A 57,313-nucleotide genomic window follows, 5' to 3' on the forward strand; every position below is an offset into this window, starting at 1 on the left:
TACCCACAAGCACCCACAAGTACCCACAAGCACCTACAAGTATCCACAAGCACCTACAAGTACCCACAAGCGCCCACAAATACCCACAAGTACCCACAAGCACCTACAGCACCCACAAGTACCTACAAGCATCCACAAGTACCCACAAGTACCTACAAGCACCCACAAGTACCGACAAGTACCTACAAGCACCCACAAGTACCTTCAAGTACCTACAAGTACCTACAAGCACCCACAAGAACCTACAAGTACCTACAAGCACCCACAAGAACCTACAAGTACCTACATGCACCCACAAGAACATACAAGTAACCACAAGTACCCACAAGTACCTACAAGTACCCTCAAGCACCCACAAGAACCTAGAAGCACTCACAAGTACCCCCAAGCACCCACAAAAACCCACAAGTACCTACAAGCACCCACAAGAACCCACAAGTACCCACAAGCACCTACAAGTACCCACAAGCACCTACAAGTACCTACAAGTACCCACTAGCACCTACAAGTACCCACAAGCACCTACAAGTACCCACAAGCACCCACAAGTACCCACAAGCACCTACAAGTACCCACAAGCACCTACAATATACCCACAAGCACCTACAAGTACCCACAAGCACCCACAAGAACCTACAAGCACCCACAAGTACCCACAAAAACCCACAAGTACCTACAAGCACCCACAAGAACCCACAAGAACCTACAAGCACCCACAAGAACCCACAAGTACCTACAAGCACCCACAAGTACACACAAGTACCTACAAGTACCTACAAGTACCCACAAGTACCTACAAGTACCCACAAGTACCCACTAGTACCTACAAGCACCTACAAGCACCCACAAGTACCTACAAGCACCCACAAGTACCCAAAAGTACCCAGAAGAACCTACAAGTACCTACAAGCACCTACAAGTACCCACAAGCACCTACAAGTACCCACAAGCGCCTACAAGTACCCACAAGCGCCCACAAATACCCACAAGTACCCACAAGCATCTACAGCACCCACAAGTACCCACAAGTACCTACAAGCACCCACAAGTACCCACAAGTACCTACAAGTACCTACAAGCACCCACAAGTACCGACAAGTACCTACAAGCACCCACAAGCACCTACAAGTACCTACAAGCACCCACAAGAACCTACAAGTACCTACAAGCACCCACAAGAACCTACAAGTACCTACATGCACCCACAAGAACCTACAAGTAACCACAAGCACCTACAAGCACCCACAAGCACCCACAAGAACCTACAAGCACCCACAAGTACCCACAAAAACCCACAAGTACCTACAAGCACCCACAAGAACCTACAAGTACCTACAAGCACCCACAAGAACCTACAAGTACCTACATGCACCCACAAGAACCTACAAGTAACCACAAGCACCTACAAGCACCCACAAGCACCCACAAGAACCTACAAGCACCCACAAGTACCCAGAAAAACCCACAAGTACCTACAAGCACCCACAAGAACCCACAAGAACCTACAAGCACCCACAAGAACCCACAAGTACACACAAGCACCTACAAGTACCCACTAGCACCTACAAGTACCCACAAGCACCTACAAGTACCCACAAGCACCCACAAGTACCCACAAGCACCTACAAGTACCCACAAGCACCTACAAGTACCCACAAGCGCCCACAAATACCCACAAGTACCCACAAGCACCTACAGCACCCACAAGTACCCACAAGTACCTACAAGCACCCACAAGAACCTACAAGTACCTACAAGCACCCACAAGAACCTACAAGTAACCACAAGTACCCACAAGTACCTACAAGTACCCACAAGTACCTACAAGTACCCACAAGTACCCACTAGTACCTACAAGCACCTACAAACACCCACAAGTACCTACAAGCACCCACAAGTACCCAAAAGTACCCAGAAGAACCTACAAGTACCTACAAGCACCCAGAAGAACCTACAAGTACCTACACGCACCCAGAAGAACCTACAAGTACCTACAAGCACCCACAAGAACCTACAAGTAACCACAAGTACCTACAAGTACCCACAAGTACCTACAAGTACCCACAAGTACCTACAAGTACCCACAAGCGCCTACAAGTATCCACAAGCGCCCACAAATACCCACAAGTACCCACAAGCACCTACAGCACCCACAAGTACCCACAAGTACCTACAAGCACCCACAAGTACCCACAAGTACCTACAAGTACCTACAAGCACCCACAAGTACCGACAAGTACCTACAAGCACCCACAAGCACCTAAAAGTACCTACAAGTACCTACAAGCACCCACAAGAACCTACAAGCACCCACAAGAACCTACAAGCACCCACAAGAACCTACAAGTACCTACAAGCACCCACAAGAACCTACAAGTACCTACATGCACCCACAAGAACCTACAAGTAACCACAAGCACCTACAAGCACCCACAAGCACCCACAAGAACCTACAAGCACCCACAAGTACCCACAAAAACCCACAAGTACCTACAAGCACCCACAAGAACCCACAAGAACCTACAAGAACCCACAAGAACCCACAAGTACCTACAAGCACCCACAAGAACCCACAAGAACCCACAAGTACACACAAGCACCTACAGGTACCCACAAGCACCCACAAGTACCCACAAGCACCTACAAGTACCCACAAGCACCTACAAGTACCCACAAGCGCCCACAAATACCCACAAGTACCCACAAGCACCTACAGCACCCACAAGTACCCACAAGTACCTACAAGCACCCACAAGAACCTACAAGTACCTACAAGCACCCACAAGAACCTACAAGTAACCACAAGTACCCACAAGTACCTACAAGTACCTACAAGTACCCACAAGTACCTACAAGTACCCACAAGTACCCACTAGTACCTACAAGCACCTACAAGCACCCACAAGTACCTACAAGCACCCACAAGTACCCAAAAGTACCCAGAAGAACCTACAAGTACCTACAAGCACCCAGAAGAACCTACAAGTACCTACACGCACCCAGAAGAACCTACAAGTACCTACAAGCACCCACAAGAACCTACAAGTAACCACAAGTACCTACAAGTACCCACAAGTACCTACAAGTACCCACAAGTACCTACAAGTACCTACAAGTACCCACAAGTACCTACAAGTACCCACAAGTACCTACAAGTACCCACAAGTACCTACAAGTACCTACAAGTACCCACAAGTACCCACAAGTACCCACAAGTACCTACAAGTACCCACAAGCACCTACAAGTACCTACAAGTACCCACTAGCACCTACAAGTACCCACAAGCCCCTACAAGTACCCACAAGCACCCACAAGTACCCACAAACACCCACAAGTACCCACAAGCACCTACAAGTACCCACAAGCACCTACAATATACCCACAAGCACCTACAAGTACCCACAAGCACCCACAAGAACCTACAAGCACCCACAAGTACCCACAAAAACCCACAAGTACCTACAAGCACCCACTAGAACCCACAAGAACCTACAAGCACCCACAAGAACCCACAAGTACCTACAAGCACCCACAAGTACACACAAGCACCTACAAGTACCCACTAGCACCTACAAGTACCCACAAGCACCTAAAAGTACCCACAAGCACCTACAAGTACCCACAAGCACCCACAAGTACCCACAAGCACCTACAAGTACCCACAAGCACCTACAAGTACCCACAAGCGCCCACAAATAACCACAAGTACCCACAAGCACCTACAGCACCCACAAGTACCCACAAGTACCTACAAGCACCCACAAGCACCCACAAGTACCGACAAGTACCTACAAGCACCCACAAGTACCGACAAGTACCTACAAGCACCCACAAGAACCTACAAGTACCTACAAGCACCCACAAGAACCTACAAGTACCTACAAGCACCCTCAAGAACCTACAAGTACCTACATGCACCCACAAGAACCTACAAGTAACCACAAGTACCCACAAGTACCTACAAGCACCCAAAAGCACCCACAAGTACCTACAAGCACCCAAAAGCACCCACAAGTACCCACAAGCACCCACAAGAACCTAGAAGCACTCACAAGTACCCACAAGCACCCACAAGCACCCACAAGTACCCACAAGCACCCACAAGCACCCACAAGTACCCACAAGCACCCACAAGTACCCACAAGTACCCACAAGCACCCACAAGTACCCACAAGAACCCACAAGAACCCACAAGCACCCACAAAAACCCACAAGCACCTACAAGCACCCACAAGAACCCACAAGCACCTACAAGCACCTACAAGCACCCACAAGCACCCACAAGCACCCACAAGCACCTACAAGCACCCACAAGCACCCACAAGAACCTACAAGTAACCACAAGTACCTACAAGTACCCACAAGTACCTACAAGTACCCACAAGTACCTACAAGTACCCACAAGTACCTACAAGTACCCACAAGTACCTACAAGTACCCACAAGTACCTACAAGTACCTACAAGTACCCACAAGTACCCACAAGTACCTACAAGTACCCACAAGCACCTACAAGTACCTACAAGTACCCACTAGCACCTACAAGTACCCACAAGCCCCTACAAGTACCCACAAGCACCCACAAGTACCCACAAGCACCCACAAGTACCCACAAGCACCTACAAGTACCCACAAGCACCTACAATATACCCACAAGCACCTACAAGTACCCACAAGCACCCACAAGAACCTACAAGCACCCACAAGTACCCACAAAAACCCACAAGTACCTACAAGCACCCACTAGAACCCACAAGAACCTACAAGCACCCACAAGAACCCACAAGTACCTACAAGCACCCACAAGTACACACAAGCACCTACAAGTACCCACTAGCACCTACAAGTACCCACAAGCACCTAAAAGTACCCACAAGCACCTACAAGTACCCACAAGTACCTACAAGTACCCACAAGTACCTACAAGTACCTACAAGTACCCACAAGTACCCACAAGTACCTACAAGTACCCACAAGCACCTACAAGTACCTACAAGTACCCACTAGCACCTACAAGTACCCACAAGCCCCTACAAGTACCCACAAGCACCCACAAGTACCCACAAGCACCCACAAGTACCCACAAGCACCTACAAGTACCCACAAGCACCTACAATATACCCACAAGCACCTACAAGCACCTACAATATACCCACAAGCACCTACAAGTACCCACAAGCACCCACAAGAACCTACAAGCACCCACAAGTACCCACAAAAACCCACAAGTACCTACAAGCACCCACTAGAACCCACAAGAACCTACAAGCACCCACAAGAACCCACAAGTACCTACAAGCACCCACAAGTACACACAAGCACCTACAAGTACCCACTAGCACCTACAAGTACCCACAAGCACCTAAAAGTACCCACAAGCACCTACAAGTACCCACAAGCACCCACAAGTACCCACAAGCACCTACAAGTACCCACAAGCACCTACAAGTACCCACAAGCGCCCACAAATAACCACAAGTACCCACAAGCACCTACAGCACCCACAAGTACCCACAAGTACCTACAAGCACCCACAAGCACCCACAAGTACCGACAAGTACCTACAAGCACCCACAAGTACCGACAAGTACCTACAAGCACCCACAAGAACCTACAAGTACCTACAAGCACCCACAAGAACCTACAAGTACCTACAAGCACCCTCAAGAACCTACAAGTACCTACATGCACCCACAAGAACCTACAAGTAACCACAAGTACCCACAAGTACCTACAAGCACCCAAAAGCACCCACAAGTACCTACAAGCACCCAAAAGCACCCACAAGTACCCACAAGCACCCACAAGAACCTAGAAGCACTCACAAGTACCCACAAGCACCCACAAGCACCCACAAGTACCCACAAGCACCCACAAGCACCCACAAGTACCCACAAGCACCCACAAGTACCCACAAGCACCCACAAGTACCCACAAGAACCCACAAGAACCCACAAGCACCCACAAAAACCCACAAGCACCTACAAGCACCCACAAGAACCCACAAGCACCTACAAGCACCTACAAGCACCCACAAGCACCCACAAGCACCCACAAGCACCTACAAGCACCCACAAGCACCCACAAGAACCTACAAGAAACCACAAGTACCTACAAGTACCCACAAGTACCTACAAGTACCCACAAGTACCTACAAGTACCCACAAGTACCTACAAGTACCCACAAGTACCTACAAGTACCCACAAGTACCTACAAGTACCTACAAGTACCCACAAGTACCCACAAGTACCTACAAGTACCCACAAGCACCTACAAGTACCTACAAGTACCCACTAGCACCTACAAGTACCCACAAGCCCCTACAAGTACCCACAAGCACCCACAAGTACCCACAAGCACCCACAAGTACCCACAAGCACCTACAAGTACCCACAAGCACCTACAATATACCCACAAGCACCTACAAGTACCCACAAGCACCCACAAGAACCTACAAGCACCCACAAGTACCCACAAAAACCCACAAGTACCTACAAGCACCCACTAGAACCCACAAGAACCTACAAGCACCCACAAGAACCCACAAGTACCTACAAGCACCCACAAGTACACACAAGCACCTACAAGTACCCACTAGCACCTACAAGTACCCACAAGCACCTAAAAGTACCCACAAGCACCTACAAGTACCCACAAGTACCTACAAGTACCCACAAGTACCTACAAGTACCTACAAGTACCCACAAGTACCCACAAGTACCTACAAGTACCCACAAGCACCTACAAGTACCTACAAGTACCCACTAGCACCTACAAGTACCCACAAGCCCCTACAAGTACCCACAAGCACCCACAAGTACCCACAAGCACCCACAAGTACCCACAAGCACCTACAAGTACCCACAAGCACCTACAATATACCCACAAGCACCTACAAGCACCTACAATATACCCACAAGCACCTACAAGTACCCACAAGCACCCACAAGAACCTACAAGCACCCACAAGTACCCACAAAAACCCACAAGTACCTACAAGCACCCACTAGAACCCACAAGAACCTACAAGCACCCACAAGAACCCACAAGTACCTACAAGCACCCACAAGTACACACAAGCACCTACAAGTACCCACTAGCACCTACAAGTACCCACAAGCACCTAAAAGTACCCACAAGCACCTACAAGTACCCACAAGCACCCACAAGTACCCACAAGCACCTACAAGTACCCACAAGCTCCTACAAGTACCCACAAGCGCCCACAAATAACCACAAGTACCCACAAGCACCTACAGCACCCACAAGTACCCACAAGTACCTACAAGCACCCACAAGCACCCACAAGTACCGACAAGTACCTACAAGCACCCACAAGTACCGACAAGTACCTACAAGCACCCACAAGAACCTACAAGTACCTACAAGCACCCACAAGAACCTACAAGTACCTACAAGCACCCTCAAGAACCTACAAGTACCTACATGCACCCACAAGAACCTACAAGTAACCACAAGTACCCACAAGTACCTACAAGCACCCAAAAGCACCCACAAGTACCTACAAGCACCCACAAGTACCCACAAGCACCCACAAGAACCTAGAAGCACTCACAAGTACCCACAAGCACCCACAAGCACCCACAAGTACCCACAAGCAGCCACAAGCACCCACAAGTACCCACAAGCACCCACAAGTACCCACAAGCACCCACAAGTACCCACAAGAACCCACAAGAACCCACAAGCACCCACAAAAACCCACAAGCACCTACAAGCACCCACAAGAACCCACAAGCACCTACAAGCACCTACAAGCACCCACAAGCACCCACAAGCACCTACAAGCACCCACAAGCACCCACAAGAACCTACAAGTAACCACAAGTACCTACAAGTACCCACAAGTACCTACAAGTACCCACAAGTACCTACAAGTACCCACAAGTACCTACAAGTACCCACAAGTACCTACAAGTACCCACAAGTACCTACAAGTACCTACAAGTACCCACAAGTACCCACAAGTACCTACAAGTACCCACAAGCACCTACAAGTACCTACAAGTACCCACTAGCACCTACAAGTACCCACAAGCCCCTACAAGTACCCACAAGCACCCACAAGTACCCACAAGCACCCACAAGTACCCACAAGCACCTACAAGTACCCACAAGCACCTACAATATACCCACAAGCACCTACAAGTACCCACAAGCACCCACAAGAACCTACAAGCACCCACAAGTACCCACAAAAACCCACAAGTACCTACAAGCACCCACTAGAACCCACAAGAACCTACAAGCACCCACAAGAACCCACAAGTACCTACAAGCACCCACAAGTACACACAAGCACCTACAAGTACCCACTAGCACCTACAAGTACCCACAAGCACCTAAAAGTACCCACAAGCACCTACAAGTACCCACAAGCACCCACAAGTACCCACAAGCACCTACAAGTACCCACAAGCACCTACAAGTACCCACAAGCGCCCACAAATAACCACAAGTACCCACAAGCACCTACAGCACCCACAAGTACCCACAAGTACCTACAAGCACCCACAAGCACCCACAAGTACCGACAAGTACCTACAAGCACCCACAAGTACCGACAAGTACCTACAAGCACCCACAAGAACCTACAAGTACCTACAAGCACCCACAAGAACCTACAAGTACCTACAAGCACCCTCAAGAACCTACAAGTACCTACATGCACCCACAAGAACCTACAAGTAACCACAAGTACCCACAAGTACCTACAAGCACCCAAAAGCACCCACAAGTACCTACAAGCACCCAAAAGCACCCACAAGTACCCACAAGCACCCACAAGAACCTAGAAGCACTCACAAGTACCCACAAGCACCCACAAGCACCCACAAGTACCCACAAGCACCCACAAGCACCCACAAGTACCCACAAGCACCCACAAGTACCCACAAGCACCCACAAGTACCCACAAGAACCCACAAGAACCCACAAGCACCCACAAAAACCCACAAGCACCTACAAGCACCCACAAGAACCCACAAGCACCTACAAGCACCTACAAGCACCCACAAGCACCCACAAGCACCCACAACCACCTACAAGCACCCACAAGCACCTACAAGCACCCGGGCTAAGCACCTACAAGAGCTCAAACGCCATATTTTTCTTGCTTAACATCCCTCTAACGGCGTGAATCACGACAAAAACGCGGTAAGTCCAATTTAAAAAATTAGGGCTAAATAACAGTGGTAAAACGCTGTAATTCCAATACCCAAAACAACGTAAGTCAAAGTATGTGTTAATAATGATTAAAACCAATACTTAAACTTAATTGATGTTTATGAAACTTAAAAAGTAGGTACATTGAAGTGTTATCTTTCATTTAAGATGGTTCCCAAACGTAACGAGTGAATAGTTTTCCTTATATGCCTTCGGAGAAAATGCTCTTTTTTATAAAATTCCCATGTTATGTCTATGGAAGAATATTGTATCTTTCACCAAATGTCGGATTAATTTTATGGATTCTAAAACCACCCTTAACAACTTTTTTCATTATAGAATTAACTATTAGTTGGATCTCTTTGAAATTTTAACCACAAAATTAGAGCCGAAATTTTAGTTCACTGGCAAAATTTCAAAGCAGCAAAAACAATACGAAAAAAGTTACGGCCAATCAAAACCCTCCTTTAGCATCAGAGGCGGTATCAAGTCTTATCTAAGAGAGCGACCGCTCTCCTAGAATTATTATTTTTCTAAATTTAAGAGGAGTACTCCTACTTCATGGAGTTCAGTTCTTAAAAGATTAAATTTAAATTAAAATTTAACACGGAATCTTTCGGACCGTGGTCTCTCTTCTGCAGTTATTTTATCCACTATGATTAACTGGCATCATTTCCAAACTTTGAAACATCGTTCATACCAATTTGTCTCTTGACATAAAACTTCCACTGAATCCAAATCAAGTTGATGGTCGTTTTTATATGAGTATTAAATTTTTAATTGAAAAAAACCTTCTAAGAACTCGATGAAGTTGCAGTACTGATTTTCAATTTAGAAAAATAATTAAAAAAAAACCATGGATTGAAATTTTAATATTTATCATTAGTATTTGTGCTAACGTTTTCGTTCTTCATGATTATCAACAAAGATTGAGAAAAAAAATTGTTACTAACGTGATTTTCTATCTTAAGTGCATTTGAAATATTAGTAGATGTGTACTTTTCGGGTGGCTTTGAAACAATGACGCTTTGGCCAGTTTCAAACCAAGATGAACTCTCGTAAAAAATGAAACGTTCAAGCCCAATATTCACATCGACAGGCAGGTAGAATACATCAATTCCCTACAAAAGATTGAAATAAATTACTAGGTAATCGAGTAGCTTTGAAAGGGGTTCTTTTGTTTCAAGAAGTTTTTATTTTTTTTGTATTATTGTGTATAGCTTTCTATTTAGGACAATATAACCTTGAAAAAGAAGGCCAATGCCAAAATTATGTCATATTGATTCATATAATTTTGCTACTAAAACACTCATTAGATAAGTGCATATTCTACTTCCTACCTTAACTACCACAAAAAATTCACAGCTCACAACGGAAAAAAAAATTTAAACCTAAACATTTTATTTAAGTTTCTGATAATTGGAGGCAATTAAAATAGCAGAAGGCTTTAGAGAACAACGATTCTACCGGTACTCCAGCAAAAGTACTCGTTTAAATTTTTCTCTTAGTTCTTGGATCAATTAAGGTAAAAATATGAGCGCTGAAAATTACCAATTGACTACTTGTGGCTTCATCAAATGCTATTTCTTTCAACACATATGATCTGTTTACAACTCTGGAATAGAAACTCGAACTTTCACCATAGGCACATTTCGCTGCATCCACAATATCAGTTCCCTAAATTTCGCAAAAAAAATATTTTTTAAGTTGTAGTACAAAACTTTGTATGTTCAATAATGATCTGGGCTAATGGACATGACACAGTCATGATATTTTTAAAACAATTTAGTTTCCTTACCTCGATAAAACCGAATTTTAACACTTCCATTTGCAGTCGAAGAGTCTCAAGTTATGAACGCTTTTTACGAAAACTGTGTACTCAAAGTTGGTAGAATTATAAGGGCGCTTCGGTTGCTGGATTAGAAAAGAGTCCGCAGCAACGCTTTAGTTTAGTTAGTTCGTCAAGCTCGGAAAACACCTAGCAACGTTAGGTTATAGAAGCGCAAGAACACTCACGAGCAAACTGCCTTTTAAGTGCGTTTTTCTTCCGGAACCGTTATGCTTTAGGTGCATTTAACTTAGGTACGATTGAGTTATGCTCATAGAAATATTAATCAGAAACTCTCAAACTGTTAATTGACTTATATTTGGACCTGAAAGCCGCTTGTTTACTTCGTCTTAGAGGGAAAATATTAAGAACTTGAACCGATAAACTTACCAAAGTCTTGGAGCTCGTTAATTGCATATCACAAAAAATGGGTTAGAACCGCTGGATCGCACAAGAATTAATTACCTATTTTCCTTAAAAATTCCTTTTCCCTCGAACTGCATTTTCATTATACTATACGTTTATATGTTCGATAAGTTTGACACTGGTTACTGTGGACTCCGATTTGAATGGTAATACCTCGTATTATTAGTATAATTGTGTAGCTATAAATCTATTGAATTACCAACGACTTTGGCGAAATATTTTATTCCTAGAATTGTCTTTCCCAGCTTCAAATCGATAGCGAATGACGGTGGCATTTGCTTTACACACCCCTTGAACTGGTAGTTTAAAGTTTTACAGTTTTACTCTTCAATTTGGTTCAAAGATGCATAAGACATATAGCCACCGAAACGCCGAATTCTTAAGTACTTTAGCATTAATCCAACCGTTAAATGGGTTAACCTTTGCATAGAAAGATTCAATTTTCAGCACTTAATTACCCCTAAGTTAGAATGAAACTAAATTAGAACTTATAAACTGAGAGGTCATTCAGGAAATGTTTCAATATCCCAGAAACGTTTTACTCTTTGCTTTGGTTCAACGATGCGTAAGGCCAAAGGCATATAGTCTAAAATAAAGTCGAATTCTTAAGTACTTAACCATTAAACCAAGCGTTAAAGGGGTTATACATATAGTCAAAAAAAGTCGAGTTCTTAAGTACTTAATCATTAAACGAAGCGTTAAAGGGGTTATAAGTTATTCTAAAGTAATATAATATCAATAAGTATGTTAAGCTATCTTAAGACGTCTGTTTCAGTATTAAATTTCAAAGCAGAACTTTTTGCAGTATTTTAGATCTTTTCCTATAAGTGTTTAAATGTTAATTTACATACTATTTAATTACTTTGGTTTGCAATTGGATAAGTTATAACAATTCTATATTTTTATCTACTAAATTTGTATTTTTGTTTTCTTGACTTACGTTTTAATTTAATTACCTTTTGTTATAACTTAACTGACTTATGTTTTAATTTCTTTTGTATTGGTAGCCAAGCTAGTATTGGGAGTTTCTCCTTTACTTGGCTGCCACAATAATCTGATAAGAAATAAATTTATTATTATTATTATTCTTTCACATTGTTGCAATGATAAATTTCTTGTGGATGATTTGTTCTCATGTTGTTGATGATTTTGCCTAAAAATGTGGTGGGAAAATTCTAGATGTCTAGTGAAAAGTGGATGTAAACTGAAACCTCAGTGATTAAACATGTTCAACGCAGCCTTGGGTGTAGCTGTTGATTATTATAAGACAAAGAAACATTTAATTTCATATCATAGTGTATAGTTTAGATTCTCCCAAGCGATACGACACATTGTGCATAGCGAATTCCACTGGACTGCCTGAGATCGCTCACGATTTGCCCTATTTCGTCATGAAATCCATCAAAAAGCACATTGACGAAAAATACTCGTCATTTTCGGAGCGGTTTTAACTTTACTTTTACTTTCCGCACTGAAATGTCTAGGCTGTTCTTTATAATATAAGAAATGTGTATTTAACTTTCGGCTCACTCTGAACCGTTAAAGTCTCTTCGAGGATCATAGTGAAGTCACATGCGCTATCCGCACTGCCTCACTTTCCGTTAATTATATTTACCTTTGATACTAGCTAAAATGTATTTGGACTAACTTGGAACAAGTGAGAAGTGGACCTAATTAAGGCATTGGTAAGTACCAACCAAACAACCAAATGGAGAGAAAGTTTTCAGTTGAGTCTCCATACATACAGGTATAATACGGATAATCAACGGTATGTGAAATTGAATCGCCCTTAAACTAGTTTATTTTTCCCGCCTTGCATGTCGAAAGTAATGATCCTATGAAAAACATTAACATGTACAAAAATGGGCCAAGCCTCGCCTCGTGCCCTTTCCGCCGTAAAACGTTCTGAGATCCCATGTAGAGCCAAGTCTGCCTTCTTGTTCTTATTCAATCGTCAATTGAACAATTATGTTATAAATTAAGTCCTTTTCCTAATTAATAACCAATATTCTTTGACTCTATCATTATTATACATCTTTGTTCGTATCAAAAATATCGTGACTTGGCAATCGCAGGTAAGTAATATTAAAAGGGAGTCGAGGGGATATTCACTAAATCGTCGCCGATTTTAAAATAATCGAAGGGATGTTCACTAAATCGTTTATGGTCGAGTGGATATGTACGAGTTTATAAGGCGAGTTATGCATAACCCTATTCACAAGTTTATAAGGCGAGTTATGCATAACCCTATGTACACGTTTATAAGGCGAGTTATGCATAACCCTATGTACACGTTTATAAGTCACGATATTTTTGATACGAACAAAGATGTATAATAATGATAAAGTCAAAGAATATTGGTTATTAATTAGGAAAAGGACTTAATTTATAACATAATTGTTCAATTGACGATTGAATAAGAACAAGAAGGCAGACTTGGCTCTACATGGGATCTCAGAACGTTTTACGGCGGAAAGGGCACGAGGCGAGGCTTGGCCCATTTTTGTACATGTTAATGTTTTTCATAGGATCTCACTTCTTTTTGTAGACCCTCTCGTTATACTTCGGTAGTTATATTAAAACAAGACCCTCTCGTTGTACTTCGTTTGCCAATATAATTGCTAACGCTTGTCCATATTTACACTGAATTACCCCTTCGATCCCTAGAGAATATACAAAAAAGATAGTACGCTATATCCTAATATAAGAATGTAGCATCAGTTACGACCTTTACGTCCTTTCAACAAGAACACACACTATTTCTGTTGAAAATACGACAGCGCCATCTAGTTTTAAAATAAAGAACTAAAGAGCAATTTTATAAAAAATTCGGGATGTTTTAATTTTTCTGTGCTTTATAAAATAAATGAAAACTAAATCCTGAATTCTAAATTTTTATCTACCCAGAAGTACCTTAGAATTTTGATGATCGGTGAGTGAGTGAGTGAGTGACAAAATAAGGTAGATTTCACCTTCGATACTTCGAAAAGTATAAAGGGTAGGGACTTGAAATTTGGAAACTATTGCTAGGATTGACAGTCCTCGCGGCAAGCAAAATTTCAGACTTTTACCTATACCCATCACGAAGTTACAGTGGTCTTAAAAGTGCCGTGAGTTGCTTCGAGAAAAGGATGTCAGCGCTCCACTTGGCGGGGAGCACTGCCGTGCTCCCAGATCATACACTGAAGAAATATTACTAAGCGACTTCCTTTGGAACCTCACCAGTTCTCTACTGTCTCGGCCAATCGGATTCTCCGATTCATCGAGGCAACAGGACTCTTCGCAGTCTAACCACCTCGGGGCGCACAATATACCCTTGGTATCGGTGCTCGACGCGGCGACGCGTCACCCCCTTCAACAATAACAATAACAATAAGCGACTTCAAACCATTGGTTAGTTTGAACCGGGATATCCTACTTGTAAATTGATGCGAAATGTACGGAAACAAAGAAACTTGGCGTATTAAGCATGGTTTTCACTTGACCGAAAAAAACTTCTTTGCAGCTGGACGTCAAACGTCAGATTTGTTTTTTACGTTGTCGCCCAGCGTTATAACGTATTCACTTAGCGTAGTTCATGCAAATAATGGAACCAAGGCTTAACAGATAAACTGAACACTGCACTAATTGCGGCCTATCTATTGTTTTTCTGTTTTGCAATCTTTGTTTCTAATATCATGCAGATTTGTATTGTTCCTAACCTCTTCAATTAACCTTTCAGCATTGAACTTCGGCATTCTCAGGGATTTGTACTAGTTCCTGACTCGATTAGGATCCAAATAAATAAAAGCATGGTGGACCGCGGGCGGCCTCTTCCGAACACGCGTGGTCGAAAATGACGTCACTACTCTAGCTTATTGCTGATTGGCTCGCGCAGAGCGTTAACGTTGAACACGGCCGAAAAAATAGAAAGCTAATATCGCCACACTCAACGTAATTTCTGTGCAGAGTAACTATGTTTTTTTTTTCGGTTGTCGCTTGACGTCGGGCGAAAAGTCGTGATTTACGCCAAGTGAAAACCATGCTATAAACGTCGAAAAACTAAAATGCGCGTTTTTGACAACAGTGATAAATTGGTAAAACATGCAGAGAAAGATGAAATTCCAGCTTGCGTAAGACAAAATCCATTTGAAAAGGTATGGTCCCATTTCTCCCAATTCTGTGTTTCCCAAAATACATTTTTATCCCAAACTTTCCGATTCCCAGTTCTCCCAATCTTATATTTCCCAATCGGAATTTTTATCCCAAACTATTCAATTCTCATTTCTCCCAATCGAATGGTTTCGTCTAATATTTTATGCTGCAAAGGGTTGCTTTCAAAACGACTTTGATTATTTTTAATGCGAATAGGTTAGGTTAGGTTAGATAGGTTAGGTTAGGTTAGGTTAAGTTTGGTTAGGTTAGGTTAGGTTTGGTTAGGTTAGGTCAGGTTAGGTTAGGTTAGGTTAGGTTTGGTTTGGTTAGGTTTGGTTAGGATAGGTTAGGTTAGGTTAGGTTAGGTTAAGTTAAATAATTTTCCTACCAATTAATGTGAAGTGTTATTCTAAATGTATTATATTTTTCTGCTAGATCCACGAGAAAGTTCGTGTTTTATAAATCATTTAACTATAGTACGCCTTTTCCAAAATATTAATGTTTAACTTCATTGACTTCTCAAATAATATGCCTTTTCCAAAACATTACTGTTATGTTAGGTTAGGTTTGGGTTGGTTAGGTTAGTCATATTTTATAAATCATTTAACTATGTTACGCCTTTTCAAAAATATTGATGTTTAGCTTCATTGACTTCTCAAATAATATGCCTTTTCCAAAACATTACTTTTGATAGGTTAGGTTTGGTTTGGTTAAGTTAGGTTAGTAATATTTTATAAATCATTTAACAATGTTACGCCTTTTCCAGAATATTGAAGTTTAGCTTCATTGACTTCTCAAATAATATGCCTTTTCCAAAACATTACTGTTATGTTATGTTAGGTTAGGTTTGGTTTGGTTAGGAGGACGTCTCTTCCTCTTTGGAGCGGTTATACACTTCAAGTAAGTGTATCCCTTATGAAATGAAAAAATAAATGAATAAAACCATCAAATTCTACTCTATTTGAGTCTTTTTGGGTATGCAATATTGGGTTAATTGGAATAGGAGAACTGGGAATTGGGTTGAATGATGTTTGGGTACATGGGAATTGGGTGTTTTAAATTGGGTGAAATGGGGGGTAACCTGTTCGACCACCAAACAGAAAATCCAAGATTCAGGAGGAAAGAATAAAACAACTAAAAAGGGAACTGGATGCGGGGAGAAAAACTCCATTTGAATATCTAGAAATCATAAAATGGAAATTCAAACTAAACTGAATATGTAAAACATATCATTGTTAATAAAACAAAAAAATTCTCTTTGAATTTATTATCATATGTTTTATGCTGAATTGGGAGAAATGAAATTGGGGGAAAAGACATAGTGTTGGGTCAAATGGGATTGGGAGATATGGGAATTGGGAGAAACGGTTTGGGTTAAATGGGAGTAAATCTTTGAAAATGCTTCATATGAAATTATTTAAAATCCACTTTTTAAGAAAGGCTACAACGTTTTCTTGTTTTTGACGTCACACACGCTATCAGACCCAGAGGGGAGAAGCATGGACAGAGCTCGAGACGCGTATACCTCGCGCTCGCGCGTATAGGATTCCCGCGCTTTTTTCCTCAACGTCATAGTGATGTCATAAAACAGCCGAACAAGCTGACAAGACAAAATGATTTATATATCGAAACTGAGTTTCGTGATTTAAAGAATTTAACCCAAATCATATATTCCTGATTCACCCAAATGTATTTCTCCCAATTCCCGTTTGCCACAAAAGGCGATAACACAGGAATTTGGCACAAATAACATACCTGTTTTATTAATTCGTATTTTCCATTAAAAAAGCAATATTTTAAATTTAGTATATAAGAGACTGTTGATCAGTGTAATTTATTAAATATGGAAGTCGAATGGCTGAAAACTTCGAAAGGAAAATATGCCCCCGTAGTTCGTGGCCAGATGATGATGATAAAAAGCACAGTTCAAGATCGCAAATACTGGCAATGCGCGATAATGGAATGCAAGGTGACAGCGGCGACCGCTAATAAAACCGTTTGCTATGCCAAAAATAAGCAAAATCATCCCATAGACCATTTGCCTATCACTAAGAAAAGGTCAGTTGAGATTATGAAGGATAGAGTTATTTCAAAGCCACTGGATTCTGTTGCCAAAGTACGTATCAATACCTTTTTCTGAGTTAGGGTTAGGTAGGTTAGGTTTGGTTAAGTTAGGTTAGTAATATTTTATAAATCATTTAACTATGGTACGGCTTTTCCAAAATATTGATGTTTAGCTTCATTGACTTCTCAAATAATATGCCTTTTCCAAAACATTACTGTTATGTTAGGTTAGGTTTGGGTTGGTTAAGTTAGGTTAGTAATATTTTATAAATAATTTAACTATGGTACGCCTTTTCCAAAATATTGATGTTTAGCTTCATTGACTTCTCAAATAATATGCCTTTTCCAAAACATTACTGTTATGTTAGGTTAGGTTTGGTTTGGTTAAGTTAGGTTAATAATATTTTATAAATCATTTAACTATGGTACGCCTTTTCCAAAATATTTATGTTATGTTAGGTTTGGTTAAGTTAGGTGAGTAATATTTTATAAATAATTTAACAATGTTACGCCTTTTCCAAAATATTGTTGTTTACCTTCATTGACTTTTCAAATAATATGCCTTTTCCAAAACATTACTGTTATGTTAGGTTTGGTTTGGTTAGGAGGACGTCTCTTCCTCTTTGGAGCGGTTATACATTTCAAGTAAGTGTATCCCTTATGGAATGAAAAATAAATAAATAAAACCTTCAAATTCTACTCTGAGTCTTTTTGGGTATGAAATATTGGGTTAAATGGGAATTGGGTTGAATGAGGTTTGGGTAAATGGGAATTGGGTGTTTTAAATTGGGTGAAATGGGGGGTAACCGTTAAAACATTTAATTGAAGCTTTTATAATTCTAACCTCGGAGAGCGTTAGAAATCAAGCCGATTAACAGCTAACTAAACGCATTCCGAACCAAAGGTTCAACGTTCGTCAACTTGGTGCTCAACACACAGCTTTTTGCAATGGTCAATAAATTGGACTTATTATTAAAATGGATAATGTCCGTATCTTTGGTGAAATGGTCCGTTAATTTATTTTTAAACATCGCGGTACTATATGGATATGTCAATAATTTAAAGAAAAGATTTCCAAGACTTGGAAGGAGAAGGCAAGAGCTTTCCACCTAGTTAATGTGGTCTTTTGCAAGTTATATAATAAATAGACAGTTACCCGTTTTGAGTAAAGCAATGATGTTGATAATTTTGTCCGAACAATTGTAACGGATCTCTTCTGTCGGCCTGTCATTCACGCTCATACAAGAGAAAACTGAGTGATGGTTACGAGACCCCAATTACTACAGCTGATGAAATGTATCTATGGAGCAAAACTAACGTAGCATCGCTAAGGTTTACCTTCCTGAAAGCCGCCACTATTGATTTAGCATTTCTCGGAAATTTATTCGAGGCTTTGTTCTCTAATTTTCTGTTCATACTTTCTTTATTTGAAACTGAAACAACGCCTAACCTTTGTCCTGCGCATAATCCAAAGCCTCGAAGACCAAAAAAAAAGTTCGACGAAAAATTAAATTAAAATGCTACGATAAGAAAATTAATTGTTAAAGCTGTTGAAATTTAGCACACAGTAGTTTATTATATGTTAGTTACTAAAACTAAGCATGATACTGTGATTGGCGTTGACCATGAAATTTGTCCAAAAAGCACATTTTTTAGAACAGATGGCTGAGATGGGATTGAAAATTGTTTCCCCAATCTAAAGTGTCGAGAGGTGATATGATTACCCCATCAAAATTCGAATTTAAAAAACACTTACTAGCCTCTGCATGTATCTGTTCTTTACCAGAATAATATTTTCCCCTGTCCCGTCCCCCTTGCTCTCTCACTGGCTCTAGAATTTTTAGTTTTTACCTCTCTGAGTGACGTATGTCACGGAGAGGTTCTGTAACGATCGTGTGTGTCTGTCTGTCTGTCTGTGTGTGTCTGTTGTTACACCTACGTGACCGCGTTCGCAGTTTCCAAATCGGAGCAAACGTGTTCGCCATTTCCGAACTGCATTCACAGTCACGGAAATGGCTCCTCTACTTGAGTTCTCACACCACCATCTTCTGGTCTTTGTCCATCCCACACGGACACCAGTCTGTACTTACTGGCTTCTAATCACCACCATCTTTTGGTCTTCGTCCATTCCACATGGACACCAGTCTGTACATACTGGCTTCTAATCACCACCATCTTCTGGTCTTCGTCCATTCCACTTGGAAACCAGTCTGTACATACTGGCCTCTAATCGCCACCATCTTCTGGTCTTTGTCCATTCCACTTGGACACCAGTCTGTACATATCTGTACATACTGGCTTCTAATCACCACCATCTTCTGGTCTTTGTCCATCCCACTTGGACACCAGTCTGTACATACTGGCTTCTAAACACCACCATCTACTGGTCTTCCGTCTATTCCACATAGACACCAATCTGTCTCATTGGCTTCTAACTCCATCGTCATCGTTTGCTTTAAGACATTCGCGGCGATCAGCTAGGGTTACGAGAAACGTCTAGCCTCCCTAGGATGGGTTGTCCACCAAAGGTTTTCGCAATTGCGGTTGTTCTTGCTTTTAACTGTAGTTCGACACCTTTATATACTACCTATTTGAGCAAGGCGAAGCAACCGGCGTATGCTTCATTTCAAACGCCAATATTAGTCAAGTCTCTCAAGAATGTTTAATTGTTCTTTTTTAAAACGATGTAACGTTCAATAGGGCGAACAACTAACGAAGAAAATATTTAATATTATTTATATTTATTTTAATATTTAAGATAACCTTGTTTCTCAACTCAAAATTAATACGGAAAGAGTTAAAAAGCAGTCTGTTTTGTCTGTGTGTGTCCGTCCATTGTTACACTAGTGCGTCGCGTTAGCAGTTAGCCTTGTGTTGATGTGTTACACTCGGTTTTCACTGGGCGAATTTCATTACGGAAAGAAATTCGCAGAAAAAGCAAAAAAGGTAAAAACCGCAACGGCAATTTTTATCCTGTTTGGTCGGTTTTCACTGGGCGAAACCGTGGCGGAAAGAAATGTCTAAATACGCCTATCCGAACTGAACTGACCCGTGTCACCTTCGCGATTATCTGCTATTTCAAGATGGAGGATAATAGCATCGCCGAAACTCTAATCACGATTAAAGTATATCTTTTATATCGAAGATGGAGGAAAAAACAATATTTTAGACGCTTCTGGATACGTGATTTATATGCAAAAAGGTTTCATCAAGGTGATTTCGCTAATCTAGTTCAAGAAATGAGAGAAGGCGATCCTGAAAAACACTTTGAGTAAGTTAAGCCTTGGTTCTTCAGTCAGTCACTTCATTTTGATTAGCAGTTAGCTTCTTCACTTGGCTACATTCTGAAGAAATTAAGGAATGACTTAAAGTTATTAATTTTTTAGATACTTCCGTATGTCTGCTGCCCAATTTGACCATGTCTTATTCCTAGTCCGCGACACAATAACGAAGAAAGATACCAACTTCAGGTATAGCGTATCTCCCGATGAAAGATTAGCTCTCACTCTACGGTATTATTATTAAGATGTGTTTCTATAGTGGCATTTTCTAACGTCAGGTTTTTTATTTAGATTTTTGGCAAGCGGTGACATGCTACCGCTTGGGAAAAACCACGGTTTCAAACATAATAAAAGAAACATGCCATGCTATTTGGGAAACCATGGCTCCTGTTTACGTTAAGCTGCCGTCTTCAGAAGAGGAATGGATCAAAGTGTCTCAAGGGTTTGAACAACAATGGAACTTACCAAATTGTATTGGAGCGATAGATGGCAAGCATGTGCAAATAGCTAAACCAGGAAACTCGGGCTCTATGTTTTATAATTACAAAGGAACATTTAGTACCGTTTTGTTAGCTCTTTGCGATGCTCATTATAGATTTTTAATGGTCGATGTGGGTAGTTATGGCTGTCAAAGCGACGGTGGCATCTATGGAACATCAGAATTTGGTATTCGGATGCAAAACAACGATCTAAATATTCCTGAAGGAAGAATTCTCCCAGGCTCGCAAACCAAATTTCCATACTACATTGTTGGAGATGAGGCCTTTCCTCTTTCTCGTGATATCATGAGGCCCTACCCTGGAAAGGGTGACTTGACCAAAAGAATCTATAATCTTCGTGTTAGTGGAGCTAGAATTGTAATTGAGAATACCTTTGGTATCACGGACTCAATATGGTAGTCCCGAAAATATTGATGGACTAGTAAAAGCCGCAGTATGTCTACATAACTACCTTATGACGGATGAATTCGGAAAGCCCTGTACAACAAGAAAGTAAGCGCCAGAAAGGTTTGCAGATTACGTAGATGAAAACAGAGTCTTGAGAAATGGAACCTGGCCAGAAAATGTAGCATCATGCGTGATAAAAGATTTTTCTGAGAGGAATCAGCCGAATAGACGTAGTCGTTTTGCTGGTGTTTTAAGAGATACATTAGCCAAATATTTTTGCAACGAAGGTGCCATTCCTGGGCAAGAAGAGAATGCAAACATCATGATTAGTGTTTGTAACTGAATTTTAGAATCAAACTTTTAAGGAGTCAACAGAGATGCTAAATTTTTATCTCGTGTTTCTTTCTGTAAATATTATACATAAAAATGCTCGTGTTTCTTTCTGTAAATATTATACATAAAAATGCTCGTGTTTCTTTCTGTAAATATTATCGTTAAACATCATAGATTACTCGGTCGATTCAACCTCATAAAACAGTTTTTCGATTTGAAACCTTAAATCAATCTGTTTTTTTTTGTCCAAACCCTCGTATCTAAACAACAAGCTTTTAAAGTATAACACATTAGATTCATCATTTTGCCCCCCTTTTTTCTCTATACTCTCCATTCATGCGAGCTCCGTTGGGAACTTTAAAAAGCTTAACGTCAGAAATTTCAGACCCAGAGGCTACGGCAAAAAATCTTACATAGGAACTTGGTGTAAGATTATTATACTTGTGACCATAGAAATAATTCTTCATCAGGAAAACGTATTTAATTTTCAAAGGTTGAATTTTTATTTTATGAAAAATCACGCTTGACAAGAACATTTTATCGTTTATAACTGACCCATGAAAAGAATCTCCGGTTATTTTTTAATGATATATTTCAACATTCAGTTAACTAGACTGTACACGCACAAATAAACAATTATTTTTCGCATTCTTTTGCATCTTGTTTGACGTCCGCAAAAAAATGTTTATCGTTTTGAAAACCTAGAAATTCTTAAGCCAAACACAAAATAATTAGTACGAAATAATTTATAAAATGCACGGTGCTAAAGAGACTTGGCGTACTAAACGTCGAAAAACAAGAGTTCGCGCTTTTCACAACTCGGACAAAATTGAGAAAGACAAAATTCCAAGTTGCATAAGACAAAATATTTTATTTAATGTGTTCTTTCGCTTAATACGAATACTGGGAGTTTTTTGCAAGAACAATTGGCAACCGGGCTTTTTGATCACGTTTATATTAGTCAACGTCTATTTTACAAATGAAACCATAAGTGAATCATATGACAACTCCCTATAAGTACTGGACGTAGGTTAAGCTTTTGTAAACAGCGTTTTCTTCCAAGACATCCAAGCCCGCCATCTATAGCTCAGTTTTACAAGTATAGTTTTCCCATTAACCCGGATCTTGAGTTAGGTTAACCTACGGAAGTTCCGGTTGATGGTATTGGCTGTCAGACCGCCGTCAGTGTCGTGATTAGTGTGAAGCTTGTTATCGCGTTATAATTTTAAATTAGAATGACTTATGTTTCTTTGTTAATTAGGAAAAACGCCTAGGATCAATGTAACTAATTACAATCGTCGCGTGCCCAAATGAAAGATACATCTGAACACAATCTATGTGATATTAAAAGCACTTAACCGTAAGCAACTAAAACGTTTTGTAAAACTGATAAATATTGACCAGCATCTTTCGCAAACGGAAAACGTTAAAGCATTGAAAAAATACCTATAGACTGCCAATTATTTTTTAAAATCGGAAAAATAAAGTGGATTTCTACTATTATACTCACAAGCCAACACTATGTATGGAACAACTTGTTTCCTTCCGCGCTCTTCTCTCTCAAACCTTTCCTCATTGGCTACCACTTACTTCCGTTTGCTTGCCCCGCTTATCAAAAATTTCTTTCGCGCCGAAATCATTCCTCTGGTTTAGTTCACAAATTCGCCGCTACGTTTCGCATATACCCTTTTCCCTTCAGTGCTGGGAGACAATGCTGATGCACAGCGATGTTATATCGTCCAGTACTTCTAGGGAGCTGTAATATGATCTACTTCTGATGAAACTTGTCTCTTCGTTTACAATAGAAACTTTATACATCCTAAAATATCATCCCGTCTCCTTTTAATGTACTTCAACGAAAAATTCAACTAATGTGCGACAGCTTACACAATAAACTTATTTTTATTGAACAAACGTTTAACTAAAAACATCTTGAAAAGCTTAAGAATGTGTTCACAGATGAGTTCCAAATGCAATATATCTCGAATTTTAAACAACGTCATTTACGATTCTTACGCGTTTTCGAAGTACACTTCAAGCAAATTAATGACAAGCATTTATATACGAATGCGTTTCTACGACTTACAAGTTTTATCCTCACGCCCGAATATACTTTATGCCTTGCAAATATTAGTAATCTTGAGCAATATGTATTCAACTCTACTAGTACACTTAATTGAATCTCTTATAATCCTAACCTCGGAGAGTGTTAGAAATCAAGCCGAACAGCTAGCTAAACGTATTTCGAATCAAAGGTTCAACGTCCGTCAACTTGGTGCCCAACACACACAGCTTTTTGCAGTGGTCAATAAATTGGACTTATTATTAATATGGATAATATCCGTGTCTTTAGTAAAATGGTCCGTTAATTTCTTTTATAACGTATCATCTCTGTATGGATATGCCAATGGTTTGATCTCTCAAAGGAGAGATGAAGTGTTTTCCATCTTTATAATATGCGTCATTGTAAGTAATATAATATATAATCTTTAACCCATTTTGAGTAAAGCTCTGATGTTGGTAATTTTGTCACGTATGTACAATTGTAACGGCTCTCTTCTGTCAGCCTGCCATTCGCGATCACATAAAAGAAAATTGCGCCATGGTAACGACACCCCAATTGCGGCAGCTGATGAATTTTATCATAAGTGGATAAAGAGATAAGTGTCTCAGACCAAGCCTTTGTTAATGATAGTTTGTCGCAGACCAATTGCGTAATCGCTAATCTCGGAATCGGAAACACGTCAGTCAAGAAAACGGAAATAATAGTATCCTTCCGCGCTATCCGTATATAGCCCCGCCTACTAGATTGACGCGAGTTGCGGAATTAATGAATTTATTATGGATTTAAAAAGTGATAATTTTTATTCAATTGTGATAAATAATTTTGGAGAGGGAACTAAAAAAACTAATCTCCACAGTAAAATTGTATCAGCAGGCCTTTTAGATACTATAGTAGGTGTTTTAAGTTCAAAGTTTGAGGAAATAATAAACAACAAGTTGGGACAACCAAAATATTACCTCTCCGTGTCGAGAAGATTATATAAACTTAAGCATCCAATGAAAACGTCGACCTTTTTGCCCTCATCCTTTCCCGCGCTTTGCGCTTCCGCATTTCATCCATACTCTCAACATTATCTTCCTCCATTTTACATACAAAAATCAAATACTCACTAAAAGAAGCGGCAAAAACCTGCTGGCTCTTTACAACCACTTAGTTTGATTTAATATCCAATTTCCAACAACAATAATATACCGGTAGTTTAATTGACAACCTACTAGCATCGAAATTCTCATTAAGAATGGCTCCCGCGGAAAAAAAGGGCAATTTTCAACTAGGTGGGCGTTATCTCATTAGATTTGAAAAATATCATTTTTTTTTTTTACCAATGCCTAACCGTTTGGATTTTTTTAAAGCAATCTTAGCACCAAAAAATATTTTTTGATACAAAATAAATGTTTGATATTCTTATTAAGGATAAAACAAGAGGATAAAAAAGGTCTGTCCTCTCGTAATTTTTTAAGCTTTTATCATGACTACTCTATACAACAGTAACAAGGAGTATAAACCCATTAGTGGAAGCAGTATTTTTTTCCCGAAACAATCTCGCTTATGTTTATCCTCTCTAGACTTCGCTAAAATCGTATTACTCCTACGTAAAATATTAATAGACAGGCAAGGATTCATACCATTAAAGAAGGAGCCCAATATTATCCATATTTTAATTTCATATACAGAGAAAAGAAATTATTATGTTTCTGAGAGGAGCTTCCCATTTTAGTTGTTGTTTTGAAAAGTATATCGAAATGCACGGGCCTTTATAGATATAGGAGGGAATGAAGGAAATATATCGCATGCACGGGCCTTGGTAGATATAGGAGGCGATGATAATCTCTCTCTTTGCACGAGAGGTTTATCTTTAATATTTAAATAAATATAATTATTTTTAATTATTTTAATCTTCAATTATTAACATTAATAATAGTTAAATCGTTTAAAATAAAGTTATACCTATTATCATCTCAAACTTTGCTAATATTGACGTTTAAAGTGAAGGGTACCCCTCTTGCCCGCTTTCTTCAAATTTTGGCGTATATATACGATTCGTTTCCATTATAATAGTAAGGAAAAAAAACAATTGCGAAAACCTTTGGTGGTGATCCCACCTTAAGGAGGCTAGACGTTTCTCGTAACCCTAGCTGATCGCCGCGTATTTCCTAAAACCAAACGATGATAATGGAGTAGAAGCCAATGATACAGATTGGTGTCTATGTGGAATAGACGGAAGACCAGTGCATGGTGGTGTTAGTAGCCAGTGTAAGTGCAGACTGGTGTCAATGTGGGATTGACAAAGAACAGAAGCTGGTGGTGATTAGAAGCCAGTAAGAACAGACTGGTGTCCGTGTGGGATGGACAAATTCCAGAAGATGGTGGTGTGAGAACTGAAGTAGAGGAGCCATTTCCGTGACTGTGAAAGCAGTTCGGAAATAGCGAACACGTTTGCTCCGATTCGCAAACTGCGAACGCGGTCACGTGGGTGTAACAACGGACAGACACACACACACAGACACACACACAGACACGGCCATTACAGAACCTCTCCTGGACTACGTCACACGGAGAGGTAAAAACCAACCAAGGAGAGACTGTAACACCAAAGATTCCAAATTTCAAAGCACGCAAACAACGTTCGAATGGTATCAAAGTGTTCGAGAGAATTTCGCAAATTTTCAAGAAATTTTAAAGGACTTGACGTATAACGAGGATGATTATATTGCACTAATTCACACCTACGCAGAGGAAGTGTTTAAATTTTGGTGTTTAAAAAAGAATAATCGTAAAGATCTTCCTGTTACGGAACTAAAAGAAACCACCGTAAGTTTGTTAATCAAATATCTAGGTTCGCGGTTTGACACGGTTTATGTTTAGTTGCAGGAAGAAGAAGATTACGCGAGATCACTTTTGACACTTGGTGGAGGGTGTATTGGTGAAGTATGGCGAACCAGCAAGAGGCGAGTCATGTCCGGAAAGGTTCAAAACCTATCTGATGACCAAGTGGAGGAATCGAACAAATTATACCAAGCCACACTAAATATACGGCAAACATCTGCGGAAAAAAGCGAAATAACTTTCGAGGGGATAAAAATTAGAGATAGAGGAGGCCTCTTCATTCCAAAAGCTCAACTAAATCCATATTTCATATTATTGAACAGAGTAGTAAGGACGGAGTTGTGAGAAGCGCGTGTTAGACGCGTACGGACACAAAATTGTACAAGTAATGTCATAATAGTGGATGTACTTATTATTTGTAAGTAGACAACTTTTCTAAGGTTAGGGTTAAACCAGTGTTCTTGTTAATGAATAGGCTGTTAAAGATTTTGTGTAAAGCAATGATGGAATATTAACGGAAACATTTATGGGTTGCTCTGAAAATCTGCTTTCTGGAGAAGAAGCTCTTTTGATTAAGAAAGAACTGCAAAGAAAATTTACGCACGCGCTTTGCAATGAATTTTTAACAGCTAGGGATTACAATTTCAAAGGTGCAAACGGATTAAGAGACGAGCTTTTTGTCATAGCTAAAAATGGGATGAAAAATAATGAAAAGAAAGTTCCTAAAAACTCCTCAACCACAAAACGTGTTCCTAAAAAAAGCTTTAAGCAAGTAGTTTCGAAAAATAATCAAAAGAAACTTCCTGAAAACTCCTCAACCACATATGTACCTGAAAAACAAGTTCCTAAACAAAGCTGTAAGAAAGCAGTTTCTAAAAACTCCTCAACTAGAAATGCTCCAGATAAAAACCCAACTGCTGGTACCAATAGCTTAGTCACCCACAAAACTAGTCTAATACAAAAGTCTGAAAGTACTCTGGGAAAAAGGAAGAAAAGAGCTCCAGCTCACTTATCTATCAATTTTAAAGAAAAGATGTCTAAAATCTGTGATCATTTCAAAGTGATATTTCAAAGAATGTGATATTCCAAAAAATGTGATAATTCATTTTAATGATACAGTGAAATAAATTTCACCTCATTTATTTGTTTGTCTTAAATTTTTGGTCAAAAGCCTCTCGTACATATAAAGGAACATCGCGATAACCCTTTCCACTGTGATGTCCTTTGACATCTCGAGTTGTTAAAACATTTTTTCGGGATGTATTAAAGTTAACGCTTGTTAATTTACCTCCTGCGCTATGTTTATATTGCGAAAATAACGTCTCTACCGCACTTCCATTGATTCTTAGTGGGCACAAATAATAGTTTCCATCCGTATATGTTTTGAAAAACTCTTCAGCCAAGCTTTTCATCCGAAAAACCATTATTCTTAAGAGCCCAAGTCTAAAAACATAATATTGTAAAATGTTTATGTCGAAATGAAGCCAAAAACTAAGAAAAGTAATTGAAAAAATAAATCTTCCATCCCTAAAACAACTAACCAAACTATCACACACCTGCCAAGAAAGAAATTTCTTTTGACGAGGGTTACTCGGATTATACTCTGGGTCATCATCTACCAAAACAAAAAAAAACCGAACATTACGATAATTATGTTGAATCGCACCCCCCAATCTTACTGAGAATCTGTTTGAGCCATTCAGTAAAGTAATTCAATCCTATGTCTAAATTTTCGAGAGTAGGGCTAGTAATATTTTTATCTTTCATCCTGGATAGCATTCCATCTTCAAATAAATATTGGCAAGCTTTCAAATATGTGTAGGTGCACATAACTTGGTGAGCGTCATCTGGTTTCTCTTCCTTCGGATTGGCATATTCATATAGCTCTGATAGAACATCATTTTGCTGGATCAAAGGAAATGGAGATGGTAACCAAGAGCTACATGCTAGACTTAGAAATCCTCACCTGTAAAATCCGGGCTGGTTTGACGTTAAGTTTTGTCCAAGCATCTCGGTCGATATAGCTTTGAAGCAATATTGGAACAAATCTTGGGATACTTTTGGCACTACGCTGATCGTCTCGTTTTTCAAAATCAATAATTTGTTGCCAACCAAACTCTGTGCCATCAATGATAAATTCTTTTGCACGATCAGAATGGGATGCAAACAATGCGTTGACCAAATTTTTAAGCTGAAAATATAAAATAAATACCCATGATTAGTTCAATTGTTTTAGCGTTAAGTAATAACAATATTACTTGGTGAGATGGGCAAATGATGAAATGAATACTCGGTCCAAGTTTGAAGGGGTTCGGGAAACTAGCGTTGACGTTTATGTTGAATTTCTCAGTGTTTATGTAGCTAAAAGTTCCTTGCAACCCAACACATTGTTTTATGACTGCGAGATTGGCTGACGCTCCATCACATACGACTCCAGAAACATTGAAGCCGTGAATTTGGAATGCTTTCAGCGCTTTAAAAAGACAACCAAAGGTTGTGTGGGCATCAGCAGTTGAAGATAAAGAAAAATAGGGTCCAATAATATCGTAATTTGACGTAAGGTCTCGCCAAAGGAATTGCGTCATGTAATTGGCTTTTGAAATCTCCTTCTCATCCGTTAGCTCTTGGTATAAATCATCCAGAAACGCGTATTCATCCGGTGGCATTGACAAACCAATTAGGCGGTTATTTTTACTATTCCAGATGAGTTTCCCGCAAACCTTTACTTCGTCAAGAACTAAGACACCGTCACATTTAGGTTCAGCATGTCCAAGCAAAATTTGTTCCTTCACAAATATGTCGTAAGTTTCTTTTTGTTCGCGCAAATAGGCATGGTTTATTCCAGGCTCATCGAGATTTTTTGAGGTTTTTCGTTGAATAGACCTCCATGATGGTAAATTCAAGATTTTAAAGCTGAGAAGAGCTCTACTCCTGCACGCCACTGCCAATGCTTTAAAGACGAATAAACGATACATCTTTCTTAATCATGAAGAGTTGAGATTTTATCAATGAAAACTCACCTATGCGATAAGTGATCAGGCTCCATTGATTTCCCTTGGATCCAAAAGCTAAAAGTTTGAAATAAAACAGTCGTTAAGATGGTTGATTTTAGCCTATTACAATATTTATATTTATTACCATTTCTGGATTGATCGTTCAGGAAATCTTCCCTTTCCTTTTTTAAGTATGTTTCACAATCTTCGTTCCAAGAATCTCTAAGACGTTGGTAGCATTCTTTGACAGATTCATCAGCCCCTTCTTCATGACTTAAGACATCATTCAACTCTGGTGTAAAGTCATTGGTTATCTTTGACACAACTTCAATCATTTCTTTATGCTGTTCATGATGAAAGGGCTTTTTTAAATCCTTTAAGTTAGTTGCAAGCTTCGCCGCCTTAATTTTCATATTTTGGTGTCTGAAGCTTGATAACTTTTTCTTTTTCATTAGAGTTGGAGGTGAAAGGAACTTTGTTGGGCAAGTGTGAGATGGTTGCATTCGTTTCAATCGAGCTGGAGATTTTAAAGCTTCTTCCCATCGCTTTCCACACACCCTAAGATATCTTCGAAGATATTTACAATTTGTACACAAGTTTCGGACTTCTTCAATCGGCTGGTTTTCTGGTTTAACAAACCACCCTTCACAAGCGCTAGATGCAAGATGAGGGTAGGGGTATTCAATTGTCCTTAATTGTTTTGGTGTAGTCACTAAACTTTTTATTATTTCTCTTGAATCGTTTCCAAGACCAACACAAAAGACATGATTTGAGTTTGCCAATTTTGATAACGTCTCTTTGACAATGTTAGTCAAAAACACACCATTCTTCAAGATGGGAAATACTTCCTTAATACCGTGAGACGCGAGAAACAGTTTCATGACACCGCTTGGTTAGAGATGATATATTTGAAGGGTTCACTGCAATATATTTCTTCGTATGACCCATTTCTCGTGATCTCATAAATAATCTATATGTTTATTTAAATACTTTGAATTAAATTGAAAATAGGCGGATAGTATAAACCAACATACCCCTTTTCTGTAATTTTTAGGTTACTAAACTCATAAACTAACGCTCGTAATGGAACAGCGATGTTATCTTTGACGCGCTCTAGGTTTTCCGTTTCCTTAACACATTATTTCAGAATCATTTACTCGTAATCATATATGACAAAACGAAAAGGGTTATAATCACATACCTGAGCTCTATGAGATTCACAAGAATTATTAGTATTAAAAGAAATTCCCGCTGAAACAATACTATTTACAGTATTTTCAACTATAGAGTAGTGTCGGCAGAGAGGGGAGTAGACTGTTTATCCCTCCCTCTAGGCGCGCTTTCGTAAGAGGGGATACTGTACGTGCCTGGTAGGGGGGATGACACTGAGCTAGAGCTAGATGTCAGTTCTACGTATGCAAACGTCATACCCTTCTATCTCTTAGCTAAGTGTCATCCCCCCTACTAGGCGCGTACAGTATCCCCTCTTACAAAGGCACGCCTAGAGGGAGGAATACACAGTCTACTCCCCCCTCTACCGACACTACTCTATGGTATGACGTTTGCATAGTAGAACTGGCATTACTCTATACTTTCACTTTGACATTACTAAGCCTTAGCCCGCTTACTATTATTGGAGTAGATTGCGCAGGATTTACACATTGATCTTTCGCGACGGAATCAATAGAATTTGAAACTTTACCGGGTCTAAACGTTTTCAGTATACGTTTTCTTTCGAAATTAATAGGCCTACCTGTATCGATTATTCATACTACTTTGATTGTACAATTTCGAGTTTTTAAAAGATCGATTTTTTTTGTTTTTGATTATTTTAGACGCCTCATATTCGATTATTGTAATGATAATTTTTCTGTTAGAAGCTTTAATAGCAAAGGTAAAGAATTTTGCTAAAAATGTATGGAACATTTCTAAGAACAATATAGTATCGTTAAATTTAATTGATTAATTCTAGTTAAATCGATTTAAGAACGTTATTCCTAACATTATTTGAAACTCGGCTATTATTGACTTTTGCCACCTAGCTTATGCCTTTTTCTCGGATTTTTGTAAATTGGGGAATATGAAGCGGCCAATTACCAATTAGTGAAAAGCAAAACAGCATTCATGTGATCATTTGGTGGAAGCCATGCCATATTGGTAGGCTAGTCGTTTCTCGTAACCCTAACCGATGGCCGTGTTTATCTTAACCCTAAAAGGCATTATGACAGATCGGTGACCATGTGGAATAGACGCATGACCAGTTGATGTTGGTTAGAGATGTGAAATTACCGTAATTTTTAAAAACGGTAATTTACCGGGTAAATTACCGATGAATTACCGGTAAATTACCGGTTGAAATTTTGCGAAAACAAAAATTACCGTTCAGTCGGTAATTTTTGGTAATTTATATTTTCCTGTGCTTACAATCCATTACGTAAAACGACGTTTAATTGTGAGAACTATCTGACTGCTTTACACGTATTTGTGGCTTTTGCTACCGAGACGGCAGCCGTGGCCTTTCTAATCTGATTTCTAATTAAAGATTTATTAAAAGGCTAATTTCTAGCACAACTTTGTAAGTACTGGCTAGCGAATAGCGCCTGGTGAGTCATTTTGGAAGTAAACACAGAAATAATTGATCATTTAAGTGTAAAATGAACATTTAATGCGTAATAAAAATGTTTGGTAATTTACCACGGTAATTTACCGCAGTAATTTACCGGTAAATTACCATTGTAAAATTACGGTAAAATATAAAACGGTAATTTACGTGGTATTTGGTAAATTACCGGTAATTTACGGACGGTAAATTACCGACTCACATCTCTAATGTTGGTGTTGTTAGAAGTTATTCAGTACTGATTGGTGTCCATGTTATCTATACCAAAAGACTAGTACATGTTGGTGTTGTTAGTAGCCAATAAGTACAGACTGGTGTCTATGTTGGATAGGTGATAACTAATGGAAGGAAGAATTGGTGGCTTACAAACTGGTGAAGCTGGTGAAGGAAAAATGGTTAGTTAATCTTTGGTACTTTAATGAAATAAAAATCGTAATGAAATACAATTTTCCAAATTTTTGTGTACTGTGAATGTGGGTCCGGAAATGGCGAACACGTTGCAAAATGACAATTATACCGCTATATGTTTTTCTGATTAGGTTTTGGACGTATATCTCGAACACATCGTATCTCGTGCTTCACGGACACGTCACCATTTCATAGGCTGACCCGCTCGGTTTAACCTTTTCTTGTTTCTGCCAAGTAACAAGCTGAAGGATATAAATGGCGCTGGCGCAGCCCCATCCTACGGCTGCCAAGACGTAAAATACTAATTTTAGATCGTCCATTTCTATGTAATTAATTTTGTTATTTTCAATTTCGTAAGTCGATTGGTTATCATTTCTGGATGTATAGAATTTATCTTCCGAGATCCATTTGTTTATCAATCCAGTACACAGTAAAATGTTCAACCTGAAAATGACGTTAGTTCTATATTAACTTATGAACTTTTACAGTTAAATAATACACTACGTAGTGAACAAGTTACAAGTTTATATTTGACTAACTGTTATCGCAACTTCGTTGAGGTGTATTTTGTATTTTCTTTTAAATGATTATAGCAAAAACAAAAAATAGAATCAGAATAGCAAACCAAAGGAAAACGAATAGAACGACAGGCAAAGAACTACAGGAACTACCGTGATAAAAAATAACTAAACTAGAAAGGCATAGCACTTTTTTAAATGCCTTTGAATAAATCTGGCTCGTAGTTCACGATACTCAAAAAGGCTTACCTAAACACGAGTACGAGCTTGGCGTGTGCTAACGTGAATACTCAAAGGGATAATGTAATGACAGCACAAAACTTTTGTTAATTATGTGACTTGTTAAAAAAATGTTAAAATCATAAATAAAATTTAGGAAACGTTATCCGTTATTGTTTAATAAATTTACAACATCAGAACAATAGTATAAGATGTTGTGATAAAAGGTTAGTGTTGCATTGTACCATAAGCTGATACTGTAAGTGTTCACGTTCTTTGGTGGAACGTCTCCTTATCCCTTCCCATACGCAAGCGCCTAAGAGAAATTGATCACCAAATATACAATGATGTTTCTTCCTTCCCTAGTAGCACCGCTAGTGGCTAAGGAGAAGAATAAATGACGGTGGCCTGACTTTCTTGGGTAGAATTTTTAATTTAGGGGGTGCATCATTTTTCTCACACTATCAAATCTAGGTTTTTACCTGAATCACTCAGTACGTTTCCACCAGTTTGGGAAATAGCACACTTCAACTGGTCCAAAACCAGTTTATTAATTGCTTGGACTAGTTTTAAAATTCAAAACGGGGGGTTACTGGTCTAGTTTAAAAAATATCCTTATTTCCTAGATTGGTTACAAAAACGAAGAAACTAAAAAAACAGGGCAGTTTGTGGGAGAAAATTACGGAACGCAAACCTTGCCGGCAATTGGGAAGTTTTTTTGTCACCTCTAGCGTGTCAAACTAAGAGTACACGGCGGCACTGTCTCATATAATATAGTACCAAATATAGATGAGACGGCAGCAGGGGGACATACTAGTTCATAACCTTTAGATATGTAAACTTAATGGTAAATTATCAATTTATGATTGTACCCTATTGAATTTTTTACTTGAGTCATGCATACCTAATTGATTGAAAAATAGTTAACTTGTTCTGTTCGCACATTAAAGCTTAAGAATGTAAAGGAAGAACGAGTTCGTCAACGCCTATAAAAAGGTATTTCACTTTAACTTTTAGCAACCCGTTAAGACAAATAAATTGAAAGTAAACGCTAGAGGTTGTCATAAACGTTTATCGATCAGCTAAAACATTAACATAATGAAGTCATACCATTTGCTGATTTGATTTTTGCAAGGAAACGATTTGTGAAAAGCGATGGAATTATATTGGATATACAAAGTCTCACTAGCCAAATGAAACTTGTTTCTTGGATATTTAGTCATCACAACGGCATAATCAAAGTCAAATTTCGATACCAAATAAGCGACATTTTCTCGTAGAACGTCTTCCAAACCTTCCATTGGCGATTTTGCAAAGTGAAAACTAGCTTTCCTAGTCGCATTTGCAAATACCTTCATGTAGTCCAGATCAGAATTCTACAATACGAATAAAATGGCTACAAAACATGCAGGAATACATAACCTAAGAAAAATATTGCGCATTCATTATCTTCCATGTTAATTTCTATTCGGGTTCTGTGGGCGGAACTTGAGTGCTCTCTGTCACGCGTCATAACTCTGAATCCTTTCTGACTGTGATTTAATTGGTTGGTCATTTGCTTATACTCCTAGGGAATGGGTAATAAAGTCACGTAGCGCGAAACGTGCAACACGCACCGAGATAAATCATTCGTGACGCAAAATTTGTCTTACATAATGATTGGGCTAGCTCCTCCCTCAAAGACCGCCTACATACCTTGAGAAAATGGCTACACGATGATTCATATTAGCTTATAATTTACCCCGGCCCAAACCGCTTTATCGAGAAAGCTGAAACTTCGCTTTACTTACTCTTCCGTAGTAGGTAACGTTTCAACCTATTCAGTGTACACATTCGCTATATGCCTTTGGAGAAGGGGTGTTTGATTCTGTTGTATAGTTCAAGTAGTATAGTTGGGGGTTATCTGTCGTTGTTTAAAAATACCATAATACTTTTCGTTGCTGGGCCCCATTTAGTGCAGCCTTGGTGGAGAGAAGTTTGATACTGTTTCTGGAGTGGCATAGTCGGGGGCCATATGAGTGCAAATAAGGACGTCCGACCAATCGCGCAACGCCCAGCTTTATAATTAACAAAATTCTCGTGGCACGCTCCATGTTGAATGAAATTTATCGCGAGATTTGATAAAATTTGAGCGCAATGTGACAATCGTGGCACGAGACATGGATCGTGCCTCAATAATTTTGTAATCATAGGCGTAGAGTTCTATAGGCCCGTGGGGCCCGAGCCCCCCCCCCAAAAAAAATTTTAGAAGTGGCCATGGGCCCCTCCAAAAATTTGTCATCCATAATACCGAAATCATGAAGATAGTGACCTCATAAAAATAATTTTGCGTTTAACTGACTGCAAAAAAAACCCATTAAAACCACTACAGAGCAGTGTTTTCCGAACACAATAGTTTTATTTTGTTCTATAAAATGTAAACAAGACGACTCAAGGGCTGGGCCATAATAGTAGCCACATCGTTATCTACTTAATTATTCTTACTTCAATAAATTTACTTTTGTTATAATTGTAATAGTGCGACGTAAACAGAGAACTTGAAATTTACTTCTGTTATATTTGTAATAGTGCGACATAAACAGAAAACTTGAAATTTACTTATGTTATAATTGTAATAACCCGGTTCCGAGAAGCTTTTGCTTTTAAAATTCCCCACGATTTCTTTGAATGTTGAAATAGGGGAGTGGGATGGAAAGCATGAAATACTTGTCGAAGGGTGATAGGAATTTTAAAGGTAGTATTAAACCTTCCATTTTAAGGCTATATCATAATCCTCTCTCTCTCGCTTGAAACATAGAGCAAATGTGAAACAAAGAATGCTTAACCATACTAGTACAATTTAATGCAATGCTTAATCCTCTCATATTCACTCTTACTTCAATGACGAACGAAAAATATCACCTCACCACAATCCTCTCCCATCAGCTCCCATTGACTCTCCCTTCAATGAGGAACGAAAAATTTTATACTGCCAAAGGCAGTACAAAGAAGGCAGTATATAGATTAATAAAAACTGTCATTGTAGACAAAGACGGGAAAGTGTAAAAGATAAGTGTAGAAAATGAATTGCCTGAAGTAACAGATATTAAAATTTTCACTTTTGAAGACATGATCATAAAACATCGATTATTTGAAAAAATTCTTATCTTAGTTTTTTTCACCAAAATTAGTCAAAATATTTTGTCATGAAACATGAGCATCATTTTAAAAGTAGTACGCGTGAACATTTTATTTTATATCAAAAATTTACAATTAGTTTTGAGTATTCGGTCCCATAAGGAGAATTAAATAGTCAGAAAATGGTTTAACAAAAAACTGTGTGAAATCTTGAAAAATCGTAGTCGTTAATTTGAAAGTTTTAAAAATATCAAAATTAACGTGATGTATAGCTCCCAAAATATCTTTTGAACATTAACAACTACATCACAGTAGAACGGCCTTTGTAATTTGTAACCTAGTTTCATGCCAGTATCCCTCAAAAAACTTGAAGATACCATTTTTTCTGGACTACTATTTAGAGCAAAATACTTGTGTAAATAATGTAGAAAAATATTTTGAATTTAATGAAAATTTAGTGAAAAAACTAAGATAAGAATTTTTTCAAATAGTCGATGTTTTATGATCATGTCTTCAAAAGTGAAAATTTTAATATCTGTACTTCAGGCAATTCATTTTCTACACTTATCTTTTACACTTTCCCGTCTTTGTCTACAATGACAGTTTTTATTAATATCTGTCACTTCAGTCTTAATATTAATTCAAATTGTTCAGAAACCTTAGGAGAGTAAAAGTATTAGGGCATTGTGCATATATTAGTTAACTCGTTTGAACTAACCAACCATCTATTATAAAACTGTCATTCCTGACTGCTTGACTTGACAATGAACGTCCGGTCAAACTCAAATTGCTTTCCCGTCATTTTCACATGCAAATACAGAGGAAGCTGTACATAGTTATACCACAAAATGATTCTGTATACCTGAGCACCAACACATGTCATATACTTATCAAGTTCAATTACCAGTCGTCGGTACTCTGGCTTAATTACCAGTCGTCGGTAATCTAGCTTAATTACCAGTCGTCGGTAATCTAGCTTAATTACCAGTCGTCAGTAATCTAGCTTATTTACCAGTCGTCGGTAATCTACCTTAATTACCAGTCGTCGGTAATCTAGCTTAATTACCAGTCGTCGGTAATCTAGCTGAATTACCAGCCGTCGGTAATCTAGCTTAATTACCAGCCGTCTTTAATATATCTTAATAACCAGCCGTCGGTAATCTAGCTTAATTACCAGTCGTCGGTAATCTAGCTAAATTACCAGTCGTCGGTAATGTAGCTTAATTACCAGCCGTCTTTAATATCGCTTAATTACCAGCCGTCGGTAATCTAGCTTAATTACCAGTCGTCGGTAATCTAGCTTAATTACCAGTGGTCGGTAATCTAGCTTAATTACCAGTCGTCGGTAATCTAGCTTAATTACCAGTCGTCGGTAATCTAGCTTAATTACCAGCCGTCGGTAATCTAGCTTAATTACCAGCCGTCTTTAATATATCTTAATAACCAGCCGTCGGTAATCTAGCTTAATTACCAGTCGTCGGTAATCTAGCTAAATTACCAGTCGTCGGTAATGTAGCTTAATTACCACCCGTCTTTAATCTAGCTTAATTACCAGTCGTCGGTAATCTAGCTAAATTACCAGTCGTCGGTAATGTAGCTTAATTAACAGCCGTCTTTAATACAGCTTAATTACCAGTCGTCGGTAATCTAGCTTAATTACCAGTCGTCGGTAATCTAGCTTAATTACCAGTCGTCGGTAATCTAGCTTAATTACCAGTCGTCGGTAATCTAGCTTAATTACCAGTCGTCGGTAATCTAGCTTAATTACCAGTCGTCGGTAATCTAGCTTAATTACCAGTCGTCGGTAATCTAGCTTAATTACCAGTCGTCGGTAATCTAGCTTAATTACCAGTCGTCGGTAATCTAGCTTAATTACCAGTCGTCGGTAATCTAGCTGAATTACCAGCCGTCGGTAATCTAGCTTAATTACCAGCCGTCTTTAATATATCTTAATAACCAGTCGTCGCTAATCTAGCTTAATTACCAGTCGTCGCTAATCTAGCTTAATTACCAGTCGTCGCTAATCTAGCTTAATTACCAGTCGTCGCTGATCTAGCTTAATTACCAGTCGTAGGTAATCTAGCTTAATTACCTGTCGTCGGTAATCTAGCTTAATTTCCAGTCTTAGGTAATCTAGCTTAATTACCAGTCGTAGGTAATATAGCTTAATTACCAGTCGTAGGTAATCTTGTTAAATCACCTTTGTTGTTACTGTCTCTAAGGCAGTTGGTAACTTAATATTCTAGGAGAGCGATAGCTCTCTTAGATAAGACCTCATACCGACTTTAATGTATAAGGATGGTTTTTTGATTGGTTATAACTTTTTTTGTATCGTATTAACTGCTTTGAAAAAATTCCACAGAACTACAATTCGGGCCCTCAATATGTGGTTAAAATTTCAAGAAGATCCACCCATTAGTTTATTGTATAAAAAATAAAGTTGCTAAGGGTGGTTTTCATTTCCATAAAATTAATCAGCCCTTTTGGTGAAAAAGTTAAATTTTCCCATAGAAATAACATGGAGTTTTTTTCAAATTTAGCCATTTTGTGGCCACCTTTTTGACATGAAATATTCGTTTGTTACGTTTGGGAACGGTTTGATATCAAAATTTAAACCTTTTTCTAGGACCATTTTTAAGGTTTTTGAGAAAAATTAATTTTAAGTATGTTTAATTTTAAATTTTAAAAACTACCCCAATCTGCGATATTTAGATGGATACACTGTTTTATTAGGAAATATCAGCGCAGCCAATATTGGCCTTTTTTAACGTATAGTTGCCTCATAATAATCCGATTGTTTCTTCTTAATGCCTTTTGGTTGGAATGGCCTATCGATAGTGAGATAAGACGGCTTTAATATTGCTGCAGTGACGTTGACGCGGCCGCTACAGCGACGCCATCAAAACACACGGGTCTAAATTGTCGCGGATATAGTCAAATTCAAACTAGCTTAATGGACATTTTAACTTTTCCCTGCTAATTATTCTGGATTACCAATAAAAGATAATTAAACTAGACTCCCAATTAAAGATAAATAAACTAGATTACGAATTTAAATAATTAAAGTAGTTTACCAATTAAACGTTCTTAAAATAAATTATCAATTAGAGTTAATTAAACTAGACTACAAATTAGAGGTTATTAAACTAGATTACGAATTAATGGTTACTAATTAAATTACGAATTAATGGTTACTAATTAAATTACGAATTAAGGGTTACTAATTAAATTATCAATTAAGGGTAATTAATCTAGATTACCAATTAAGGGTAATTAATCTAGATTACCAATTAAGGGTAATTAATCTAGATTACCAATTAAGGGTAATTAATCTAGATTACCAATTAAGGGTAATTAATCTAGATTAGAAATTAAGGGTAATTAATCTAGATTACCAATTAAGGGTAATTAATCTAGATTACCAATTAAGGGTAATTAATCTAGATTACCAATTAAGGGTAATTAATCTAGATTACCAATTAAGGGTAATTAAACTAGATTACCGACGACTGGTAATTAAACCAGATTACCGACGACTGGTAATTAATTCAGATTACCGACGAATGGTAATTAAACCAGATTACCGACGACTGGTAATTAAGCTAGATTACGGACGACTGGTAATTAAGCTAGATTACGGACGACTGGTAATTAAGCTAGATTACGGACGACTGGTAATTAAGCTAGATTACCGACGACTGGTAATTAAGCTAGATTACCGACAAATGGTAATTAAGCTACATTACCGACGAATGGTAATTAAGCTAGATTACCGACAATCGGTAATTAAGCTACATTACAGACGAATGGTAATTAAGCTAGATTACCGACGACTGGTAATACCGACGACCGGTAATTAAGCTAGATTACCGACGACCGGTAATTAAGCTAGATTAACGACGACCGGTAATTAAGCTAGATAACCGACGACCGGTAATCAAGCTAGATTACCGACGACCGGTAATTAAGCTAGATTACCGACGACCGGTAATTAAGCTAGATTACCGACGACTGGTAATACCGACGACCGGTAATTAAGCTAGATTACCGACGACCGGTAATTAAGCTAGATTAACGACGACCGGTAATTAAGCTAGATTACCGACGACCGGTAATTAAGCTAGATTACCGACGATCGGTAATTAAGCTAGATTACCGACGACCGGTAATTAAGCTAGATTACCGACGACCGGTAATTAAGCTAGATTACCGACGACCGGTAATTAAGCTAGATTACCGACGACCGGTAATTAAGCTAGATTACCGACGATCGGTAATTAAGCTAGATTACCGACGATCGGTAATTAAGCTAGATTACCGACGACCGGTAATTAAGCTAGATTAACGACGATCGGTAATTAAGCTAGATTACCGACGACCGGTAATTAAGCTAGATTACCGACGACCGGTAATTAAGCTAGATTACCGACGACCGTTAATTAAGCTAGATTACCGACGATCGGTAATTAAGCTAGATTACCGACGATCGGTAATTAAGCTAGATTACCGATAACCGGTAATTAAGCTAGATTAACGACGATCGGTAATTAAGCTAGATTACCGACGACCGGTAATTAAGCTAGATTACCGACGACCGGTAATTGAGCTAGATTACCGACGACCGGTAATTAAGCTAGATTACCGACGACCGGTAATTAAGCTAGACTAACGACGACCGGTAATTAAGCTAGATTACCAACGACCAGTAATTAAGCTAGATTACCGACGACCGGTAATTAAGCTAGATTACCGACGACCGGTAATTAAGCTAGATTACCGACGACCGGTAATTAAGCTAGATTACCGACGACCGGTAATTAAGCTAGATTACCGACGACCGGTAATTAAGCTAGATTACCGACGACTGGTAATTTAGCCGCATTACCGACGACTGGTAATTTAGCCGCATTACCGACGACTGGTAATTTAGTCGCATTACCGACGACTAGTAATTTAGCCGTATTACCGACGACCGGTAATTAAGCTAGATTAACGACGACCGGTAATTAAGCTAGATTACCGACGACCGGTAATTAAGCTAGATTACTGACGACCGGTAATTAAGCTAGATTACCGACGACCGGTAATTAAGCTACATTACAGACGAATGGTAATTAAGCTAGATTACCGACGACTGGTAATACCGACGACCGGTAATTAAGCTAGATTACCGACGACCGGTAATTAAGCTAGATTACCGACGACCGGTAATTAAGCTAGATTACCGACGACCGGTAATTAAGCTAGATTACCGACGATCGGTAATTAAGCTAGATTACCGACGACCGGTAATTAAGCTAGATTACCGACGACCGGTAATTAAGCTAGATTAACGACGACCGGTAATTAAGCTAGATTAACGACGACCGGTAATTAAGCTAGATTACCGACGACTGGTAATTAAGCTAGATTACCGACGACCGGTAATTAAGCTAGATTACCGACGACCGGTAATTAAGCTAGATTACCGACGACCGGTAATTAAGCTAGATTACCGACGACTGGTAATTTAGCCGCATTACCGACGACTGGTAATTTAGTCGCATTACCGACGACTAGTAATTTAGCCGTATTACCGACGGCTGGTATTTAAGCTAGATTACCGATGGACGCGCAACGGCCTAGGACTTTTTCTCCCATATTTTCTAAAGAATTTTAATTAATATGAAGACTGAAGTGACAGATATTAATAAAATCTGTCATTGTAGACAAAGACTGGAAAGTGTAAAAGATAAGGTTTGAAAATGAACTGCCTGAAGTAACAGATATTAAAATTTTCACTTTTGAAGACATCATTATACCTAAAACATCAATTATTTTAAAAAATTCTTATCTTACTTTTTTTCACCAAAATTTCATTTTCCCAAAATATTTTTCAGCAATATTTACCAACTATTTTGTCCTCAATAGTAGTTGTCACCAAGAAGGGTTTAAGGGATACTAGCTTGGTACTGCTTTTACTTTCAACTAACATTTGATTCTAGGAGATTCAAATGCTTGGATATCTGAAAAGATTTCTCTTGAAGAGTTTAAATTTTTATATTTTAAAATTGAAAATATTGCGAAGCGGAAAATAATATAGGCCTTTTCTTTGTGATTTAGTTATTAGTGTCGAAAAGATCTGTAGATTAATCGTGATCTTTGAGAGCAACACAGCACGTTAATATTTAATACTTTGAAAGCTTTACAATTTAAGAATATGTTTTGTAAAGTTTTAATACGGTTTATATTTTGTAAGCTCTCAACGATTTTCTCACGTTATAGGGTCAATTTTCTACCTAATTTTAAATATTTGATAAAAAATAAAATGTAAAGCCGTAGTATTTTTAAATAACGCGCATGTTCCTTTTTAAAATACTTTCCCGAAGTAATTTTGGTGAAAAAAAGTAAGATAAGAATTTTTTAAAATAATTGATGTTTTATAATGATGTCTTCAAAAGTGAAAATTTTAATATCTGTTACTTCAGGCAGTTCATTTTCAAACCTTATCTTTTACACTTTCCAGTCTTTGTCTACAATGACAGATTTTATTAATATATGTGTGGGGTCCTTTTCCAACTTAACTTGTTAGCTATTACAAGCTTAGGTTCTCCTGTTTTTTACCACTACGAAAAATTGGACCAAATAGCCTTAACCGTGCTAACATCATAAACTGACTCTTATCCATGGTAAAATGTCGCATATTGGAATGGTTTTGAAAATGTGAAATTAAACATACTTTAACTTAAATCTAATTAATGAAAATTGGAAAGCACAAAATCTAAATACCAGGCTTTCGTTTAAAACCGTTTTCAAGTCAAACAACCGAATAGTTATTGCATTACGGCTGCCACAAAATGGTTATTTGTAAAATATTTTCCTATGTTATTTCTATAGGAAAATTTTATGTTTTTCATCAAAATATCGTAAAAGTTTTATGGAAATGAAAACCACCCTTAGCAACTTTATTTTTTATAAAATAAACTATTAAATGAATCTTTTTGAAATTTTAACCACATATTGAGGGTCCGAATTGTAGTTCTGTGGAATTTTTTCAAAACAGTTAATACAATACAAAAAAAGTTATTTCCAATCAAAAAACCATCCTTATACATTAAAGTCAGTATGAAGTCTTATCTAAGAGAGCTACCGCTCTCCTAGAATACTCCTACAATGCCACCGCCAACAGCGCAGGTCATACTAATGTCCACATCGTAGATGTACATCATACGATGTGGCTAAAAAGTGTAGTTTCTAAGAGATTTTTTTTCCATTTCGTTGAAAAAGTGAGTTGACCGGTCCAGGCAGCAGCGGCTGGCAGCCCATCCTAGCCAGATTGGCTGGTTTTCATGGTTTTCACGTCAATTAAATTTAGATACTACAACAATTTCGTTTACCGTTGACACAATAAGGGAAGGAATGAGGGATGGGATTGAAACGGAGCCTCCGAAATGAACTAGGCCCATGCATGTCAAATTTTATATGGGGAAATATCCAGTTTGTTAAGGAAAATATTTTCACCATATATGTGTACGAGATGGCCCTTATATTACCGTTGTGACAATGGTCTTTCTTAAATTATCGTTGATATTTTAGGGGTCAGTCATAAAATTTTTATGATAGAGAAAAGTTTCATCCTAAAATTAACGTAAATGTTTTTATGACTATTCACTTTTTATTGAATCTTTCGGTTATATTGTATTGATGACAGCAAAATAAATTATTTCAATTAAAATAATTCAGTAAGAGTAATAAAAACGTATACTTACAACCCGCGACCTTGGTCCAAATACTTAAGCAGTCGACATGGTCAAGGGGTTGAACTTTGTTTATTTTCCGGTAATATAAGCGCCCCCAAGCGTAAAACCGCGGCGAACTAAATTGGTTAAAATAATATTCTCGCTTCGCGACACGCATGGGCCTAGTTCATTTCGGAGGCTCCGATTGAAAAGTGCAACTGGTCTTCTGAAAATAACCCATTTTAGCATAGTATAGTCAGAAGCCGATCAGGCTTTACACATGAAGTACGTAACATGTGCCATTGTGCCTGGAGGAGCTACACGATATTATCTAAGCTCCTGGGAAAGAACCCCCTCTTATACGGAGGAACATAATTCGGTAAGGCGGCTCCTTCAGATCCTTGCGATTCTTCCGCTTAAGAACCGATTTACCAGGTACATAAATTAGGGAACTACTATAAAGACTGAATATTCTTTAGATAAAACTATACACAATACCAAAGATTATTTGGGAGCAAGGCACAAAGATCTTTTCAATCTGGGTAGCTTTTGCTTAGACTATTTAAGACTCCGTGTATCTGTTTTTTTTTACGAGGATTTTTTTCTGTTCTCGCGGCTACGGTGAGCCCAGCCGCTGGCGGCTCGGGAATGGGGATACCGCCGATACCTAGCCGAGGCTTAGTGTAGTTTTCGAGTCTACTACTACTCGCAGAGCTATTTCTCTGTTGAAATTAAAAAAATTCTTATAATATTTAGTTGAAGACTTATTAAATGACTCGAAAATTTTCAAAACTTGAGCTTTAAAACGTTGAATATAATATAACGACTAACGAACGATACCGCAAATTTGCCTTTCCAGCTTCCCGGTTATGTCGCCAGCGAGGTCTAGTCGAGGTCCCATGCAAGAAAATAGTAATATTCGTCGCCATTGGTCTGGCATTAAAGAGGCTATCTACGGTTAGGGGACTTATGATTGGTTAAAAGCTTTTTTGTTCGTCTGTTTAGTTTTTACTTCGGGAATGTCATGAAATCTATGGCCAAAGCTATGGAAAAGTGGGACTTACGTACTTTATGTGTGAAGCATTACCCGCTTTTGGTATAGTGTGACGAATGTAAGGCCAGGGATACTAGATGCTTTAAGAGGGATTCGAAAGGAGACGGAAATTGCGACAGAGTTATCGGCGTGTCATGCGCAGTACAGTCTACCGGACTTCTAGATTTTAGTGCAATTCAAAGCCAAATCAAGGATGATGGCGGGAAGATGCGAAATCTGAGAGAAATAGGCGGGCTGTGGGACGGCTTAGGTCCGGTGGAACGGAAAAAATGGGGGAATACTCGGAATAGGAATTCAATTTGTCCTTGATAGGGAAAAACAAAACGGCGCGCGTTATAGATCCCCGTTAAAAAACCCTTTTCCGCAGTCTCGTCTGAACGTACGTGAGCTGATCATCCCTCTTTAAACATCTTGTGTCCCTGGTAAGGCACGCCGCTGGCCAACTCCATAGAGTAGATAAACAATTTTCAAAATGTTTTTCGAGGCACAAGTATAAATTAGTCCAGAAGTAAATAGGGGGAAGTACGTTTCTCCAGCTTTAGCCAGTGTAAGGCGTCCCTTTATTGTAAAATCACGCTTTGCGGCCCAAAATTTGAATTCATCCAATCAGAGTGAGGCAACATTTCCAGGGAAATTTTCTTTCATACGCCACCACTCGGTCATATAGTTAACTAAAATCGTTCAACTGGAAATTAGCATAGGCCTACAAAATTTGAAATAGTTTTTCGAAATCGCCGTTTTCTTTAAGGTTCTGGAACATATTTTTCCTATTTTCATATAATGAGACCGACTTGAATTCCTCTTTAGCCTTTTCTATAATTCAGGCTAGTTGTTAAGCTTAGGCAGAGGCTTAAGTTCATTTTAAAATTTTACGCATCTGATTCTAATCACAAATAAATTAAAATAACCAGTAAATATTTAGCTTTATTATTCCATTTTTTATATAGAAAACCTTCAGTTATTACTATTTTCTTCTGGTTATTATTAAAAACTTACGAGAACAGGATATCAGGCCGAATAAAATTATACGCTGTTACCAGGGCCAGGCAGTCGGCTCCGTAGTCCGTAGCTGGCCCGGCACGGCGGCCAGCTACGGAATACGGAGCCGACCTGACTCTTGAGTTGAATATGCTAGAATGAACAGGAGCAGACGAAAAGAAAATAGTTTCGGGGAAGTGTATTCATCCGCGAGTTCCCGCCAAAAAAGCGGTAGCGGAAAGGCGCGAAAAAAACCATAACTCGACGCCTCTCGAAATCCCCTTTGGTACGTACTTCCCCCTATTTACTTCTGATTAGTCTTATGGGTTAAGTCGCTCTCATGGTTTCCTAAGTTGGTGATTTTCCCGAGTTTTGAAAGTGGTCTCGAAATTTTTGAAAGGATTTTAACATTCGCATTGTAATGCGCAAATACGGATAAATTTGTTTTAAAACGGCCTAAATTATCTTTAGAGGAAAACATAGTACATGGATATATTTAATAAATACTATATAATGTAGTATATATAAATTTATTACTTAATATTCGTTAGGAATTTATATACATCATATGCATGATGCTATCTATGTATTGCTCCAGGCCGGTTGGGCCGGGCTCCAACAAACATTTACGAAACTCTACGCCTATGATTTTGTTAACAAAAAGGCAGGGCGTTACGCGATTTGTCGGACGTCCTTGTTTAAAACTATTTTTACCTCTCCGAGTGACGTATGTCACGGAGAGGTTCTAATTTCGACGTGTCTGTGTGTGTGTCTGTCTGTCTGTCTGTCTGTCTGTCTGTCTGTCTGTTGTTATTGACTTACACCCCAGGGGACCGTGTTCGCAGTTTCCGAATTGAAGCAAATGTGTTCGCTATTTCCGGACCGTATTCACAGTTCCCGGAAATTTCAAAACTTGAATCTATCCACAAATCAACTGGCCACTATTACTTCATCTGACTAGTCAATTGTCTATTCTACATGAATACCAATCTGTACTTATTGGCTTCAAACACCACCATTTTGTGGTCTTTGTCCATTCCACATAGACACCAGTCTGCACTTACTGGCTTCTATCACCATCATTTTCCGGTCTTTGTTTTTGTCCATCCCACATGGACACCAGTCTGTACACCTGGCTTCTAACACCACCATCTTCTGGTCTTTGTTTTTGTCCATCCCACATGGAGACCAGTCTGTACACCTGGCTTCTAACACCACCATCTTCTGGTCTTTGTTTTTGTCCATCCCACATGGACACCAGTCTGTACACCTGGCTTCTACTCCTTAAGGTTGAGACATACGCGGCGATCGGCCAGGGTTACGAGAAACGTCCGGCCTCCCAATGGTGGGGCTTCCACCAAAGGTTCACGCAATTGCGCTGTTCTTATCCATAGCTGCGATTCGACACCCTTATATACTACCTATTTGATGAAGGCGAAGCAACCGGCGTATGCTTCATTTCAAACGCCAATATTAGTCAAGTCTCTCAAGAATGTTTAATTGTTGTTTTTCAAAACGATGTAACGTTCAATAAGGCGAATAACTAACGAAGAAAATATTAAATATTAATTATATTTATTTTAATATTTAAGATAATCTTGTTTCTCAATTCAAAATTAATACGGAAAGAGTTAAAAGCAGTCTATGTTTTTGTCTGTATGTGTCCGTCCGTTGTTACAGTAGTGCGCTGCGTTAGAAGTTCGTTTTGTTTTGATGTGTAAAGAAACCATAATATTCCCTTTATCCTTAATATAAAGTGAATATGTGGAAATATTTTTCGTAATTATGATGCATTTAGTACTTTTGTAGCTTTAAAGCTCTATTTCATTTTGATATTCCAAAGATTATTTTTAATATTATTATTTAAAATGGATGTTTATATATTACTTAAGCTATACTACATCTGTTTATAGCATAATCCTTTCCTTAATCACAGTGAATACAAGCACAATGCTGCTATGTTGGTCAAATGACCTCTTATTTGTCAATAGGCCTAGTGAACCAAAAAGTAAACGTTTGGGTTTGGTTTTCGTTTCTGTATGCAGAGACATTAACGGTTCAGATTGAGCCGAAAGTTAAATACACTTTTAAATAATTAGGCTTAAATTTTATTATCATGGTGGAAATCTGGGCCGCGTTCAGCAGAGCCCAGCGTTGCTGAACGCGGCCCAGGGATTTTGTTTTTGAATTTTGACGTTATGGTGCTTAGCGCTGAGCTAGCGCGGTCTTCAAAGAAAATAGTCGGCTTTTTGGATAACGTGACGTAAAACGCGTAGTTCTCAGCTTGGCGAAAAAACTATGGAGGAATTAATACAAATAGCTCTATGGGACTATAGCTATTTAATTGGCGTGAAACCAGTTGATCACGCGAGAATTTTAATAGATATGTTAGTTTCTAATTTTAATTATAAAAGTTGTTATCTATCTCTATAAATATGTTATCCTACAATTTTTGTTAAGCCTTGGTACCTTGCACGCTTTATTAGGCTAGCGTCATTTATAAAACGCCGATGACCCGTTTTTCCCCCATCGGATGATTTTAATGTGTACAAGTATATCATTATTGGATGTAAAATGTCGTCTGATTTACAGTAAATTTGCTATGCTTTGTATACTGCTTTAATATTTCATAAATTTTAACTTAAGAAACATTTCCATATCTGGGTAAATAAGTTTGTAAGTAGTCGTCTTGACTCGGAGAGGTAATATTTTGGTTTTCCCAACTTGTTAAAATCTGAACCTAATTTGAATTTTAAAATCATTCGGTGGTGTTTCCTGAATGTTTCACTATGCAGACTGGTCTTATAAATAGTAGAAGAATCGTTAAAAAAATCACTTGCTTTTCCTTTTTACCCTCCCTTTAACACATGGGATACGGGCTATGGGATATACCACTCCGGTATAAATATCCTACCTCAAAGGTACAGAGACCTCTCTTTGAAATTATTTTTTACGTTCCGAAGTCACATGTAAATAGAAGTTTTCGTTGCTAAAACCAGATGATACCTTAAGCTTATGTCCAGCGAGCAAGTAAGGTACTATCATGAGAGAATCATATACTAGCTCCCTATAAGTTACTCAGTCACACTGGCCTAATGTATCCAGCATTTTCTTCCAAATACTCGAGAGGAGGGGAGGCGGGTGAAAGTGATAGTAGACGGCGCCCTCTCTTAGGGCTTTGAAATTAATACATCGAGAACTTGAAAGTGATGGTAGTTCCAAATGGTTTTAACGGTTTTGGTTTCTTTGCGTCACATTCATTCCTTTGCTAATTTAAAAATAATTTGGGTTTCACAACAGGCTTCGTTAAAAATGGGTTGGGCCTTTCTTTAAGTTTTTCTATTAGTTCTTTAGACGCATTATTAAAAAGTTTAGTAAGGTTTTCGAGATAACTATTAAATTGTTGTTTAGCTCTTATTTTTTAATAAATAGTTCCTGCCTCTGAATTTAAAAGAGTTTCTTTCATTTGGGCTTAGTCAAAAAATATCCAAAATTCTGCAATTTCAATGCGAAAAAATAAAACTTCCTATTGGGCCAACCTTAACCCATTAAAATAATTTCGAAGATAAAATACGACTGTGAACCGTCCGCAAACAATCACAACATTTCTGAAGCGTCGTCTGCTTATACTAACTACCTTTCAGTTCAAAGTTTCATTGGTTGATCCCCTTTTCCGGTTTATTACGGGAGTGCCGAGAGTAGTGTTATTTTCTCTCACTGGGGGTCGCAAATAGGTAACACTTTTTCAGCGGGAAGAAAATGCTGGATACATTAGGCCAGTGTGGCTGAGTAACTTATAGGGAGCTAGTATATGATTCACTCATGGTACTATGGGTACGTCCATGCATGCGAAGGGGCTCTCGAGTTCCTCCACCAAGATATGCTAAAAAACCGTATGGTATTTGGGCTCTAATATGCCGCCTTCTTATAAAATAGTGGCAATTACAAAGGGACGTAAACATTTTAACGAGCAATGCAGAGCACCATTGTTAAAATTCGGTTAATATACCATTATAATTTCATGAGAAGCACTTCCATCCTTGGCACTGACGACATAATTTTTCGTTTTAACTAATTGAGCCAATTGTTCAAAGGTGTCAATTGGGAGAGTAACCGGAGCCAAACTCGTTGCCGAAGTCAAATAACACTCGTATATTTTTTCCATAGTTCCAAAAAGCAGAATAGCGGTGGCAAGAACAACCAAACTAATTGCTGACCGAATTTCACTTTTTATTGTGATACCTATTTTTCAACATAGAGAAAGTCAACATTGAATATCCTTACAAACTCTATCGGAATACATACAGCTAATAGGAATCATTGTGTATTCATTTTCTTGCGTTGCTACCAACTAATGAAATCACAGAAATACATCAGGACTATGAGGTGTCACGAAAAGTACTCAAGTCCGGCCTAAAAAACTCGCATAGAAATTTACGTTGGAGATATGGCACAATGATTCCTATGTACTTCGGAGGGTATGGTCCCATTTCTCCCAATTCTGTGTTTCCCAAAATACATTTTTATCCCAAACTTTCCGATTCCCAGTTCTCCCAATCTTATATTTCCCAATAGGAATTTTTATCCCAAACTATTCAATTCTCATTTCTCCCAATCGAATGGTTTCGTCTAATATTTTATGCTGCAAAGGGTTGCTTTCAAAACGACTTTGATTATTTTTAATGCGAATAGGTTAGGTTAGGTTAGGTTAGGTTAGTTTAGTTTAGTTTAGTTTAGGTTAGGTTTGGTTTGGTTAGGTTAGGTTAGGTTAAATAATTTTCCTACCAATTAATGTGAAGTGTTATTCCAAATGTATTATATTTTTCTGCTAGATCCACGAGAAAGTTCGTGTTTTATAAATCTTTTAACTATGGTACGCCTTTTTCAAAATATTAATGTTTAACTTCATTGACTTCTCAAATAATATGCCTTTTCCAAAACATTACTGTTATGTTAGGTTAGGTTAGGTTAGGTTTGGTTAGGTTAGGTTAGGTTTGGTTTGGTTTGGTTGGGTTAGGTTAGGTTAAATAATTTTCCTACCAATTAATGTGAAGTGTTATTCTAAATGTATTATATTTTTCTGCTAGATCCACGAGAAAGTTCGTGTTTTATAAATCATTTAACTATGGTACGCCTTTTCCAAAATATTGATGTTTAGCTTCATTGACTTCTCAAATAATATGCCTTTTCCAAAACATTACTGTTGTGTTATGTTAGGTTAGGTTTGGTTAATAATATTTTATAAATCATTTAGCTATGGTACGCCTTTTCTAAAATATTGATGTTTAGCTTCATTGACTTCTCAAATAATATGCCTTTTCCAAAACATTACTGTTATGATAGGTTAGGTTTGGTTTGGTTAAGTTAGGTTAGTAATATTTTATAAATCATTTAACAATGTTACGCCTTTTCCAAAATATTGACGTTTAGCTTCATTGACTTCTCAAATAATAAGCCTTTAACAAAACATTACTGTTATGTTATGTAAGGTTAGGTTTGGTTTGGTTAGGAGGACGTCTCTTCCTCTTTGGAGCGGTTATACACTTCAAGTAAGTGTATCCCTTAAGAAATGAAAAAATAAATAAGTAAAACTATCAAATTCTACTCTATTTGAGTCTTTTTGGGTGTGCAATATTGGGTTAATTGGAATAGGAGAACTGGGATTTGGGTTGAATGATGTTTGGGTAAATGGGAATTGGGTGTTTTAAATTGGGTGAAATGGGGAGTAACCTGTTCGACCACCAAACAGAAAATACAAGATTCAGGAGGAAAGAATAAAAAAACTAAAAAGGGAACTGGATGCGGGGAGAAAAACTCCATTTGAATATCTAGAAATCATAAAATGGAAATTCAAACTAAACTGAATATGTAAAACATATCATTGTTAATAAAACAAAAAAATCTCTTGAATTTATTAACATTTGTTTTATGCTGAATTGGGAGAAAAGAAATTGGGGGAAAAGACAAAGTGTTGGGTCAAATGGGATTGGGAGATATGGGAATTGGGAGAAACGGTTTGGGTTAAATGGGAGTAAATCCTTCGGAGATCGGAACGAAGGGCTACTTGTCGATGCAAACACCATGACACGAGAAATTCCAACTTTGAAAGTCCTATTAACAATTACAAAATCCGTGTCTTATTCTTACCTTGACGAAGGGTTAGTTCCACTATATTCCATAATTGAATACTTTCATTTAACGACCGAGATACAAGTTTCAAGATTAAAACGACAATCGTCAAGAAACATAAATTTAAAATCCACGCCTATAGAATTGAAATTTATCAAAAAGTTAATCGATAATTTGAAAAAGCGCAGATGACAGCTGCACGGTGTGCTGCTGCGCTTTAAATTAATGCAAATGAATAGCAAATGAATGAGATTTCGCAATTGGGAATTGCGCACATCGCGTCAGTTAAGGCATCCGGTGTTATAGAGTTAAGTCACTGTAATCCGAAAAGAGTTTCATGTCAGTGTTGACAGTAAACCCACCCCTATCAAAAATCTGCATGATATATCTTTTGTCAGATACCATGGAGGAAAGGGATGGAGCCGTTTTATTGAGGCAGAATATCAAGTTTGTGGTTAAACCTCCTTCAACTGGAGAATTAGGGGTGAGGGTTGAAATAGTGGGGACCGCATCTTGGAAAAATGTCGGAGTTAGGAAGTTGAAAGTTATAACGTGACCGAGGTAGTTAACGCGCCGTTGCAAAGTCGCGGCATGGTCGCGGATAGGCTGAGTTAGCACGCGATGATAAGAAGCCCATGAGCCTTGGAACATGCTTGGACTTTCATTGAATGAACCAACTCATACTTTAAAATGAAGATAGATTGCATGGCTAGAACATGCAAACATTACATCTCTAAAATATTAGTGGTCAAGAAAAGAACGTTCTTGACAGGCCAGGAGTTCGACTCCGTCCCAACCTTGAGAAGAACTCAACCACCAAATCACTCATTAAACCCTAACCTTGTGCTACTAGAATTACATACAGCTAATATGAATCATTGTGCCGCCGTATATTTCATGTTAATTACTTTTCGGTTTTCGTTTGTCGAGCTTGAGTATCCGTCACGTGTCAAACTTCGGAAACCTTACTAACTGTGATTTCATGGGTTGGTAGCAACGTGAGGTCGGATGCGCGCTAGAAACGTTGAGAATACAGCTATACAATGATTTCAATTAGCTGTATTTGTGGTGTTACTGATATCAACCATACAGTTTACTCAGATTCGAATATTAACGAATAAAGCACAGCAATAAAACAAACCACTTTGAAATATCTCACCTGAATTTGCATAGGTTCTTTTAGAAACAAGGAATTACTCGTTTTACTGAAGCTTGGTGCTTTCGTTGCGAATGTCGTTGAATCCTGATAATATGGGAAAGAGAAATCGACGAATGGCGTTCGTCCCGTCGTTAACGACAAGGTTGAAATGCCCATGTCCGCTTCCTAAGTGTTAAAGTTATTCCAATTGTTCACTGGCCATACTTTAATTGAAAATATTATTATACCTTTCGGGCTACCATTCCCACAATTCCAGTGCAATGATTGGTCATTTGGTTACACACACCCCATTGGTCATCAAGTGGAGATACAATTTTAAAACTATTCATGAAGCCATAATTAACACGATACTTCCCTTTCCCTAATGCTAAATTTCTTACGAATTTAACAGTTTGTTTCCAAGTTATAGATAGGGGTGCTGTGTTAAAACGAGACCAGGTAACTCTTAAAGCATATTACCATTGAGTATATACAGGGTGGAAACCTTCGCCGGCGTCCAGTCGAGATACTTCCCCTTACGCATTGGTGTTATGCAGTGAAACTTTAAGGGATTTACAGGCGCTATTGGGATCAGTTCACTTCAGTTCCACTTAATTTCAAAGGTTTCAGTTTTGATGTAGAGAAATGAAATGCATAAGTGTAATCAATGACGGATTTTAATTTAATTAGGAAAGAAAAGATGTCACTTGCGAAAACCAAATAGCCCAAATTGAAGTTAATCAAACATTTCCAAATTTAAACATTAAACTCTACAAATTCATTTTTAATAACAAAGCATTAAATTAAATGTTCAAAATGTCTTCCGTCGACATTGACACATTGCCGACAACGGAATTCCCAGTTTTCTCTTTCGCGAGTTAACATCTCGGGAGAAACGAGAGCAGCCGCTTGCTGAATTCAGTCTCGAAGGCTATCAAGTGTTGGTGGCTCAGTGGCGTACACAAGGCTTTGTACATACCCCCAAAAGAAAAAATCCACCGGCGTTAAATCTGTCGAACGAGGTGGCCAAGCGACTGGACCACCACGACCTATCCATTGGGGACCGAATTCCGCGTCTATCCAATACCGAGAAACACGTGCAAATGCGGTGGTGAACCATCGTGCTGGTACCAAACTCGTCTTCGTTCTGCTAAGGGAAGATCGTCTAGGGCATCGAACACTACGGTGTTTAAGAGATCAACGTAACGATCTCCGTTTAGATGTTCTTCGAGAGAAACAGGTCCAATTACAAGATCACCTAAAAATCCACACCAAACGTTTATCCTCCAGTTTTCTTGGTGATGATTCGCCCTTAGCCAATGGGGATTTTCCCTCGCCCAGTAGTGCATGTTGACGTTGTGGTGGTTAACTGTATCCGTCCCGGTAAAACGTACACTCATCACTCGTAAGTACGTGGTTTAGGAAATTTTCATCAACTTCAATTTGGTTACATGTTTCTAATTGAAGAAAGCAGTCCGTTTTCTAGCTTACATCTGGTAAAACATACATGGCTGAAATTGATTTGTACAGTTTTGAGGATTACCTTGAAATGTTTTTCATTCACGGAGATTGTCAGAGAAACGCAAGGTTAGCTGCTAGGACGTTTGCAGAAAGGTTTCCGAACCGACCACATCCGGGGCATCAAGTAATTTTAAACGCAATAACCCGATTTGTTGAAAGAGGCACGGTGATTCGACGTAATGCACCAGTGCGACATCAACATCATCCGCCAGTTGTACAATAAGGTGGACACGGGGCGGGCAGACGAAACGAAGTAGTAAGGCGTATCGTAGACAATCCCCACACCAGTTCACGGGCAATCGGAGCGGAATTAAATTATTCTCATATAACGGTCTTAAACATTCTTCGTGGTGAAGGATTTCACCCCTACAAAATTCATCTTCACCAACATCTTAAACCACAAGACTTTGGACCACGCGTAGAGTTTTGAGGGTGGGTATTGGACCAAATTGAAGTTGATGGAGATTTCCTAAACGACGTACTCACGAGTGATGAGTGTACGTTTTACCGGGACGGTACAGTTAACCGCCACAACATGCACTACTGGGCGAGGGAAAATCCCCATTGGCTAAGGGCGAATCATCACCAAGAAAACTGGAGGATAAACGTTTGGTGTTGATTGTTAGGTGATAGGGTAATTGGACCTGTTTCTCTCGAAGAACATCTAAACGGAGATCGTTACGTTGATCTCTTAAACACCGTAGTGTTCGATGCCCTAGACGATCTTCCCTTAGCAGAACGAAGACGAGTCTGGTACCAGCACGATGATGCACCACCGCATTTTGCACGTGTTTCTCGGGATTGGCTAGACGCGGAATTCGGTCCCCAATGGATAGTTCGTGGTGATCCAGTCGCTTGGCCACCTCGTTCGCCAGATTTAACGCCGGTGGATTTTTTCATTTGGGAGTATGTACAAAGCCTTGTGTACGCCACTGAGCCACCAACACTTGATAGCCTTCGAGACCGAATTCAGCAAGCGGCTGCTCTCGTTTCTCCCGAGATGTTAACTCGCGAAAGAGAAAACTGGGAATTCCGTTGTCGGCAATGTGTCAATGTCGACGGAAGACATTTAAACATTTAATTTAATGCTTTGTTATTAAAAGTGAATTTGAAGAGTTTAATGTTTAAATTTGGAAATGTTTGATTAACTGCAATTTGGGCTATTTGGTTTCCGCAAGTGACATCTTTTCTTTCCTAATTAAATTAAAATCCGTCCTTGATTACACTTATGCATTTCATTTCTCTACATCAAAACTGAAACCTTTGAAATTAAGTGGAACTGAAGTGAACTGATCCCAATAGCGCCTGTAAATCCCTTAAAATTTCACTGCATAACACCAATGCGTAAGGGGAAGTATCTCGACTGGACGCCGGCGAAGGTTTCCACCCTGTATAGAAGGAGGCTCAGATAGACCAAATTCTTCAACAGCCTCCCTTTCAAAACCGGTACCGAGCACCAAATTCTTCAAGAGCCTCCCTTTCAAAACTGGTACCGAGCACCAAATTCTTCAACAGCCTCCCTTTCAAAACCGTTACCGAGCACCAAATTCTTCAACAGCCTCCCTTTCAAAACCGGTACCGAGCACCAAATTCTTCAACAGCCTCCCTTTCAAAACCGGTACCGAGCACTAGCTGGCTCGGTCATACATGCCCAATCAACGCAAAAGAGAGAAATTGGTTTACAACCATAATGGAGGTGCTCACTGATCTAACCGCCTTATTTCCCCTATAGAATTTTAGGGCTGATACTCACACGCTCAAATTTAGTTGAAAAGTGACTTGGTAGTTAATTTAAATATAGTAAGTAACAAAATAGGACAATCTTTAGCTATTAAAAAGGGCTAGGCCTATTCTGTGTAACGGTTTCTG

At 38.7% G+C, this 57,313-nt stretch overlaps 2 protein-coding genes and 2 long non-coding RNA genes across 5 annotated transcripts; 1 reads left to right on the forward strand and 3 right to left on the reverse strand.

Annotated features, from left to right (window-relative positions):
- Positions 1-28,137: 28,137 nt before the first annotated feature.
- LOC149682625 (uncharacterized) lies at positions 28,138-30,933 on the reverse strand. Of its 2 annotated transcripts, XM_089834268.1 has the most exons (8): positions 30,743-30,852; positions 30,170-30,678; positions 30,052-30,099; positions 29,290-29,981; positions 28,998-29,222; positions 28,711-28,936; positions 28,588-28,646; positions 28,138-28,474 (listed from the first exon to the last, which is right to left on the reverse strand). In XM_089834268.1, exons 2-8 carry the CDS (start codon positions 30,525-30,527, stop codon positions 28,427-28,429), a joined length of 1,656 nt encoding a protein of 551 aa, XP_089690394.1. In that variant the 5' UTR covers positions 30,528-30,678; positions 30,743-30,852; the 3' UTR covers positions 28,138-28,426. The 2 variants fall into 2 exon arrangements, with proteins under 2 accessions (XP_089690394.1, XP_089690393.1); XM_089834267.1 differs by having other exon boundaries at positions 30,170-30,933.
- Positions 30,934-30,939: 6 nt separating this feature from the next.
- LOC149682626 (putative glutamate receptor) lies at positions 30,940-56,018 on the reverse strand. Its single transcript, XM_089834283.1, has 7 exons — positions 54,172-56,018; positions 53,945-54,109; positions 52,804-52,921; positions 50,666-50,898; positions 34,900-35,165; positions 31,059-33,496; positions 30,940-30,994 (listed from the first exon to the last, which is right to left on the reverse strand). The coding sequence occupies exons 1-6, from the start codon at positions 54,271-54,273 to the stop codon at positions 33,223-33,225; spliced, it is 1,158 nt and encodes a 385-aa protein (XP_089690409.1). The 5' UTR covers positions 54,274-56,018; the 3' UTR covers positions 30,940-30,994; positions 31,059-33,222.
- LOC149682627 (uncharacterized) lies at positions 39,152-39,982 on the forward strand. The gene is made up of 2 exons (XR_016365506.1): positions 39,152-39,569; positions 39,640-39,982. It is a non-coding gene; the product is annotated as an uncharacterized LOC149682627 (long non-coding RNA).
- Positions 43,819-46,988, reverse strand: LOC149682628 (uncharacterized). The gene is made up of 2 exons (XR_016365450.1): positions 46,675-46,988; positions 43,819-46,561 (listed from the first exon to the last, which is right to left on the reverse strand). It is a non-coding gene; the product is annotated as an uncharacterized LOC149682628 (long non-coding RNA).
- Positions 56,019-57,313: the final 1,295 nt, after the last annotated feature.

This window comes from Phalangium opilio, unplaced genomic scaffold (assembly GCF_054372755.1).
Source record: "Phalangium opilio isolate 3A_F unplaced genomic scaffold, DU_Popi_V2 ptg000038l_1, whole genome shotgun sequence".
Lineage (NCBI taxonomy): Eukaryota > Metazoa > Arthropoda > Arachnida > Opiliones > Phalangiidae > Phalangium > Phalangium opilio.

Bases quoted from the DNA above. Each gene is read 5' to 3' on its own strand.
- LOC149682625 (XM_089834267.1), bottom strand. From the start codon at position 30,905: ATGAAACTGTTTCTCGCGTCTCACGGTATTAAGGAAGTATTTCCCATC. The intron at 28,937-28,997 runs GTGAGGATTTCT...CCTTTGATCCAG, and splicing joins AACCAGCCCGGATTTTACAG to CAAAATGATGTTCTATCAGA. The intron at 28,647-28,710 runs GTAAGATTGGGG...TTGTTTTGGTAG, and splicing joins ATGGCTCAAACAGATTCTCA to ATGATGACCCAGAGTATAAT.
- LOC149682626 (XM_089834283.1), bottom strand. From the start codon at position 54,273: ATGAATAGTTTTAAAATTGTATCTCCACTTGATGACCAATGGGGTGTG. The intron at 52,922-53,944 runs GTGAGATATTTC...TCAATTCTATAG, and splicing joins AAGAACCTATGCAAATTCAG to GCGTGGATTTTAAATTTATG. The intron at 35,166-50,665 runs GTATATTAACCG...TTCGTATTGTAG, and splicing joins CTTCTCATGAAATTATAATG to AATTCTGATCTGGACTACAT.